We start from the raw sequence: 55445 nt of genomic DNA on the forward strand, positions 1-55445 counted from the left end.
AAAAGCAACAACAGAAACCACCAAACAAAAAAAAAAAAAAAAAAAGAAAACAAACCACAAAAAAAGAGTACACACACTTCCCTCCTGGCCATTAGGTCAGTCTGCACGAACGCTGGCCAACCTCAGCAGTTCTCCAGTGGAAGCACCTTCTGCTTACGGACTTGGAAGCAAAGACAGATTTATCCCCAGCACAGTCCAGACCCAGCGGTTCAAAGCAATTAGTCTCCGGCGTGTTGCTCAGCCCTGCTCCACCGCCCTGGGGAACCACGCTTTGCTGGTTAGTGGCTTTAACAGCCTTCCAGTACAATAGCCACGAGGATTGCTCAGAACATACTCCGCATCCTCCTACGCCAAGAGGAATAACTGTGTTCCTAAAGCACCTTCATTTCAACACATTCAAGTAAGTCTGATGCACTAACAATAGAAGTTTCTGTAAGACCCTACAAGGCAATCATGCACGGCAGTCCTACCTCCTCGGAAAACACAGGCAGGAAAAACGGTCCTGTTGAAGACAATACAGGAAGTCTCTAACAGACCTGGAAACAGACCTCAGCTTTCATAATTTGAAGTGTTTGTGATTTTTTTTTTTAACATTCAGACTTCTTTAAACTTATTAAAAAACCTGAAAGCAAACAAACAAAAACAAAACAAAACAATCCACCACACCACCCTGTGTAGCTGCAGCCCCAGCTTTGCCATCTAGGTTATCAATTTAAATTGAATTGGATCTTGGGTGACACCTTGAAAAAAGAAAATCTTTATTCAGAATTCATTAAAAGAAAACTATTCTAATTATAGAAAGATTACTTTGTAAAGCCAACAGAAATACACAGCTTCAGCGTTAAAGCCTTTCCCAGAAATAAGGGGGACCTAAATATTAAATGTAGGACTAATTTTTATTCTGCATTCTGATGCTCATCATAAAACTGTTTTACTGCCACAGATATTTCTTGACAGTGTTTTAAATTACAGATCGACTCATGCAAAACTGGGATCTGTTAATAGCGGGTGGCCTCTCCTTTGCTTTTATGGAGAGAAAATTTTATTCTCCTTTACAAATACTGGTGATTTTGATCAAAGTCATCGTGGGACACCCGCCTCAAAGGGTGAAAGGACAGAAGCATTAAATCAATTCCCTAGGCAACCTCCCAAGCTGAGCCAGTATTGTTAAAATAATGAGTTGTGCACCACTTGATCCAAAACCACCAGCTGATCCCCATTTTTATAGACAATAGGTAGCATAAAACCAGAAAGCGTCTGCAACCGGTCAGATCATTTTTCACAAATCATGCATCTTCAACTGATAAAACATAACATTTTTTCTGTAACAGCCTACTAGCATTTTTACCAGAAAAAGCATCCCTCAAAGTTTTTTTAAAAAAAGTAGTGTTCTCAAACTTATTCCAGGGAGCTAACATTTAAAGACACAGGCAGATTTTCAACAGAGTGCATGCACTCTGCTGTCTCTCACCTCCCAAAAAGCCTGTATTTTCTTTCTATATATCATGGTATCTTTAACTTAAGTGTTTCGTTGCAGGGTTGAATGCCATCTACCTTTTCAGGAATGTTACATGCAGGTATTCTTCCACATTTCAGAACAACACATATCCAAAGTTTTCTTTCACTTCCTCTAAGTTTTGTAACGTACGGGCCAAAAGTCCCAAGGACAAGTAAATCACGAGAGTCCACTGAAAATAGGCAAACATTGTGCTTTATAACTCAGGAGTTAAAGCCCACTTTAAACAAAGAGCCTATGACTAGTTCATCAGATAAGGCTTATATCTTTCTCCCTGTAATTTAATAACACTTCTTCTAGAAACACTTCTCGGTCAGCTAGAGTTGAAGTTCCCAGAATTATACAGTTGCTTAATTACAACAAAACATGCATTGAGCATGATTCCCAGCTCACTGTACTTTTTTTTTTTTAAAAAAGGCTTTATGGAGTAGATTATCAGCCCTCAAACAAGGTATTTTTAGGAAGAAGTCAATCCAGCGAGAGGCTCGACTCTTCTTGACTCCCACCTATTTCAGCATCTTACGGGGGGCGGGGAGGGCCAAACCCGCCCCCGAAGCGTCGCCCCCCGCCGCTCTCTTGGGGGCCATGTCCCCCCCTCCTCGCAGCGGGGCCGAGATTTTCCGCTTGGAGCCCCATTCCGCCCGCTTTGCCCCCAACCTAAGGCACCCCGAGGGGCTGCAGTTTGCTCCGGGTTTAGCTCAGCACCGCGCCGGGCGCTGCAACTTCTGACACGACCCCACGACAGAACCTCCCGCGCCACACGGCAAAAGCGGGTTTTACCCCCCAGAGAGGGACCCCGGAGCCCAGAGGGGACTCAGACCAGCCGGCACCATTCATTATTTCACCAACAGAACAAATAAGGCCAAGGCAACCGCTGGAGCGACTCCTTGCGACTCCGGCCGGCACCGGGCACTCCTCGGGGCACCGAGGAAAAGCCCTCGGTACCGGCAGCACCGCGGGCGCTGAATTTTACCTCAGGGACCCCGCGATGCTGCCGAGGGTGCCCCGGGCCCGGCCCGCCCCGCCACAGGGAGACCCCGCGGGGGCCGCACCACAGCCGCCCCCCGGGGTTCGGGGCGTCCCGGCCGGGGTTGGGGTTGTCCCGTCCGCACTCACCGCGGGTCGCCGGGCTCAACTCGGCTCGGTCCCGTCCCGCTCCGCTCCGCCACCGCCTCAACCTGCTCTCCCGTTCAAACGCACGGCGCTGCCGCCCGCCCCGCCCCGGCCCGGCCCTGCCCGCCCTCCGGCGCCGAGCGCAGGGCAAACCCGGAGCGGCGCCTTGCCCGGAGCGGAGCGCGCTCCCGCCCGCCCAGCGCAGCGGCGGCGGCTGAGGTCGGCGATCCAGCCCCGGTGTTGCGGCGGTCCGGCGCCCGCTCCCCTTCAACCTGCTCCATTGTGTGGCTGCTGTGAGGCGGCGGGGCGCCGCGCTGCCCCTCAGCGCCGCCCTACGGGGCCCTTTCCCTTCACCGTCCCGGTACGGGCTCCCCACGGCGGGACTCACAGCGCTCCCCGGGCCGGGCCGAGGCGAGCCGCCCTCCGGCGGGGAGTGAGGGCGCGGGGCGGCCCCTCAGGCGCGGCCCCTCAGGCTCACCTTCGCCCCGCCGGCGGCGGGTGCCATGGAGACGCGCGGGACGGCGGCAACCGCCACAACGGCCGCACCTGCCGCGGGCGGGGCGGGGCGGGGCGGGGCGGGGCGGGACGGGACGGCGGCGACCGCCCTTTTCCTCACAGCCCCGCGGCGGGAGCGTGAGGGATCTTCTCCTAGGGGAGGGAAATCGTCGGGTTTGACTGACTTTTGGGTTTGTTTACCTTTAAAAAGCGACGATGAACTTCCAGGGCTAGTTCGCCTGCATTGGCTAACGGAACCGAGCTGCAGGGAAGCCATAACTGTTACTCACAGGGCTCTCGGCTCACTGGCTTTGGCCACCCAAAGTCCTGGCGTGAGGGAACGCAGCTCTCTGCTAGATGAGGTTGAGCTTAAACCTGTCTTTTTGAAGTTATAACTTTATATCTGATAGCCTGGTGGGCGTCGGAGGAGCGTTTTGTAGTGAACCAGCAGGTGTGAGCGAGCCCTGGCGGACTGGGGGAAGAGGCGGGGGGACATGGCACTGAGGTGACCTCAGTGACGAAGGCTGCTCTGCCGCCTCTCCTCTCCCAGGGACCCTCATGAGCCTCTCAGGGAAGGACGCTAACAGCACCGTGCCCACCGCTTTCGGGTGGGCTCCCAGGAAGGCTGGTAATGTTTATGACAGCCATTTGTCTTACGTGCCGCACCGGCAATAAAAAGCCTATGCACCGCTGAAGGTATTTTTCTTAGTGGGCCATTTGGAGGCCTCTCCTTTCACTCCCCATGATCTTTTTAAGATGTATTGCTCACAGCGTATTCAGAGTTGCAGGGGCAAAGGCACAAAAGCTAAACAGTTTAAGTCTTGTTCTTATTCCCAATCACACAAGAACTGCATCCTCTGCTTGGAAGTACTCTTGTGTGAATTGCTGCTGCGGCTGAAGGAATGGGATAGTGCTCCTCAGAAGCAGCGTGGGGTTTTTTTTATATAATGGAGAAAAGTGCTTTTTTTCTCCCCCTGACCTCCCAGTCAGTCCCTCAGCTCGGTTCTGCAGAGCTATTTGTTTCTACTCCTGTTACCGGTTTCTCAATAGACCGGCCTCCCACGGAGACAAGATCTGCAACCTCTCAAGCCTCGCACAGATGGAAAGCGCAGCTTTGAACTGAGTTGTGCTTTTTGGAGGGGGGAGGGTGTGCTGTTGTTGGGTTGTGGTTTTTTTTTTTTTTTACAACAGATAAGCCCTGTAAGATAAGGAAAACAGCATTAACAAACAATTACAGGAGTCAACCCTCATGAAATCTGTTGTCACTGCAATCTCAAATCCCGCACCACTCGGTTACTCTCAGTGCACCAGTGTTGTCCCTTACAGCACTGATCTCTTACACTAAGCTGCTTCCCTTTGTGTTTGTATTCTGACCAAAAGCTATAGTACAAGCACATCACCAAGTTTTCTTGTCATGTACAACACGTGGAAAGAGATCAGAGGCCTGAAGTCAAAGATTTTTAGATCTCCCTCTCTATACTTCCTTCTGAAATTATTTGTTATACTAACTCATGGCCACAAATACAGGGAAGGAAACTTCAAAAATTTAGTTCAGACTAAGGGGAGGCTTCCTCTACATAAGTGATAAAACAGCTGTATCGACACCTTTTAAAAATCCTTCACAAGCCACAACCTAATGGAAACGATACAACAATTTGCTGTAATTTAGAAAAATCTCTAGTTTTTTTCTGAACTTCATCGAGGGTAAAAAGGGCTGAGACAAGACTTTGAGGGACAAAACTTGGTTCATATTTGCCCACACCTCACCTCTGCTACTACAAATGTAGTATGCGGTTTCCTGAGATTTTTCTCTCTGCTTTACAGTAGATTTTTGTGATGAATCCTCCTATGACTCATTTACAACACAAAAGTGCAAAGCCCAAGTAGAATTATATTTAATTATTACAGAAAAACAAATTATAACTGTACAATTATGCCCAGTTTAGAAAAGCTCTACTTACCAGATGTAGGAACAGCTATAACCACTCATGGGTAGTGGATTATTGCTGAGACTGAATTTGTAGTTTGGGGTGAAAAGTCAACTTTGAGTTTTGCTTCGGAGGATGCTAAGGCGGATCCCGAATCCCTGACCATCTGTCTGACTTTTGTGTCCAAGTACCACAGCAGTGGCTGGCCTAGCCCTTCGCTGTATGATGCATAAAACCAGATGCCTCTATTTTTCTTTTCTTTTTTTTTAAACAGAGAGAGATTTCCAGCTCCCGTTGAGGTCTGCCTCTCCCCACGTCCCCCACATTGGTTTCCAACACCGAGATCTGTGCTGCAGGTACTTCATGGCTAGCTGCGCACTGTGCTTTGCAAAACCCAGCCTCACCCCTGAGAGGAGCCAGGAACAGAAGTAATAAAGAAGCACTAACATCTATTCTTACTCGAGGAAAAGCTGCTTTTTTTTTTTTTTTTTCCCACAACTTTGCCCTGAAGTCAGCAGAGGAAATGATGACATAGCAACTAACTGTCAGACAAGTAATGCTCAGCTGTTAAGATTTTTTTGTACCCCACTCTTCTTCCTAATATTTCATTGGCAAGGAATCACACAGAACGGAAATCTGTAAAACACTTCACTTTAAATAAATATTTGGACTGTGGGAGGTTAAACAAGAGTCAAGTGCTTGGTATATAAAACATGTAACAATGAACATAGGAAATTCAATCTTTATCCTATCAGTATTTACAAAATAAATAATAATACAGTTATATACTCAACACGTGTTTCAAAAATAAAACGACAAGAATTTAAGTTCTTAGCACAATATGGTCCACCTTTTCAAATTTCATGTTAAAGTTTTATTTTCATCTAATTTTAGATATAGAACCATCAGAAAAAAAGCATAGGTTTTTCCTGTTCAAGTGAATGTCATCTTCTAAAAATTTGGATTACTGACATATTAATTTATATTCTTTGATATACCATGTGATTTTTTTTCCCCAAGAAACTCTAGTTGTTATAACCTTATGTCATATTGTTATGACCAGCTTTTTAAGATCAGCCATAACAAATTACCTTTTATATTGGTAACAGTGCAACCCATTATTCAAGATGAAAGATTTTTAAAACACAAATTATACATAAAAGTAGTATAAGAATAGAACTCAAAGAAAATGCTCGTGTGTAAACACATACCACGAGCTTTGTAAAGGTCTGAAATGGAGTTTTCTAACCAAGGTGGGCTACGTAGTAATGACACGTAACAGCAAAGATTTAAGGCTGTACATTGTGAACTAACACTCTGCACCTCCTAAAACCGGGACTGTCAACTGCTTTCCCTAGTTAGCTAAAGGTATTTAGCCAGTGGAAAAGTGGACAACTCATTTAGGATATTGTGGAAAAGCTGAGCTTCAGAACATTTGAATTTGTGGCCGCATACTACCACTAAATGTCAGTCCCATCTGGGTTATAATATGGCATTAAGTAACTATGGGTTTTCTGTTCCAGACAGGGAGCCTCAAAATTATGGCACTATTTTTCATCATAAACTTCAACTTTACATGAAGCACGTAACAGCGGTAACTGGCATTCCTCCAAGCTGGTCTCCCTTTCTACCTTTAAATAGATCTTCTTAACCAGCTCACAAATTGTTTCAATGTCTGTACAAATCTGTTGTTGCTTATACGATCCCTAATTCTTTCAGAGTAGCTTTCTTCTCTCCATATTCCCTTGTTTTTCTTCAAGGCCTTTAACTCCGCTCGAAGCAGTCTTTTGTGAAGTTTCCAGTACAGGCGGGAATCGTGGTGTAGCCCTTCAATGCGCGCTGTTCTGCCAAGCCCTTGTCTCAAGATCTCTTCATTTAAGCACACGCTGAGAAATCGACCCTATAAAAAGGCACAATAAATATGATATTCACTCTACCTTTAAAACAGTTTTGAGGGTTTGTGTGCATGAACTCCCTCTGAGATACAAGCTTTACTTCTGGCTAAATCTACCCTCTGGCAGAAAGAGCTAAAAGTTAAGAGGAATCCAGCTGACTGTTAAAACATAATACTAACGCAAGACGTTAGTGACAGAACATTTGATGGACTAAACATCAGCATCATGAGAACTGCATGATATAGCCTAGCACTACCGGACAGAGAAATACACTCCCGTCATGAATCAGTCTGCAAAAATACTGGTCTTGAAATCCGATTTGCAAATACGACATTACAAATTCATATTAAGACAGATAAATTACAAATAATAACATTCCCTAAATGTACTGAGATAACTGAATTGCGTAAGTACAGTCAAACACAAAACTGCAGATAAAAGTCAATTTTTGTCACTATATTTACCTTATTTACTAAAACAAGGCACTCAAGTGCCAAGTCCTCCCTTCCGAGAAGTTGGAACCATAGCATTTGCTTGGGTTTTAACTCTTGCTGTAACCAGGCCATGCCGCTCGGAGCCAACTCCACCCCGGCAAGCCTCACCAGCAGCACGCCTTTTGACTGCCCTGATTAGAGAGAGAGAGAACTTTGTTACCAAATGCAGCACAGGAAATGTCATGCTTTGCACAGACCCGCAGCTGTTGGTAATGAATTTGTTCCCATGGACTTAAAAAAAGAAAAATAATCCATGATTTATTCGCAAATAAGAATTTGGTCTCATCTCTCCTTCCGTAAAAAAAACTAATTCAAGATTGCACCACTTATGGTTTAAGCTAGTTTGTTTTATTTTGCATACAAATGGAAAAAAGTACTTTCATTATCAGTCATTATTATTTTATTTGAAGGGGCAGAAACACCAGGCACGAGGCATCAGCACCTGCAGGTATTCCTGTGGAACTCACAGACTTGATGGACAACGGCTGCAAAGTCACTGTCCCCAAGAAGAGCCTTTTTGCCGGGACTGAGATGAGCTATGCAACCAAATGACCTGCCTGCGCGCTAGCTTTTGCTGCCAGAAAAATATCACAATAATGCTGCCAATTAATACAAATACTGTATTGGCAAGCTCTTTTTACGTGTCTCCTCACAGTCTTTTTTTTATTCCCTGCTTTCCCACCTGTGAAGTACGGAAAAAGGCAGAGCCAGCGCTGTAACTCGGCCCTTCCTCCGCTCTCTGTGTAGCCGCAACAACAACGCTCCATCCCTACCCTTGTCCTTCACGTTTTTTACTCACATTTTCTCTGTAGCGTTGTAATGAAAGGAACACTAATGGGAATGTGTTCAACTTCCAGGCCTTTCTCCGTTATCTGATGCAATTTTCCCCGCAATTTCACATTCTTTTCTACAAACCCCACAGGTATATCCGAAGCACTTGTAAACTTTGTTGTCTGTTGATGGAAAGAAGAGCAAGACAAAGTTTTTTAAAAAAAAATGTAGAGCAGTAACAATCACATTAACTCCAACTTCTTAAAATAGTTTGGCAAATTACAGATCTAATAGACAGCATGGGCAATTGTATATATATATATATATATATATATATACACTTAATAGTAATCAGTTGCCAAAGCCATTATGTGCCAGCCTTTCCAGACACTTGGGGATGTTCCCTGTCTTACAGGACTTGCAATATTAGGGCTGGGCATGAAAGCAAGGTTTAGAGAAAGAAGACAAACTGACGTTTTTTGAGTGGTGCATATTGAGGTTCACATGATTCACCATGAAAAGAGCGTTTCAGAAGCAGCCTGAAGGGTGCTGGAACAGGGGTGAAAGGAAGCCAAGTTGTGCGAAGAACAGACACGCTGCAAACAACGGCGGAGCAGGGAGGACAGGAACAACACAGACTTGGATAAGGGAGCGAAAGAGGAGAGAAACAAAAGCAGGTGTACATCTTTGAAAAGATCACAAGAAGATTAAATTTGACACCATAGCCATCGACTAATGGGAGGATTCCAAGGGACAGTTAGGTGATCATGCAGGAAAACCAAGCGGAGCAGCAGGAAAGACTTGGCCAGCAGTGCAGGAGTGAAGCCACCACTGGTTTAGGGGTGAGGGGAGAAGGGCAGGAGCTGGGGCTGGAGGAGCACCCAGGACTTCAGGCACTAACATCTGGAGATCTCTGGGTAAGGAGCCTTTTGTAGAGCACTGCCCTACTTCCCTACAGCTATGAAAAGTACCGACCTGCTCAGCAGCCCTTGGGGGAACTAAAAATACCGAAACACCACCACTAAACTCGGAGATCTTTCTACTGTATGTTATTTATTCAGTAAACCTTCCCATTTGTGCTCCATAAGGTCTCCCGCTAGGAATACAGAAACTCAGGACCTTGCGGGCAGAAAGCCTGAAGGTTTTTACAAACAGAAGTTGTTCAAGTCTGATCACATTTGTACTGGAAGCTCCGACCACCTGGTTAACCCCTTCACAAGCCCTGGGTGTGATAAAAAAAAAAGGCAACAAACAAACAAAACAATGAAAAAAAAATCTGGCAACATTTGTAGTTCAGGCTTTCTGGTAAGATTTTAAAGTAAAAACTTCATACAAATGTTCTTTCACAGCAAACTGCATTTGGAGTTGTGCAGAGGGAAGACCAGAGTGACTATTATTTCCTAACGGGCTGGAACGCCGCGGCAGAGCAGTCGCTCCCTACCTGCGCGGGCATGGCTGGAGCCAGCGGGGTAGTGTTAGCAATGCTGCAAACTGATTGAAGAAGTGAAGATTTAGGGTCATGTTTAAAAATATTCAAATAGCACTTTTGTTCATGGAAGGACAGAGAACAGATGTGAGGAAACTGCCTCTATTTCAGCTTTATTTAGACTACAGGTACGAGGCAGTTTGGCCAAGAAGGCCAACGGTCTCCTGGGGCGCACTAAAAAGAGCGTGGCTAATGGTCAAGGGAGGTCATCCTCCCCCTCTGCTCTGCCCCGGTGAGGCCACATCTGGAGCACTGTGTCCAGTTCTGGGCTCCCCGGGTCAAGAAGAACAGGGAACTGCTGGAGAGGGTCCAGCAAAGGGCTACAAAGATGCTCCGGGAGTGGAGCATGTCTCTGCTGAGGAGAGGCGGAGAGCCCCGGGGCTGTTCAGCCCGGGGAAGGGGAGACTGAGAGGGGATCTCATCAACATTGATTGATATCTAAAGGGCGGGTGGCAAGAGGATGGGGCCAGACTCCTCTCAGTGGTGCCCGGTGACAGGACAAGGGGCAATGGGCACAACACGGGAAATTCTGTCTCAACACGAGGAAAAACTTCTTCCCTGTGCGGGTGGCAGAGCACTGGCACAGCTGCCCAGAGAGGTGTGGAGTCTCCTTCTCTGCAGAGACGCAAACCCGCCTGGCCGCGTTCCTGTCCGACCTGCTCGGGATGCCCCTGCTCTGGCGGTGGGGTGGCCCAGAGGACCTCGGCAGGTCCCTGCCAGCCCCCGCCGTCCTGCGGCTCAGTTCGGGCCGCGCACCGGCGCTGACACCGCGCGCATTCGCCGTAGGAGGGCCTGCGGGAAGCTGCGGCGGCAGAACCCAGGAAAACAATACTGTGGGTTAGGAAAAAACCAAAACCAAACCACAAAACAAAGAATGGCGGGGAAGGCGTGCGGGCTCTGCCCGCGGACACGCGTGACGCGGGCCGAGCCCCCCCCGTGCCCCCGCACTCACCATGCGGACGCTGCGCGCCAGCACCAGCGCCGCCGCCACCGCCAGGCCGCTGCTCAGGCTCTGCGGGCACAGGAGAGCGGGGCTCAGCCGGGCCGGGCCGGGCCGCGCCGCCCCCCCGGCCCCGGCCCCGGCCCCGGCCCCGCTCCCCGCCGCCCCCTCCCCCGGCCCCGTTACCCGCAGGAGGCTGAGGTGCGCGTCCGCCCACTCGGAGAGGCGGGACAGGCCCTCGGCCGCCCCGCTCCGCCGCTCCGCCATGGCCGCCCGCCGTCTCCCCGCCGGGCCCGCAGCGCCGCCCGCCGGCCTGGAGCGCCGCGGCGGGGAACGGGGAACGGGAAAGCGGGGCGGGGCCGGGCCGGGAGCGGCGGGGCGCGGGGGGTGCCCGGGCCGGGCGAGGTGACTCTGCCAGAGTCGGGCAGGGCCCGGGGGGGCGGTGTTGGGCTTGGGCTGCTCTGTGTAGAACCACAGAATGGTTTGGGTTGGAAGGGACCCTAAAGCCCCCCAGTGCCACCCACCCACACCACACCTCCCCCCAGCCCAGGTTGCTCCCAGCCCCGTCCAACCCGGCCTTGAACACCCCCAGGGATGGGGCAGCCACAGCTCCTCGGGGCACCCTGCCCCAGGGGCTCACCGCCCCCACAGCCGAGGAGTTCTTCCTCAGATCTCATCTCAATCTCCCAGTCGCTTTCTCCAGCTCCCGTTGCAATAACAGACTCTCAAGGAAGAGGTTGGGTTGCTTCTTTCTTCTTGCCTTTTTAAAAGTTTTGGTTTTTTTTTTTTTTTATGTTAAAGATGTTTAAGTCTACAATAATTCTAATATTAAAAAAAAAAAAACTCTTTCACAGTAGAATAGTCAGGAGAAAAAAAAAAAGTAGCAAGACCAAAGTTTACTGGTTCTTTTCAGCACTCTGCTCATCAACTGGTAAAGCAGTAACACTTCTGACTTGCATTACAAAATAGCAACATAGATTAAAAACCCTAATCCATCAGTTATTTCTCCAGTTTGAAAGAGGAAAGTTACTTAATTTAGGTCACATTTCATACATATTACTACTGATTTGGAGTGTATGTTTAAATTTGATTTTGCTGGGTTCATGTAAAGTACCAATAAGCGATTTTCAACCCATCTGTATTAACGAGTTTCACTGGCACCTTCAGAAATAGCAAAACAAAATTGCAAAGTAAAAGCAAACCCTAAAACATCTATGAATTTAATTTCCGTATTCTGCAGATGAGAAGCTTCTCCTCAAAGTCAGAAAAATTGAGGAAAAAAAAAAAAGAATCTCTAGGCACAGAGAAGATGCAATTAAAGCAAGTGGCCTGTTGTTCCAGTAAAGACACAGAACTGAAGTGCCGTGTACACAGTGAATCCAGTGGAGATGATCTGGCCAGGACTGAAAGATCCATCCACCTTCAACTACAAACCTCTGAAATATTCTCGTATTCTTTGTGCTTATGCAGAGATGAAATTGGAAGACTTTTAGTTTGGGGAGTAAACCCAATGTCCTTTCCTCTAGCTTGGCTGATTTTGTTGTACGTGAAACAAATAGAGAGAACATGCTGTGGGTGGACCAAAGCTCACAGTTGGGGGAGATCTACAGCTCGGGGCGATCTACAGCTCAGGGCTCAGCTTTCCACCCACCGCCAGGGCGTCCCTCCCAGGTGGAGAGGGGAAGAGACAGAGGAACAGGCTTCGGTGGCCAAGGAAGCACTTGGTCACACTGTCCTTTTCTGTACACCTTCTTACTCCTCCTTATGTCACACAGACACTTTGTACACAGCCACATCCCCTCCTGTTGCTCAAAAGTTGGTACTGATTTACTTTTTTCCTAAAACATAGAGCAACAAAAGAGCCACAACCCCTTCCAGGAGTTTGGAACACAAAGCTCAGGAAGCAATACTTCAAATATTGACGAGGCAAGAAACACAAAATGGAAAAGGAAATCATGTACCTTTCAAAGGTATTTTTAATAGTTTTCTTTTTTAATAACGATGTACCATATACATCCAACAATATCCAAGTGCCCTCTCTCTAGGCGTACAGTGTGCTTGCCGTACATCACTAAGGCACTCAGGAGGGAAGTCATTTTTAACAAATGCAACGGGAATGTTTCCACTACACAGCATCAGTGATAAGTTTCTGTAGCAGCTCTACCACAGGATTTAGCTTGTTTGATTTACGGGACAGCAAGTTGTTCACCAACTCACTGGGAATCTGGCAAGTTTGTCATCACCAAATCACTTCCAAAGGCACTGATCATCTTTCCTTACCCCAAGCTGGGAACAGTCACATTTTTTCCCGCTGATCTTGAATCTGAATGTTCAAATTTTAGTGACGTGGAGGAACTGACGCTATCAATTCATTCCCTCAAAATACCAATCGCCTTCCGAAGGCCCGCATGCCCTCTCCTTTTGAAAGCTGTCTGTGTGTGCTAGCTGCTGCTCTGTCCAGTTTACACCTTCGGGACTCAAGGCCCAGAGTATTGTGCGTTACTCTTAAGTCCTACCTTACAGCAATGTTTTTGTCAATAAAGTACCTTGAACATAAATCAAAATGCTTTGAAACAGCGGAAATAAATTAAACAAATGTAATTTGTTTATAAAAATATTTTCTTATAAATCTTTAAAGCTTATAAAAGCCAGAAAATACATTTAAAAGAATCTCTGAAACGTTTCATCCTTTGAGATGTGGTTACAGTTCAGAAAGTGAGAAGAAACAAATCCCACAGACATTTTACATTTATCTTCCCACAAGGAATTCCATAGTACAACACGCTTAACCTACAAGTCAAAATGCCTTTGACATCCTTCCCCGGGTCAACTCCCCATGTCAGACCGTTTCTGTTTGAAAATAAAGAGCTGGAACTTAGATGACAATGCTGCTGTTTTGACAGACATGGCACAATTAGCTTTTCCATAGTTGCTATATGGAAATCCAGGCGCTGGCGACACCAGAGACCATGGCTCTGAAGCTGGAGCTCGGGAATAGGTATGTAGTACACAGGTGCCGTTTTTTTAACGATTACTTTCTGAACTTACATTTGGATATTGGGAGGGCAAGTGGTATCACATACAAACATACCACTGTCTCAGCCACCCATTTTTTCAGTGATGTGGCCTTTAAAAATACCTATATTCCTGTTTATTGATTATGGGATATGTCCTTGTAGTAAAACTAAAATGACCTTGCTAGTCCATCCAATATTTAAACTGCATCAATTGGTCCTCTTGCACTTCCATGAAGACTGTCCCTCGTCCTGCAGTTTTTTAAATTTTGGCCCAAGCAGGAACCACCAGCCAAATCCCAGAATGACACAGATGACGGACTCCACGTAGTAACCATCCAAGGTGGTAACACAGGAACCGCCAGCTTTTATGCAGAGCTGAAAGACAGAAGTGGAAGTTGATGCATTAAGTGTTCTCTGGGAGATACAGAAACACAGACTTTGAGAAAGTAGGCATTAAGTATCTACTGGTTTTTTACTTGCTCTTGGTTGTGACTAAATGTATTTGTTTAATCTTCCTTGTTTCTTGTGGAGTTAGTAAGAGAGGCTATCAAGTGTACCATTGGTACGAAAAGTAACAAAACTGTTATAAAACATTTGGGAAATGGAGCATATTGGCCCAGGGGGCTAACTCCAGCAAACAGAAGCTGCCCAGCTGTCTCAGCCTGGCCTCGAGGTGCAAGCACTGCTCTTAATCCCATGAAAATTTTTCTTCCCCCCCCAGCCATCCAAATGGCTTCTTTAGAAATCACACCCTTGCATCTCACCACACTGAATCTGCAAATGGACAGAACAAAGTGCTGCGTATTTCTGGGAAAACCATGCCCAGGATGTTTTTTAATTGCAGAACTAGAAGACAAAAACTCCAGCATTTAAAGGGTACGCGCATAGCTCACGAAGGTTTCTGCTATTGCTCAGATTTCAATACTGCTATAATCCCAAGATAAATCAACCCTCTGAGTTGAGGTTCTGACAGCATTTTCATTATTGAGACATGTCAAGATCAGATTAGGAATAAGAAGGGAGTGGTGGTAGAACATTACCAACTGGAAGGATACAAAAAAGATCAGAGGAGTGAGGCGAAGGAGGAAGGACTAAAGTTCAGCAGAGGCCCAGGCACAGGGAACGCAACTAGCGGCAAGCCAATGACAGGCAGAAAAAGCACACATTCAGTGGAAACTAGTTACAGAAGAGAAACTGCAAGTGCAACTCAGGTTCAAACAAGTCACATTTGACTCCTAGAACACTTTATTTAGAGAGCCTCCACATCGCAAAGAGTCCTGGCATTCAAGAGTGAAATAAATCTCAGTCATAGGTATGGAATAAAAATCCCCCAAACCCCTAAAACATTTCCACCCTTCCAAACAGTCACGTTACAATTTCTCATTTGCTCATGAGGAGGCGAATTTGAAACCTTGCTTCCCAGGCAGTTTTGCATCCCATTGTTTGATCTGTGTACAGCAGTACAGCATGTTCTTTGTTCTCTTCCACAAGGCTCCCCAGAACTGGGAAGGCAGCCAGTGACACCGCTCAATTTCACGTGGAAAGAGAAGATCAAAGACAAGAGAGCAAAGTAACATCACGGGAGAAGGTATCAAGGTATCCAGATAGGAAGCCTCCAGAAAGACAAAAGGAACAAAAACCTACCACAAAACTTAGGGGACTTGGGGGACAGCCAGCCTGCCAAGAACAGAGTGCCTAATCACACAACTCTGAACTTCGCAAAGTTTACTCTCAAAAATGTAACTACAGCTTCCTTGCACCTCAGCGACTGTGGCACCAATCGAGTGCTTCTACCACCATCTTTTCAACCCAGCCCAGAAAGAAACGGACAACTATGCTGCAACTGCCAATCTTTGGTAAGCTGTTAGTTATTAAGAGCGTACAGATAAAAACAGACTTCATTTTATCAGACAGAAAAATTAGCACAATCAGTGGGAATTTTTAAGCATAAGATGTGCACTACGAAGGTTTTCAAAGGCGAAAAAATACTGAGAGAAGCAATTTAATCGGGAAATGATTGAACAGAGACCTTCACAGCCTCCAAAACTTACTTCTGCAGCAACTGCAGTTCCACAGGACTGTTCCTGGGCCCCTGCACACTCTTTCACTGTGAGTGGGTCCACGAGCCAGAGTGCAACGGTGGAAGGCCAATTCCCTCCCAGATTTGACACAGTATTTAGGAGTGTCATGTAGGTCCCTCCAATCAGTGGGTCACTGACTTTGGCGTTGAAAGCCATTATTGCAACATACATGCTATACAGCGTGATCTATAGAAGAGGTAAGAAAACAGTAAGGTCTCCCCAGTTACAGGCAACAACAACTAAAAACCCTAACACAAAAGCTGTTAAGAGATTACTTGAAGTTAGCAACATTGACTAAAAAATAATCCCAACACCTTAAAATTGCACAAAAGAGAAATTCTGCACTTGGTCTCTCTTCTTATACCAAGGAGTAGCCTTGCCACTTGTTTCAAGTCATGCCGATATAGACCCAGCCTCACATGCATCAGAATGACTCAGGTTATCAAACTGAAGTATGACAAGGCCAGCTAAAATAACATATAAAAATAACCCTTTTGCATTTAAAATCAACTCTCAAGGCATTGCATACATTTTTAGTTCTGATCCAAAGCCCAGTTTGTATCAGGTGTTTGTTTTCCAGGCCTTTGGATCAGATCCATTATGATGTTACTTCAAAATCACTAATGTAATTTCTCTAGGACCAGGATCACATAACTTTACGGATCCGCACAATAAGCACAATCATCAATCACGATGCCTAACACTCAGTCAGAATGCTGGGATTTCTCCAGCTCCACCATGCTCTTGAGCTTCAGATTTTTTTTGGAAGCGTGAGTCTGCGAAACAAAAGCAGAGCTGATCAACTACAAGTAACTTCATAGATGAGGTCCAATGGAGCACATGGAAGAAGGAGAAATGATATTGGCAAGAGTATCAAAACTAAATACAGCCATGCAGCACAACAGGTCAGACTTCAAGGAATTCTAGTGTAACTAAGGACAATACCAGATAACAGCATTTATAGTCCTCTCGTCAACTGATATGAAACACCCTCCTGTCCCCCTCCCCTTCCCACAGACAGTGTATATTACCTGATGTAAAGCATAACTCAACAATACTACAACATAGTAGTAGACAGGAAAACCTCCTTCATGTTTTACTGTAGGAGTCCACCATACCAAAAAAGCAAATTCCAGACCAAGCAGTAATCTGGAGGAATAAGAAAGACAAGTCGTAATTCAAGTAATTCTCCTCCCCATGTGTTTCCTTGATACAAAGCAACTATTGAATACTTATACATACAGAATACATTAAAATAGTTTATATCTAAACAGTTAAAGCTATTTCTATCTTCGATAGAATTAGATATTAAATATTTGACAAGCACCGAAATTTTATACCTAAACAATTCTGTCTTCTGCATAAACATAATTCACTACCAGACCTCCTATGCTAGCTTCTCCCCTGTCCCTTCACACTGAAATTTATTTTTTGTAGAAAGCAACACACGAGATACCTAACCAAATTCTACTGGAGCAAAACTTACTGTTTTCTTTGGCGAAAACATACATCACTGTATAAGAACATATTAAAATATCAGTTACCTGTTACAGACATGTTACATGACTTACTGAGTAACAGCATTCAGTAATTTGCGGGATTTACTGGTTTTAGAATTCCATAAGCAAACCCCTATGAAAAACACCTAGCACAGAGGCGGAACGTCTCCTTGTCTGTATCGACCTAACTCAGCTTCTTTTGCTCTCAGTTGCCTCACTGCGGTAACTGCGCCCAGCCCACGCATGCACCAACTGACCCGTCAATGCCTTCTGCCACTCCGACACTGGGCAGCACACGTAATTTCACAGATACAGTCCCAGATCTCGTCAGAATGGTTCATGAATAAGGAACTACCAACACTGAATAAGAGCAGGAGAGTACTGCTCTAATGCCATCACATGCGCATCTTAAAAACACCTCGTGTTCCACTTTCTTACATATGTTACTACATGAATCAAGGCACAAGACAGAGTTCTCCTCACTCTGAGAATTCTGACATACTGTCTTGTACCTGGAAGTTTAAGAGTTACACAAGAAATACTATACTTGATCTGAATACGCAAATTACTACGTTTCTGTCAAATAAGATTATTTGGTTTTACCTGAAAGGCATAGCTTTGTAAAACGTGTTCAGTGGCTGGGGCCCTGCTGTGTATTTGCTGATAATCAGAGGCAATATTATCTGTAAAGGAACCATTGGAACTGCTAGCAGAGCTAAGTGCTCTTTCGGGACTCCCTCTTCCACCAGTTTGAGTCCTGTTACAGCATCTGCTGCCGAAAAGCCAACCTGCAATACAAGTGAGAGAAAATAAACTGAGGAAAGCGGTGACAGTTTGGCTAGAAATTCAGTTTACTCGCTATTAAGTAAATTGAGAAATGCGATAGAATACAATTCACTTCTGTGTCTCATTTGATTTCCAGATCTGTTCTGAAACATGTTCTACGCTCACATACTCTTCTTGTCATCAGTGCCAAAACTATACCAAGAATATTAAACATAGCAATGCTATTCATGCCTGTGCCTTAATTGCTGTTGGTGGCCTCGGTAGCCAACAGGAACCCGTGGAACCCTAGGTTGTACAGAGTTTCAGACTCTGGCTATAATATTTAGGTTAAAAGAAACATTTTTCTGTGCTTTTAACTGACAACTACACAAACAACCTAACTGTTTAAAAATGTTTAAAAACTAATTACTTCGATACTAGATTGCAATCAAACTTCTCTTTAATGCTTGTGTAAACACTTACAAAAGCTCAAACAAATGTTCTCTGTTGTACAGCCTGCTTAGCACGATGACATAAACAATTCTGTTTCAAATTTCATGCGAAAATTCAGAACTCTGATGACAACCACCAGCAAAACTAAGAAATAAGTTACATGGCAGGGACTCAGCAACCCTTCAGACTCCGGTATCATCAGCATCTAACAATTCATATATGTATTTACTCACTTTTGCTGTGAGAATCAAGAGACAGAAAGTAAGAACCGCCGGCATCTTGATTATTGAGAATAGCAGCTTGTATGTATCAGTGATGCCTTTTGTTTCTTCTTTTGTTGGTGTTAGTTCCTTGTTTTCTTTTTTCAAAAGAGCAACCAGTGTAGTGGTAATTAAAAAGACAGCTCCCCAGAAAAACAGGAAATCTGGAGGAGAAAATAAAATAAAATAAAAAAATCTTTCCAGCAGCCATCACTAACAAGTCACTGAGTATCTAAAATGCAGTTATTTTCAAAAAATATAAGCCTAATAATCAAAAATTGAATAAAAACATTACTCTCTGACTCTCCTAAAAACAAGCAACCCCAACACACAGCACCTGACCCAGCTCTGCCTGGCCCTCACGCTATAACCATACGTTTGCTTGAGATCCGAGACAGAAGAGCAGCAGCAAACCGGGTCACTGCCCTGGTGGTGTATGTACTGCTGCCACAGCCGCTACAGCAGAGCAGAAACAGAAATAAAAAAATGGAAGTGTTGAAGGATTACACATACAGTCACCAAAAGCTGATAAAGGACGGAAAAGCACATTAAATAGTTACAAGATGGGGAAAAGCTTCAGAGGAAGCAGTCATTCACACCTCTCCAGTTGATTTACTGGGTAGTTGTAACTATCCTGTGCCTCAATTCTATACTCCCTACATAATATCTATCTGAAGGAAACAAAGATGTATACTTATGGGTGTAGAGAAGGCCCAATGAAAGTCCTTACACAGCCATCAAGTAAAGAGTCAATAAAATATGTCTGGTTTAAGTAGCCATTATACTTGCTAACCCTTAAGAGCTCTATTTTAAGCAGATACAATATTTGCTAAATTGAGGATTTGAAGACAGCAATAGTAAAAACACACCAATATTTTATGGCAAGTACTTTTTGACTGAGTGAATGGATTAATCTAAGTTAGTCCTATCCTCTACCTTTATGAAAGAGGCAAGAAAGAACTCAGTAACATGCAGAGGGTAAGACAGAAGTAGCCTTTTATCTTTCTGGTCATGCGCAACTCCAGGAGCCTCACGGTGACTTGAAAGTAAGCAGCAAGGGCTGGTGAAAGGGCAAAGACAGTGCAAAGGTTTAGTCAATTATTAGCTGCTTCTTAGGCGCAGGAAGAGAACAAGCACAACAAGTATGGATGAAAACACAAAAAGACTACTGTAGCTATATCCTAGCACCCTCCGTGTAAAAGAAAAAAAGGCATTTCAAACCATTTTCTGCTGCTTCCACACCGGCTACTTTTCCCTTTTCTAAAGTAAAGAAGATCTCATAACTGATGCTGTCAGACTGCTCTCTGTTAAAAAAGGTACCCCGAATATTACATTTTTAAGTAAAAGATGAATTTTCAGAGTCATGCTAATCACAGCTCCTGTCTACAGAAGATGTACAGTGGTGGTACTCTAATAATAGCACTAAGCATTATCACCGCAGCGAGAGACCTAGAGCGCGAGGACAGGAATAGAAATAGCTGTGAGCATCATTGCATGAATACTCCTGATCAGGTCAGCCCCATCAGCCGCAATACAGCAACGGCTGGATTAGCAAAAAAAAAAAAAAAAGCAGCCACTACCAGGCTACAGGCAAAAGAACTTCAAATTATAGTTTACACAAGAAATTTCTAGCGTAAAGTTTCTGGTGCCACCAGTACTGCCTGGCCCCATTCCTATTTTGTCTCTGCCTCTATACTATTATGAGCAAAAACTATTGTGTTGGGGCAAAGCAAACTTTTGAGTGAGATCAGGGCCAGTTCAGGCTGGAAAATAACCATCAACGAGGTGTGTGTGGGCAGACTGGTGTATCATCACAACAGCTTTAAGTAATTCTACAGCTACATGTCTCTTCCCAGGAAAGCTTGGGCTGCCTTGAAAGGGCACCTTCCTCCTGCACTCGTGCTTTACCTCTCTTCCTTCACGCTGGGACAGGCGTTCACGTGACTACACAGCAAACAATTAACACTGCTGCTTCTCCACAACTTGAAGTTGACTTGCGATCATGAAGTGTTGACTTGTTCTTTCCCTAGCATCGGCACTCAGCCTATGCCAGAAGCGTTTAGGGATCTGAACTATTCACATTTCCAAACTGTTTTCTACTGCTTTAACTGGCCAAATGAGCCCATCACGAGCCCTGTTACAACCAGTGCTAGGACCAGAGAGCTGCTCTCCTCGTTTCAGTGAGCTGGTTTACAGTGCTGCTCTACGGCTGCTTCAGGAGAAATGTGGACACAGCAAATTGTGGCATAGTCACATGAACAAGGGAACAGAAATTTCTTGCAGCCAGTTTTACAACCCCAAAAAACATATCCTGTAACTATAGCGTTAGAGCTATTTGCTTTTCTTACTCCACCCAGGTTAGTACTCCAGGACAAGTTAAACAGGTTGCGTTGGTGTTTTTTGGTTTGGGAATGATTCTCCCCCTCCCTCAAGACCACTCTTGCAATAGTAACAAATCCATTTATACATGCAGCACTGAGGAAAAAAACCCAGGACAACAAAACACCTGGACAGTGGAGTTAAGTCTAGACAAACCAAGCTCTCTGAACTACACTAGTGATTTGCTGGTTGTATCAGCAGTAAAAGACGTCAGTCCGCTGCTGGAGGAAGAGGGAAGAGACACGCCAGCACTTATGAACTACAGACTAAGGGGAAACAAAGGAAAGCAATAAACCAGCAGGGTTACTTTGAGGACTACTCTATGCTTGTTGGCATATAGACCAGATATAGGGTCATCAACAAGAACGAAACAGGAAGACTAGTTAGCAATTGCGACAGCTGCACAGACAAAATAATTACAGCAGTCTTGGAAACTGATATCCTGATTTATCAATGAGATAGGGACAGGATAGAAAGTGAAAACTAGCCTGCAAACAACAGTTCCACTCAGCTTTGGCATACCTTTTCTCTTACATGATACAGGCAGAGTAATCAATGCAAGAGATGGAAAAGAAGCTAAAACCATGAGTATTTACTCTTTATTGCTAGCCACAGTCACTTTGAGACGGCAGCCAGAAGTGGTGCCAGTTTTTCTTGTCCTCCATAAGCTGAGGTGGCTAAACTCAACCTTGCAAACAAAACATGTATTTTAAGCATCTTCTAGGCAATACACCTGACATCAACCACCACACATAACCTTTCTCAAGAAAACAAAACCAAACAAACAAACAAAAAAAAAAAAACTAACCCAACCCAAAACCCACCAAACAGAAAACATCCCTACACTAACAAACTAGTTATAGCTGGATTACCAGACTTCATTTAATTAATTAAAGAGAAAACAAAATCCCCCTTAACTTACTAAAATAAGGCCTTCCTTCAGAAATTTGCTACGTGGTCAATCCTGAACACTTGTTATTTCTATTTCCGTGAACAGAAATTTTGCAACAGTCAATTTTTTTTTAATTTCCCCTTTCCTTCCTCCCAGGAGGAGATGTTCTTAAAAGGCCTCCTTAATAAGAGGAGGTTTGTTTGTTTGTTTTTAAACAATAATCTATTCCATGGTCATTAAACCAGGGGAAAAGAAAAAAAAAAAAACGTCTCCAGAGTGCTTAGATCAGCCAAGATAATGACAAAGCAGGCTTCCCACACTCAGAGAAGGCTGAAAGTTCAGTGTGTGCAGCAGTGGACCCCACCAGCCTCTCGGCACCCGGTGCTTTCTTATGGGCAGGGGACAAACCAAACTTGCTCGGTTTCACAGCGCCAAACCACTGCTCGCTCTGAACGGAGCTTTGGTCCAAGCTCAGGGAAGAATCACCCCCATCCCAGCACCGGCACGCGCAGGCCGGCGGTGCCCAGGCAGTACCTGAGAGGGTAACAATCCCCTGGGGCTGGGGCTGGAACCGCAGGTACTTGTTGCAGAAGGAGGCCGACTCAAGGGCCAGGAAGAGGACGTTGCCCAGGAAGTAGCCGGCCGTCTGGCCCACAGAGTTGCAGGTGGAGGCATAGCCCACGTTCTCCCTGGACAACATGGTCAGGGCCCAGCCATCCACCGCGATGTCCTGCGTCGCCGCCAGGAACTCGAAGAAGAAGAAAGTCCCAGTGAGGGCCACCACGTTGGGGCCCCGGCCCTCCCCGTCGCCCAGCAGCAGGTCCACCTGGGTGGACATGTAGATCATGAAGAGCCCCAGGATGTACTGCGTGGGCACCAGCCAGGACTTGCGGCGGCCGAAGCTCCGCAGGTAGACGGCGTCCACCAAGGGGGCCCAGAGCAGCTTGAGGCTGAAGGGCCAGAAGACGAAGCTGAAGAAGGCCTGGTCAGTGTAGCTGGCGCTCTTACTCTGCAGGATGAGGGGGACGCTGCCCGCCAGGCCCAGCGGGATGCCCTGCAGCACGTACAGCACCAGCAGCAGCAGGATGCTGCCCAGCTCCGCCCGGCACCCCCGCGCCCCCCGGGAGCTCGTCTCCGGCGGCAACAGCAACTCCTCGGCCTCAGCCTCGGCGCCCAGCAGCCCGTCCCCACACAGCGCCAGGCCGGGCGGCGCCTCGCTCCTCACGTCCAGGCAGTGCTGGTGGCTGCCGGCCCGGCGCTGCCGGCCGCCCTCCTTCGCCGCGATAGCGGGCGACATGTCTCCGGGAGCGGAGGGAGGACGGGCGGCGCGGGAACCGTCCTGCGGAGCCGCGGCGGGAGCGGACGGCGCCGCTGAGGAGAGGCCGCGCACCGGCCCGGCCCGGCCGCCGCCAACCGCTGCCGCCCCGCCCCGTCCCGCCCCTTCCGGGCACGCGGGCGCCGGCGGCAGGCGTGGCTGCACCTCATTGGTGCGCCGCTCAGCGACGTCAGGCGGCCGCCCCGGCTCCTCCTCCCCGCGGCGGCGGCGGCGCAGCCGGGCGGCATTAGCTCATCGCGGCGGCGGCGGCAGCGGCTTCTCGCCGCCCTTTCTTCCCCCTCCCCGCCTCGGGGCCGCCCGCCCGCCCGCCGCTTCCCGCTGCTCGCAGGTGGCTCCGCGCCCCAGTCAGTCCTCATGGCCCTCTGCAACGGAGACGCCAAGGTCAGTGCCGCCGCGCTCCTTCCCGCCGCGGCCCGGGACGCTGCCTGCCGTCCGCCCGGGCTGGACGGGCGCTTTGTGCCGCCGGGGCCTGGCCTGGCCTGATCTGGCTGCCGCCGCCTCGGCCGGCGGGCGCGTGGTGCGGCCTTCCCCTGCGGCCGCCTCCCGCAGCAGGCCGGGGCGGCGGAGAGCGGGGCCGTGCGGCTGTGGGGGGCCGGTGCCTCCCAGGCTGGCGCGGGCAGCCGCCCGCCTCCCCCGCCCCCCGCGCCGTCCTGCTCCGCTCAGTCACTCCAGGGGCTGCTCGGAGAAAAATCAATTAATTTGTCAATCGGGGGTTCGGTGGGATTTCTCCAAGCGGTGCTCGCGGCGTGGCCCAGCCCGCCGGGCCGGGGCTGCTCGGCGCCCTGCGCGGCCCTCCGCTGCCTCCGGCGCGAAACCCAAACGGGGGTTCGGCCGGAGCCTTCCCTAGCAGCTACCCACCTTCTTTTGTTTTGGCGTTACATCCTGGAATGAACGGCGACTCGTTCAGCCAACTGGGGAGAGAAGTCGGTTTGCTTAACCGCCGCGGGTTTGCCTGCGCAGGGCCGCTGCCCCCGTCCCGGTGAGCCCCGGGGCCGCGCTGCCCCCTCAGCATCGCCCCAGCTCCGCTTTGCGGCGGCAGTGGCAACAGCGCTCTGCGGCGGCGTCGCTCTCGCACGTCGGGGTGACAAAATGACTCGTGAGCATTAATGAAACTGAAATTTTTTCTTGATAGGGCAACTTCTGAACCAAAAGCCTGCAAGCTGCCTCAAGCCGCTTCTGTAGTAGGATAAAGGCCTTGTTCTGGACATTTATCTAGTTTGCAAGAAAACGTGACTCTTGAGGGGTGTTTTTTAACCTCTTAGTTGGTCCCTACTTAAGTTTTCTGACAGGCTTTTTGCCGACTCTCGACGCCGTCTCCTTTCCTGGCCAGGGTGGCTCTTGAGGGCTCCTCTTCTCTGGGGTGCTGGCACCCACAGCTCCCCCTGCGCTGCGGAGCTCTCCTCCGCCAGCCCTGCGCTCGCAGGAAGCCGGTAACGAGAGGTAACGAGAGCAGTTTCCGCAGGGGGCCAGTCCCAGCAGCCGTTGGAAATCTGCGTGTGACTTATGTAAATTAAAGTTTGTCTGATATAAGGGGTTGGGGGCTCTTGTATCGGTCTCAGGGATTGCCTGAGTTTGGAGGAGTTACTTTCCTGTTATACTTTGAAAAAATATGAGTTAGTGTTCTTATGCCTGCTTAATTTTAATACCACAAGGAAACAATTAAACTCTTGTAAAACCTGTGCTGGCTTGAAAGTGCCAGATCAAGGCTCCTGGTTTAGGCTTGTCTGAAGTTATTAGTGTGGGTGAAAGCTCAGGGCTGAGGGCTCGGACAGTGGGGCCGCTGCTGCTGCAGACCGGGCTCTGCCAGGTGCCTCTCGGTACTCCAGAACATGACTGTTCTGTATGTTAATGTGGTTTATAAATTGCATTAATGAAACTCCTGTGAGCATGTGGGAGTGTGGAATGCTGAAAAATTCCCTGATTCTGCAGAAACAGGCTATTACAAACCTGCAAAACTTAGTTTGAAGCCCTAGGTAGATACACTGAGGAATACGATATGCGGTGTCCTTAGTTGTAATGCAAGTCTGAGGGCAGGTCTCCCACCACAGCTCGTTACAGAACTGATAATTTCTGGTTTTGACACAAAAAACCTGGGAGCAATGGAAGCTTTTTTTCTTACAGTGTTACTAAGTGCTAGAGCTGAAACGATGGATTGAGGCTGAACCTTGTGGTGCAGTCAGAGGTGGCGATATGGTTTGGGTGACAGTTGGCACCTCGGTTCCAGGTCTTCAGTCTGTGAAACAAGGAAATGGCAGTCTGGAGATAGAGCGTTTTGGTGGTGTAATCAGGTTATTTTTTCATTGGTCGCAGAGGAGAGTAGGACTCCTTCAGATATGATGTGGTTTTCAGGGTGACTTGTGATTTAAATTAGCTGAACATAGACTTTTTTCCTCCATTTTTTTTTTCTCTTGGTGTACACAAGTTCCATTCTGGTTTTGGTCCCGCTCTCAGGATATCAGGCTGGTGCCTCTGCTCTGCCCCAACGCCTGAACCGCCGTGGGCAGCTGTCAAACTAGCTTTGACAGGAGTTCTCAAAAATAGCGACTAGTTCAGATTTTTATGAAAATAAACCAGGAGAAGACAAGGAACTCTAGTTGTACCCCTACTGAGGGGAAGAAGAGCTTTTATTAGAAACTGGAGAGTCCTCAGTAGGAAGAGGTGCTGGCTCCATACAGCCTGTCCCTGCAGGAGCTGGGCTGTCTGATATCCCCTTCATCTTTCTCCTGGCACATGTACAGCATACAAACACATGAGCTAAACTGCCATGCTGTTGGCTGCACATTAACAGCATCTGTTCCTTTTTTGATTTTATTAAACTGAGTTTCCCTCGTTAAATTTGTGTTCAAAATCTCTAGCCTTGGAACTCTGCCTTTAAATAAATAAAGCCAGATCCTGTACTGCCTTACCACCTTTCTCCTTCCTCTTTTTCAATGTGGTTTACAGTAGTGTTTCTATTGGGCTCTTTTCAGAGCTGAACCTCCTCACAGTTCTCCTTTAGCTCAAAAGTGAAGTGCAGAAACTCCTCTGGCGCAGTCCGTGTGGTGATAGTTGCCTGCGTTGGCTCCCGGGATGGGACTCGCTTGGACATACGCTGGCAATGCGCTGCAGGGTTGCCTACGGACAGCAGGCAGTACCCTGTGTAGTACTGGGAGAAAATTATTTCAGCCTGTAGTTTACTCTAAGCCCACATCTAAGGGAGCATTGAGTTATTAGGCCACCAATTGAATTTTTTTTTTTTTTTTTTTTTTCCTTTCTCTGGTGAGGTACATGTTGCCTTGCTCATCTTACATGTTCTCCCTAAGGAGATCTGTGTTGCTCAATGGATGCAGTGCTCGTACTGGATTTTAGCCCAAGTGCCCTTAGCATCATCTGAGGAAAAACCTTGTGATCTATGATTAGACACTGGCTTTTGAGATTTTGGGAGGGACTCCCAGTGAAACTCGGGCAATGAGCTATTACTTGAAGCCCTAAACAGCCATCTTTCAGGGCCACATAAATCCTTAAGAAGTAATTCTAATGTTGATGCAGTTATCTGTGAAAGTGTTCCTCCGCTCGTTGTGCAAAGCGATGCTGTGCTTGGCGAGAGTGAAGAAGCGGGGCAGCTCAGTGACGGGGCTGGCCAGGTCGGGAGCTGAGTGCTCGCGCCTGGGTGACCGCAGCGCAGAGGCTGGTCCGGTTCGTGCTTGAGTCGGATGGGTACGTATCACTGTCCTGCTTTTGCAGGAGAACTAAGGAAGGTGCAGGTTCATTTGAGAAACAGACCTACTTATGCTGCCTCATGCAACGTGTCTCAAACTACTCCTAATGTAGCTTTGGGCTCGCTCTGCTTTCACGCGCCTGCCTCCCTCACAGCTAACTACACCTGACTGGTCAAAGCAGCTCGGTGCCTTCAGGGCAGGGCGCTGAAAACCAGATTTATGTACCAGCTCGGCCATTGGTCCAGCTGCGCTGCTGCCAACAATAACGTGGGTTTAGCCTTTTTTGTTGTAAAATGTCAACGCTGCCTTCACGGAGTTGTACAAATACTTTCTTTGTGCTGGTTCTGCAGGTTCTTAGGGGTGGTTGGCAGGTTGGGATGGTGCGGTGGGTGTGAGTAGCAGTGCTGGCTGGCGGGACCCATCCGTGCCGGGATGTGCACCCCTGGCTTGCTGGGGGCTCTGGAGGGGACCGCTTACATCCCACCCTGCTCTCTTGCATGTGGAAGCGGACAATCTCAGACGCTAAGCCGAGAGGGCTGCAGAGCTCTGTCCCTTCGTGGTACAAGCTCCAGCACGTGCTCTGAAATAAACACTTTTAATAAGAAAGAGCACCGCAAGGAATAGTGTTTGCCGCAACATGGGATCAGGGAAGAATAAGGATGTTGGTTTTTCATGCAGAAACTGCTGATTTAGCAATTGCTAGATGAAAACGCCCGGAGTTACTCTAAAAGTGATTCCCTCCCTTCCACTGGAAAGGAAGACAGCTGTGGTGACCTCTCTCTGTCTGACCAGGGGGTTTGAAGGGGCGTTTGCTGCTGAAGTCTGCTCTCCTCCAACACGTGCCCTTTTTGTTGTGTAACCCAAGACTAAAAAAGTCATTAAGAGCTCCCTATCAGGCACACTCAGCTACCAGCTGAAGGAAGGGAAATTAAGTAACTGACTCAAACCTGGATTTAGGCTTTTGAGGGATTTAGCACTATTTTTTCTGCTTATGTCTTTCAATTTACAGAATCACGGAATCACAGAATTTTCAGAGTTGGAAGGGACCTCTAGAGATCATCCAGCCCCACTCCCCTGCCAAAGCAGGATTGCCCAGAGCACATCACTCAGGACTGCATCCAGGCGGGTCTTGAACATCTCCAGAGAAGGGGACTCCCCCCCCTCCCTGGGCAGCCTGTGCCAGTGCTCTGTCACCCTCACCGTAAAGAAGTGTTTCCGTGTATTTGAACGGAACTTCCCTTGTTCCAACTTGTGCCCATTGCCCCTCGTCCTGTCACTTGGAACCAATGAAAAGAGCCTGGCTCCATCCTCCTTCAACCCACCCTTTAGGTACTTGTACACCATAATAAGGTCTCCCCTCAGCCTTCTCTTCTCCAGGCTAAAGAGTCCCAGCGCTCTCAGCCTTTCCTCATAAGGGAGATGCTCCAAGCCCTTCATCATCTTAGTTGCCCTTCGCTGGACTCGCTCCAGCAGTTCCCTGTCCCTCTTGAACTGGGGAGCCCAAAACTGGACACAGTATTCCAGTTGTGGCCTCACCAGTGCCGAGTAGAGGGGGAGAATGACCTGCCTCGACCTACTGGCCACATTCTTCCCTATGCAGCCCAGGATTCCATTGGCCTTTTTGGCAACAAGGGCACATTGCTGGGCCATGGATAACTTACTGTCTACCACAACCCCCAGATCCTTCTCCTCCAAGCTACTTCCCAGCAGGTCCGCCCCTAACCTATACTGGTGCCCAGCATTCTTCCTCCCCAGGTGCAGGGCAGGTCTCTGGATGGCAGCATGGCCCTCTGGGGTGTCAGCCACCCCTCCCAGTTTGGTATCATCAGCAAACTTGCTGAGGATACACTCTGTCCCCTCATCCAGGTCATTAATGAATATATTAAACAAAATTGGACCGAGTATTGGCCCCTGGGGGACACCACCAGTTACAGGCCTCCAACCAGACTCTGTGCCGCTGATCACAACCCTCTGAGTTCTGTCCTGCAGCCAACTCTCAATCCACCTCACTGTCACCTCATCTAGCCCATACTTCCTCAGCTTCCTAATGAGGATGTCATGGGAGACAGTGTCAAAAGCCTTGCTAAAGTCAAGGTAGATGACATCTACGACTCTCCCCTCATCCAGCCAACCAGTTATAACATCATAGAAAGCTATCAGATTGGTCAAGCACGATTTACCCTTGTGTTATGGTTTGAGAGACCCATAACAATTTGTTGTCATTTAGACAATCATTCTATCACCCGATGACCCCTCCCCACCTGGGAAAGGGAAATCGGGAAAAACAAGAAAACCCGAGAGCTGAAGTATAAACAGATTTAATAAAATAAGATTAGATAATTAACATTAACAGCACTAAAGAACTGATACTGATCCCGACACTAATACGGAATATGCAAAGATTATACTCAGCCAATTCTATCAGCAGGAAGCTGTGCACTCCCAGCAGTGGACAGCAAATGTCGGCCACTGTGAGCGCTACGGCTTCAGGAGGAAGGGAGGGCCTCAGGGCTCCGGCACCAGGGCACGAAGTTCTCAGGATGGCAGCCATCAGGGAGAGAGAGACCTTCGCAGCAAACTTTCTAATTTATAATGAGTGTGACGTTGATGGTATGAAATAATCCTGTTGGCAGCTTGGGTCAAGTGCCCGGGTCTCGCTCCTCCTCATCCCTGCACCTGGCTAGCTCGAAAACACTGAGACCTTGAGACCCACACACCATAGCTGGCTGTAAAGTAAATATTTTCACCAATTCAGACACTGGAGTCTTCTGAAAGTGCAGTTTTCCCAAGTGTTAGAAGATAAATTAGTCCTGTGTCTCTCAAACCAGGACACCTTGGTAAATCCATGTTGACCACTTCCAATAACTTCCTGTTCCTCAACGTGTTTGGAGATGACATCCAGAATGAGTTGTTCCATTACCTCCCAGGTATTTAGGTAAAACCTTTTCCAGCTAGCATAAACTTTGGAAGTTTCCAGCGTGCTTGCCTTCCATGGCTAATTTGAAGACCGTTATCTGAGGCGTCTCATGGTAGCTGAGGAAGAAAGCTCAAAGGCAGCTTTTGTCGTGTATTTGTTGGGGAGAGTGTGTCCCAGCAGGATAATGCTCTCCTCCAGAATGACCTGTGGTTGATGCAGGGGTGGTTATCTGACCCACGTGGAAATACCGTGGTGTGCTGCAGGCTGTCCCAGCTTCCTTCGGAGCCTGGGCAGCAGCAGGGGAACCTCCTGTGAGCCCTGGGCCGAAGGCTGCGTTGTTCTGTGTGTTTGTACTGGGCAACTCTAAAGTGCCATCATTAAAACTTGAAATGGTCGTAAGCTTCAAGATGTCTTTTGAGGCAGTGTTTGCCAAGGTAAAACCCTTCTGTGTTTTTCCTTCATCAAATTACATTGGCAAGGAAACAGTGTAAGCTTTAAGTTAAGGAAAAAACACCCCTAAAGTAAGTAATTTCTTAAAGCGGCAGAATTTTTTCTGCATTAATTTCTTGGTGTCTTACAGTGTAGTTGAGTTCACATTCTTCCTTGAAGATCCTCTGATAAGGACACTTCCATGGAATAGCTGCCTCTTTTCACAACTCCCTTTTAAAAAAAACAAAAAACCAAAAACCAAACTTGTTCTTGTGTTGTCTAGCCCTCTTTCAGATTTAGCTGCAGTTGGCCAGTCAATTCAAATGTGACGAGGCCAAAGAGAACCATTGCTTTGTTCCAATGTGCAATCTACTTGAATGCTGCAGTCAAAAGTTGGGTTGGTTGTTTTTTTTTTTGTTTCTGCTAAAATGATTTTGAAAAAAAACAAAACCAACCAACATTTGTTCTCAATTTCTCCTTTTTATTGTCTCCAGGAGGTAATGTCAAGTGAAAGTTCAGTGTATGAGGCAGTGTGATGGGGAAAAACGTTTTTCTTCTGACTTTGCACCGTCCTGTTTTGCTTGAGAAAAAGGCACATGGTCTTAATTATCATAGGGTGTGCTGGGTTTTGTATGGAACTGTAGAATGGAAAAAGCTGGCGAGGCTGTAGTGATGAACGGGGCATATGACTTCTTATTTATGGAAAGCTCTGCCTTCATTAGCTTATTCACGTTTTATTTTTCCCTGATTTGTGCCATGTTTGGTTTTGGGGATGGGGATGTCATGTTTGTATGGCTGTTTGGGAGGGATGTGCCGTGTTAATGCATAGCGCCTTTATCTTGCCGGTGTATCTACCGGTCCCTATAAACTTGAGGATTTTTTTCATTTAGAAGTTTCTCTGCTAGTCTTTATCATTTTAATCATAAATTAACATACAGGAAACCTTAGCAAGCTTTGCAGATGTTAATTGTTTAAGAGCTCTGGCTTAAAGCCTGCGGTCTGCAGTGTGTCACTGTAAAGCGCTGACATGAGTGATGTTCGCAGCCGGAGAACGCCGGAGGAGACCTCAAGGATGGGCAGCACCACTACGAGGGAGCCGTCGTCATACTCGATGCCGGAGCGCAGTACGGGAAAGTCATAGATCGTCGGGTGCGCGAGCTGTTCGTCCAGTCCGAGATCTTCCCTTTGGAAACGCCGGCCTTTGCGATCAGAGAACAAGGGTTTCGGTAGGTGGTTTCCCGCGATGCCTCTGCCTGTATGTTCTGCCTGTTCTCTCCTTTCTGCCTAACAGTGTCTGGGGGTGTTGGCAGCGGTGGTAATGGTCTGGGTTTTTACATGCAATAGCTCATTGTAATGATGTGAAGGATCGCATTTTTAGCTTATCCACAGAAACAGCTGAGTTTTGCTGGGAAAACTTGTGCAGCAGTGTAAATTTTGTATATTTGCTTCTTAATGCCTTAATGTCATTTTAATCATTTCGGTTTGTAGGTACAATTTAAGAGGTTGCATTTTAAATAGGGTGTCTGCAAAAATTAGATGATCTTGCAGTTTTACATGTTAAACTAGGGTAGCTATTGATCAAGAAAACAAGTTTTGTGAGTTTCTAAAAATTATTTTCTTAGTTTAATTAAAAAAAAAAAACAACTTGAATACTGAAGATATTGTGGCAAATCATACCAAACTCTTTCTGGGAAGCAACTAAAAAACACCAACTGAAACTACCACTCATTGCAGCAAGAAAAGGTCTCACGATTATTTAGTACTTTGTACATTTCTTTTTCTTGTTTTATTAGGCTTAACAGGGTAGGCCTCTCTCTTGGGGGGGGGAAATAAGTACCCTGAAACCTACAAATCACCAAAGGCTTTACTTGTCTGTCTGGTACAAATCGAGAAATACAGTGCATGTGTGCTTCTCCGTTGTGCTCGGCAACAGATAAGACAGTGCTTTGCTGCAGAATTGCGTTTTTCTAATCTAATGATAATTAGTGAACCAGTAAACAGTACATTTTAGTAAGTCAAATAGGAGCTTATCGATCTCTTCTGAAAACACAGACCAGAAACCCCAGGAACTGCTGGATCTACCAGGTAGCTGTTGCATGAAGAGTTTCCCTTTCAGAAATGTTCTGAAAAATGCCATCTCTTGTCAGATCTTGTTTATAATTCTTCAACAGTCCAATCTTTAAAAGATGTACGTACCTAATTACTGGTTTTAAAAGAATTGCTGCATCTCCTGTGTGTTGGATTTGAGGTGTGGGTCATAGTCCCAATGAAGTTTTGTCTCAGACCTGCGCTGTGTTGATGCACGTTTGTAGTGAGAAGGATGTCTTCCCCTTTCTTTTCACAGTTGAAAGTTCTTCAGAATCTCTTGATTTAGGCCTGTTGGACTTGTCATTCCAAATAATTCCTCTCTAAAACGGGGCAAAACCTCATCATTCAAAAGGTCACTTCTCAAGGTTAAGATGGTGGTTTCAGGTTATTGGTTACCCAGGTTGGTCAATGAGCTCCGTGTCCACAGGCTCAGGCAGTCATTTGTGTCCAGGAAAGCTCAACAAATACTGCCACCAGCAGTAGGGTGCCTTTATTTGGTGACCACTGTAAAAATGACTTCATGGTTTAACTGCGAGATTCTGAGATACATTCCACATGTCGTGGGAATAGTCAGGTTTCCACGTTGCAGCTCGTGCACCGAATGGGCCAGGGAGCTGCGCTTTGCTCTGTGCCGAGCTTGGAGATGGGCGGCAAGATCGAACGTTTTGCTAAATTGTATTTACACGTTGTGTTTAAAAAGCCAGCTCCTCCATTTTTGTAGTTTCAGAACAATCTCTAGTGACAAGTTTCATCTAAATGTGACATAAACGCTGGCAGTTTCCACAGGGTCCTGGTCCTGGGCTGAGGAGGTGCCACGGTCGGGGGCTCCGCTGGCGTTGGTCTGAATTCTGGCACTGTCTGAGCTCTGGCGCGAGTCCTGACGCCAGGGTATCAATGCAGGCTTTTTACTTTTGCTATTTTTACGTGGTTCCTCGTGGGCCTCTAATCCATTGCAAACAGGCTTTCCAAAGCTGGGTCAGGTTGTTTTGGAAGTGGTTTAAGGTAAACCAGAAAAAGGTATATTCATACCAGCATGAGAAAGTATGTAAGAAATTACATGGTGTTGCACTAAAACTTCCAAAATCTACATCCCATGCCAGTTCTAACTCCTCCTGGACAGTTGAGAAGATGCAGGTTCCTCTGTCGCCTTCAGTTCATAATTATTTTTTCTCTAATACTTGGGCAGATTGGATAACCTTTCTGTATTCTGTGGGATTTTAATTGGTATGGAAATAAAGCAGATTTTAAGACTCTACTTCTTGAATAGGACAGTGTGTATATTTCGACTTCTCATAAAAATGCTCAGTTGGTAGGTGTGGCTATATTTCCTTGCATTAATAATACTAAAGTGTTCTGTACATGTGGCACTTAACTGCACGTACAGAAGCATTTGCTTATTAGAAGCAGTAATACCACCAGGCATTAAGAGCTTTCAGGCTCTTTCTAGCAGTGGCTGAGTTTAGGAAAATCATCGTGTCTCCAACTTGAACAGAAGTGCCTGTACATGTCCAGCGGGTACCGGTTATTGAGGTGGTTGATTGTAAAACTCCACCCGTGTCAGCTGTATATTTATTCCAAAGCTCACTCGTCGATCCAGACATACAGAGAAAGAAATGCTGCCTCTTCCAGTTTGCGAGCCGCTGTGCTTTGGCTCTGAGAGGTGTCCCCATCCAGCCCTCCGCCTCGTCCCCTGCCTTGGGACGGGGAGCCCGGGCGGGGGGAGGCGGAGGTGGGCTGCTGGGGAGGTCCAGCCCCGTGCCGGTGGGAGCAGGTACCCTGCATGACTGCGGTTGAGAGGTGGCGTGCGGTAGGTGGGCTTGTAACTACGTGATTATTTCTGCCGCTGGTACAGATGTCGTAAGCTCACTGCCTGTTTCTGCTGCTTAAAAGTAGGAAAATGTTATTTTGTTAGGACTTGCACGACAAACACTCTAAAGTAATGGTAGGAGAAAGCTTGATTAGATGCATTTAATCCTGTGCACGCAACTTCTCTCTCGTCTCATTTTGCATTCCTTGCTCTGAATGATGGATTTGATGTTCTCTGTGAAATAAACAGTACGTGAGTCCAAGGTCTGGTACGCCCGCGTTCGATCCTGGGCCAAGGCCGAAAAGCATTGCTCAACTGGCCGGTGCTTCTGCAGTTCACGATCTTGCAAATCATCGTGGTTTGCAAAAGCGCTCTCTTCCCCTTTGAAGAGATTTATTTTTCTGCTGTAGCGTGAATATTAACTTTAGACCGGAAATGTTTCCATGTGTTGGACTTCTAATTCATAACCTGTGGCTAATGCTCATCACTTTGTAATCAGGGTGGGTTAAGGGACATTTCCTCAGCAGCTCTAGAAATTTGGGAGCCTGTTTTTTGAATGCAGTTCCCCTCCGGATGGCACAGACATCATGGCGTATAGATATCTTAATGCCAATACTCTGCATTTGATCCCAGCCATCTTGCTTCTCTTGTAGTTGACGCTTGGCTATGAGGAATTTAAAATACAGTCGCTTTTTAGGATGGTTTGTTTGACTTTGTTTAAACTGATGAAATACTTCTCTGGTAAGCTGCTGGTTTTGACAGCTGTAGCATAGCAAAGTTAAGCTATGTGTTAGGATATCAGTATTAAAATTTATATTAGAATACATAGAGTATTATGAGACAATGTCGACATTTAAAGCAAATAAAGAGATTTTAAAGTAAACAACATATTTGAGTTGATGTTTCCTTTGTCTTTTGTCTGCAGAGCTATCATCATATCTGGAGGACCAAACTCTGTGTATGCAGAAGATGCCCCATGGTTCGACCCAGCCATATTCACAATAGGAAAACCAGTTCTTGGAATCTGCTATGGCATGCAGGTGCTGTTGAGAGATATGTTTGTCTACAGCCATCTTCCAGGCCTCACTTCTGATACTAACTGAAGATGAACTGCTAAAGGACCTGCTTTTCAAACAGAAGCAGTATGACACGCGTGCAAAAGATCCTTTTAAAGTGCTAATTCGTAAACAGAGCGCATTATGTATTCTTCTCTTGGCTCTGCCATATCAATAGCATAAGTGGTTTTCCCTTGCTTAAGTGCTGTGAATTGAGTTCCATGTTGCCTTTTTTTGTCACCACAAATATAACCTGGCAGTCGTTAACTCATTCTGTCCGGTTGGTATTGGAAAATGTGCCTCTCATGTAAACAGGTGAAATAGCTTTTCTTTGGGTTTCAAGTGTGGAATGCTTCTGGCATAGTTCTTAAGAGTGCTTAAACTCCCCCTTGCAAAACGCTCGGTTACCGTTGGCCTGAGAGGTGGTCCTGCAGTGATGCGGTATATCCAAGCTGAGTGAAGAAACAAACTTCCAAGCAGACAAGGGATGGGTTAGATGCATGACTTCTGCTTGCACATTGGGTTTTTTTTTCTGGGGTTAGTGATTTGCTCGGCCTTCAGAGGTGCTGAATAAGGGCTGGAAAAACTCCTTTAGAAAGGCTGGTAATTACGGAAGCAGTGGTGGCACTCCCTGTTCTAAAGGGAAAAGTGTGTTCTATTGAAATGTGCCTTAAAATGCCAAGCAAATTGAAAACCGCGTTACCTAGCCTCAAGCAGGGGAGTTCCTTAAGGTCGACTTTACAGACGTAAATCAAGTGTGTGTATTAACGCACTACTCCTTCATTATACAAGATTGAAATCAGTCAAGTGCACGAAGTATAATATCAAACTAGGTCTAAAATGAAGTCTTAAATCTCTGAAAATTAAAGTAGTTAGAAGGTAAAACTCTAAAAATACTTTTAAAGTTACCAGTTACGTTTACAAGGAAAAAAAGTCTTTGAGACCTCTGAAATCTGAAATGCAGATATCCAACTCCAAATGACAAGGTGAGGTTCTAGAAAGAAAAAACCTGGTTGAGAATTGTACTACACTGACATAGCAAGGATTATTAAGAGTCACAAAAATGACACTAAGAGAATAAACTCAAGTTTTTGCACTGGTTCTCAGGAGCCAGATTTTGAGAAGTTTAAGCCTATCTAAGGGCCCTTAACTGAAAGATAGATAAAAGGGGCTTTTGTTCAGCAGCTTACCTGGTTTTATGATAACTGGCCTCAGATGCTCAGCTGGTTTGTAGAGCAGCCATTTATAAGTGTGAGTAGATGTACGCTATTGAATATGCATTATTTTGCAAATCTCTACCTATTGTCTGCTGCTGGGTTTCTGCTGCTCATTGTGTGCGACAGTGGTCCCCAGCTACGCCGAAAGAGGGAACGAGCCCAATACAGAACAAAGATTAATTTTGTAGAGAATTCTTATTGTTGTGGAAAACGATATATTAAATGAGTATAATAGTGAAAAACTAGGTTGGTATGAATTAGAGGGGCTAGAGCTGTTGTCAGTTATAGGCAGACTGAGGTATAAAGCGGTACTAGATTGTGCGGTGCTTTTTCATGTAATGTTTTTGCTTTGACAGATGATGAATAAGGTATTTGGAGGTACAGTGCACAAGAAGAGTGTTAGAGAAGATGGAGTGTTCAGCATTACTCTGGATAACACATGTTCACTGTTCAGGTACAGAGACGTTTCAAGCTATCAAAACAATATTGGAAGTACCACTCTGGAAATTGGTGGCTGGGTGAGAAGATGATTATTTTAGAGAAAATAGCAAAATTGCACCCATGCTCATCAGAAAACTTCTAATAAAAATTTTATAGTTGCGTTCATGAGTAAGCAAGTTACTAATTTGAACAAATACTTAGGCATAACTTCTCAATTGACTCTAGAAATGCAGATAAATTTGCTTGGAATATTGTGTAAACCCCTTATTTCAACGTAGAACGTCTTAACTGGGACACAGTGAAGTAACACAGCATGAGAGTCTTTGCATGTCCTTCTGCTGTGCAGTGCATTATTTGGGTTGGTTGGCATCCATCCAATTTTTGAAAGGTAATAGAAATTCTGAAATAATCTGTTTTCTACTTTCCTTTGAAATTGCTTTGTGATGTTTTACAAACCCAGAATTAGATTTCTTGGTAGTTTGTCAGCACCTCTCAAGTTCCTTGTAATAATTCTAACAGTGTACTCAGTCCCAGCATACCGATTTTATTAACTTTCCCCTTTAGGGCTGCTGCAGAACTTTAGACCCTGCCTAAAGTCTGAGGTGCCCAAAGTGTCCTGAAAACACTTAGTTTTGAGCAAGAAAACCTCACTTCATTGAAATAAAAAGCAGGACTCCAAGTCCGTTGACTCTAGATGGCTCTGCATGTCAAAGAGGGAGTACTTCAATATTGGTGTTTACAAAACCCAACCCAACCCTTCTGAATTAAGATAAATTACCCTTGCACGAAGGATGTATCGTACATGAACTTAGGCTGCTTCCAACGGAGCCGTCTCAGAGTTGGAGATGACCCTTTCTGGGAAGGAGATCCTGCTTATGTTTAAATGGGCCTGGTCAGTCAAGATGTTCCTTTATGGGGATCCCTAAGGACTTCTCTTGGAAACACAGGTAGTTAGGTCTTTGTTCTTTTGTTTTTGATTGATTCTAGTTTTTAATCTTTGTGTAGGGGCCTTCAGAAGGAAGAGCTTGTGCTCCTCACTCACGGAGACAGCGTGGATAAAGTAGCTGATGGATTCAAAGTGGTTGCACAGTCTGGGAACATTATAGCAGGTATTTAATTTTGCACTGAAATTGTCTTTTGATAGTGTTCATTAAAGGAAAGAATATGGCAGACAGTAGTTAGAACCAAAGGGGAACAGAATATCTGTTGGGTTGTGGTTAGGGGCGCAGAGTCTAGTTGGAGGTCAGTGACGAGAGGTGTTCCCCAGGGGTCAGTACTGGGTCCAGTCCTGTTCAATATATTCATCAACGACTTGGATGAGGGGATAGAGTGCACCCTCAGCAAGTTTGCTGATGAGACAAAGCTGGGAGGGGTGGCTGACACACCAGAAGGCTGTGCCGCCATACAGAGAGACCTGGACAGGCTGGAGAGTTGGGCGGAGAGGAATCTTATGAAATTCAATAAGGGCAAGTGTAGGGTGCTGCACCTGGGGAGGAATAACCCCATGCACCAGTACAGGTTGGGGGCTGACCTGCTGGAGAGCAGCTCTGTAGAAAGAGACCTGGGAGTCCTGGTGGACAACAGGATGCTCATGAGCCAGCAATGTGCCCTGGTGGCCAAGAAGGCCAATGGCATCCTGGGGTGCATCAAGAAGACTGTGGCCAGCAGGTCAAGGGAGGTCATCCTCCCCCTCTACTCTGCCTTGGTGAGGCCACATCTGGAGTACTGTGTCCAGTTCTGGGCTCCCCAGCTCAAGAAGGAGAGGGAACTGCTGGAGAGGGTGCAGCATAGGGCTACCAAGATGATTAGGGGACTGGAACACCTCTCTTATGAAGAAAGGCTGAGGGAATTGGGTCTCTTCAGTCTGGAAAAAAGACAGTTGAGGGGGGACCTGATCCATGCTTATAAATACTTAAAGGGTGGGTGCCAGGAGGATGGGGCCAGACTCTTTTCGGTGGTGCCCAGTGACAGGACAAGAGGTAATGGGCACAAACTTGAGTATAGGAAGTTCCACCTAAACATGAGGAGGAACTTCTTTACCTTGAGGGTGGCAGAGCACTGGCACAGGCTGCCCAGGGAGGTGGTGGAGTCTCCATCTCTGGAGACATTCAAAACCCACCTGGACGCGTTCCTGTGCAACCTGCTCTAAGGTGTCCCCGCTCCGGCAGGGGGGTGGGACTAGATGATCTCCAGAGGTCCCTTCCAACCCTATGATTCTTTGATTCTATGATCTCTGTTAATTAATTGCCAAGCAAGTGAATTGTTTTTAGTGATTTCTTGTATGCATTTGCTTGCTCATTGTGCTGTCCTGATAACAAAGACGTAGATGTGAAAATGAATGGTCCTGTTTTTAATTGGTAGTTTAAGGAAAATTTAACTTTATTTTTACAGTATGTTATTTTAAAGTATGCATGTGTTGTTTGTCTTTGAAATATATTATTGTGTGTCCTTAAGGCATGGGAGAGGAAGGCATGTACTGTAGTGCGCAGTGTGAGTGGTGTTTGGGTTTTGCACTGTAATAGTACAAGTCAAACACTGTTTAATTATTAAAGCTTGATTAACTTGTTACTGTATTTAATATTATTGCACGAATGTTCAACTGAGCAAAAATAATGTTGGTACTGAAAGCAGCGTTTCAAATGTTGCACACAGATTGTCGCAGAAAACTGTAGGACGGTGGGATTTGGTTTTTGAAAGCTACCGAAGTGATTGAGTGCCAAACAGCCTCTTTGAGTCTCTCTCCTAGGAGATGGGAGACCTGGAAAGGTTTTAAGTTTGCTGAGCTGCTAAGTAAGATCTCAAAGTATTCACCTGGTGTAGTTTAAAACTTTCACTAAAAAAAAAAAAAAGCTTAAGGTACTGTTCTTAGAATCATAGAATGGTTGGAAAGGACCTTGAAGATGTCCGAGTTCCAAACCCCCTGCCATAGGCAGGGGCACCTCCTGCTAGACCAGGTTGCCCAAGGCCACGTCCAGCCTGGCCTTGAACACCTCCAGGGATGGGGCCTCAACAACCTCTCTGGGCAACCTGTGCCAGTGCCTCACCACCCTCACAGGGAAAAACTTCTTCCTATGTTCAATCTGAACCTGCCCTCTCCCAGTTTAAAGCCATTCTCCCTCATCCTATCGCTCCATGCCCCAGTAAAAAGCCCTTCCCCAGCTCTCCTGTAGGCCCCTTTAGGGACTGGAAGGCCGCAATAAGATCTCCCCGGAGCCTTCTCTTCTCCAGGCTGAACAGCCCCAACTCTCTCAGCCTCTCCTCATAGGAGAGATGCTCCAGCCCTCGCATCATCCCTGTGGCTCTCCTCTGGACACGCTTCAGCAGGTCCATGTCCTTCTTCTGTTGGGGACTCCAGAGCTGGAGGCAGTACTCCAGGTGGGGTCTCACGAGAGTGGAGCAGAGGGGCAGAATCCCCTCCTTTGACCTGCTGGCCACACTTCTGATGCAGCACAGGATACAATTGGCCTTCTGGGCTGCGATCGCACACTGCTGGCTCATGGTGAGCTTCTCGTCAACCAGCACCCCCAGGGCCTTCTCCTCAGGGCTGCTCTCCAGCCGTTCCCTGCCGAGCCTGTATTTGTGCTTGGGATTGCGTCGACCCAAATGTAGGACCTCACACTTGGCCTTGTTGAACTGCATGAGGTTGGCTTGGGCCCACCTCTGCAGCCTGTCCAGGTCCCTCTGGATGGCATCCCTCCCCTCTTAAATCAGACAGGTAACTAATTTGAGGAGAACTGGCCTTTTAAGACATATAAAGGTGTTTTGTTATGGAAAGATTCTTTCCAAACTACTGTTAAAATTAAATGGAGTGGTCATATTCTGGCTTGCCTTCGAAGGGATCTAGAACTCATGCCTACTCAGAGAAATTGTTTTGCTGCATCCAGTGTGCAGGCTCCACCGGAGCTCCGATACCTTTAACCCCGCTTTGCGTAGGCATTAGAAAGAGCTGTACCTTCCCTATCCGCAGTGCTTTCCCGTGCCATTTCCCGGGGGCTCTTACAAAAGCCCGTGGCTCCTTGTGCCTAAGCAGGCAGAGGAGTGCTGGCAGGGTGGTAGCCAGGCTTCCAGGAGTGAAAGAAACAGTGGACCAGCGTACCCGGGAGTCTAACGCGGCTCAGTGGGATTAGGCAGTTTCTCTACTGTGTTTTTTAATCCGACTCTGATTAACACTTACTTGGCACGAGGTGTGGTATTCTGATCTACTCAAACCAACCCTCCAGAGACTTAAAAAAGAGCAGGGTGGTGCTGGCAGGTGTGCTCCTGTGGGGACACCTGCACAGCTTCACCGGCACCACCCTTTTAATGGGGCTGCGGCTGTGTCGATGTGGCTTGGTTGCAGGGTTGTATGAGGTATCGTGTGGTGAGTAAAAAATAACGTAATTAATTTCCTGTTTTCACAATGGTTTTCCAAGGAGGTCTGAGTGTTTTCTTTGGTTTCTGAGGGATTGTATGTTCGAGATACGTAACGGTACCCTTGTTCCTAATCTTAACCAGAATCCTTAGTTTAGATGGGTGATTTGTGCCAAACTGTGGCAGAATAAATCTCTCAACAAGTGTATGCTTGGCTTTCTTGGGTATGCTTTTCACTTCCAATTTTTTTTTTTGTCATGCTCATTTCTTTGCACTGATGAAGGCATAGCAAATGAATCTAAAAAACTGTATGGAGCTCAGTTCCACCCTGAAGTTAGCCTCACAGTGAATGGAAAAATGATCCTGAAAAATTTTCTTTATGATATTGCGGGATGCAGTGGTACCTTTACAGTGGAAAACAGAGAACTTCAGTGCATTCAAGATATCAAAGAGAAAGTGGGCTCATCAAAAGTCTTGGTAAGTAGATTGAATTGAAGCTGAAAGATTATTTGCAAAAGCCTGATAGAAATGCTGACGCAGTTACTCAGGTTAATTTGAAAAATGCAGAATTGCCATGATTTGTGTAATACACTAAACACGATTTAGAAAGTTTGCACAATTGGGTCGATATGTTGTTTGACTTCTTGTTTTCTTCCAAATCATTGACTATAAGTCAATAGTCTGTTCTTTATCCTCATAGCTGTATTTGAATTATTTGTTAACACTTTCCCTGTAGACAGATGACCAAATTTAGGGTTTTTTTTTCTTTATCCTTAGGTTTTACTCAGTGGCGGTGTGGACTCAACAGTGTGTACTGCGCTCCTGAACCGAGCTTTAAACCGAGATCAGGTCATAGCTGTACACATAGATAACGGATTTATGCGCAAAAGAGAGAGTCAGTCTGTGGAGGAGGCACTCAAAAAACTTGGGATTCAAGTTAAAGGTACCATAATTTTGTTAAATATGTCAGATACCACTAATGATATGGCCGGTCTCCTAAAACATACATTTAGTGTTTTGTTTCATTGCTTTGAATTGACCTTTGCGGTTCTCAGACTTTACGTACCAAAGCACGCAATCAAAAGTTGCTAATTTGGAACAACCTAGGCCTGTTCACAGAATTTCAAACCTAAACTATGAAGCCTTACTGATTTGACTGAAGCGTACAACAAACTGCCCCATCTCTTCACTGTTGAGATACGATATCTGCTACTGGGGCACAGCACAGCAGTGGATGTGTGCTTCGCTCATGGGCCCTCTGTCACTCTTCTGCTGATGGATAAGTAATCCTGTTCAGCTGCTGCAAAACTCATTTCATTGCCGTTTTCTTCAGTAGCTTAACAGTCTTCCACAGGGGTTTTATTTCTTGTCCTGGATCTTTCTCTTTTTAAACTGTGAGCTCGTTTGGGTGATTGAATGCTATTATAGCCAAAATTACTTTTTCAAGGCTTTTTTTTCACTCTCCTGACTTCTAAATAGGTGCATTTTAGTTGGGTTTGCAGTAGCTTCTTGAGAGGCAATAGATTAGAGAGCGGAAGGTACCTTGTCGTGGCTGATGAGAAGATTTAGAGTTTTTTGCTGCCTGAAGTATGAGGAAGTCAGAGAAGACAAATCACATGTTTGAGTTGTGCAAACAACGAGAGCTTCTTTATACTGCCCGGCTGATTGATTTCATGAGTAGTAGCTGCCTCTTCCCGGGGCTGAGTCTAAGTACTGCTGTCAGGGGATTCTCTCCTGTTTTGGTCAGGAAGCGTGGCACTAGGTGAGCAACGCTTTCCGCCTGCCTGAGAGTGTGAAACAGCGCAGGGAGCTGGCACGATAACGTCTTGCAGGTTGGGCTGCGATGTCCTGATGCAGCGAAGTCTAAGCTGTGTTCTACACGCTTTTTTTTTTATTATTTTTTTTTTTAAGTGGAAAATCTATGTCTTATTCTTACACTCTGTAAACCAGGCTGCCAGAGTAACAAATCGAGGGAATCCCTTTGCAAATGCTCCTTCTGTAGGTCATGGAGTTCAGTGCTGGTAAAAGATGCCAAAGAGCCTCCTGGCTGATCGCTGCATTTAGAGCCTCTCTAAATTAAGAGGCGTATAATGTACCGTGAGTAAATAGCACATCGTTTAATTTTGGTCGCAGAAAGGCCTTGGGGAAATACCATCCTGTAAACTATTTAAAATCAAGTAAATTATAATCTAAGAGGGGAATCAAAAACTGAACTCTCACGCTGTTGCCTAGCCTCCTAATATGAAAAATATTGCCCTTTACAGTAGGTTAAAAATAAATAAAATGCTTTTGTTACAATTAATTCTTGAGGTACTGAGCAGGCCTATGTAATGCAGTTAATGGTTAAAGGACTGGAATGATTTTTTTTTTTTTTTTCAAAGCAATACAGTGAAACTTATTTTTTTGCAACCTTGTGTAAAAAAATCTTTACTGGCTTTGCCAACAAGTTCCTGTAATTTCATACAGTGGTGAATGCAGCTCATTCATTCTATAATGGTACAACAACTCTGCCCATCTCGGATGAAGATAGAACTCCACGTAAAAGAATTAGCAAGACCTTAAATATGACTACAAGTCCTGAAGAAAAGAGAAAAATTATTGGTGACACCTTTGTTAAGGTAATATTTATAATTATTTGTTGATGCCTGTTTTAAATGGTATGATTTCTAGATACATCTTCTAAGTCAGACTATTTCATTCTAAAGCACTGTGCACTCAATGGCCTCAGTGGTCTTAAGTTGTTGTGGGTGACCTAAGAAGCCTTTGGTACGTTAACCTAAGCCTAAAATTTACATCAATCGTTCAGGGGTCACGACATGGTTCACAAGCATTGCACTAGATCCACCTCTGTGTTTAGATACACTGTATTGGTTGGCCATTCATTTCTGTTACGTAAACTTCCGTGTAATGTTTTTTTCACCAGATTGATGGGTAACGTGAATTGGGGCATGCTTCCGTTGCTTTGCTGGAGATGAGCTGTTTTCCATCTGTCAGCTGTCAGTGTTGATGACCTTTGATAACCGAAAAGTAAATCGGAACATTTTTTTTTTTTTTTTTCTCTCTATCTTGCAGATTGCCAATGAAGTTATTGGAGAAATGAACCTGAAACCTGAAGAGGTTTTTCTTGCTCAGGGTACCCTCAGACCTGATCTCATTGAAAGTGCTTCCCTTGTTGCAAGTGGCAAAGCTGAAGTCATCAAAACTCATCATAATGACACAGAGCTGATTCGAAAGTTAAGAGAAGAGGTAAACGAAAATGAGGATACTGGTGTATCCTCCTGTTCTCACAGGTGTTAAGCTGAGTATCAAAAATGAACAATTTCTATGTTTTGCTGGTATAACTGTCCCATGTTGATGGGACCCTATTCTCATGAGGCCCTTTAGATTCTGTTATAATATGTTGCAGTTTATTACACTTCTTTCTAGTTCCTACATTCCCAAAGTAGTCAAAATTGTTTGAGTATTGTCCAGCATTGGATACTGCAGAAGATGTCGACAGATTGAACGTGGATTCATTCAGTGCAAACAATGGTGTTCTCAATAGCAAGCCGAAAGCTGTTTCTTCACTCTATTACTCTTTAACCCTCAACAAACCTGCATCCTAGTAAGGCGCAGAGCAGTACCAAATGGTTTTAGCAGGAGAATAGTTTAAGACTTCTCAGACAACTTTGTTCTGGTTCAGCTGGAGTTCATGATGTAATGGGTCACTTATTCCTTCTGCCGTATCTTGTTCTGAACACTAGTCAATGGGTAACCTTCAGGTAGCGATAGTCCAGACCTGGGACGTTACGGATTCAGGCAACAGTGGTGACAGTGCTTTAGTGAAAAGATGATCAGCCCCTGTTGAAAGAGAGTCAAAATTCTCCTTCTCTTGAACCTCTAGTAACATTTGGCACTGCAAGCATAGTAGTCTCCTCTCTCTTGAGAGAGCGTGAGAATAATACATTTGAATGGCGAGAAATCTAGGGATAGTTCCTTTGGATACCTACAGGGTTGAGTTCTTTCTGCTCTTATGCAGCTGCTGCATCCCGTTACGAGTAACCTGATGGACTGTCTGCCAGCAGGATGCTGGTGGCACACAATCTGTTTGTCAGTTGTCAATTTAAGAATCTTTCTGAAATGATCCAACATGGACATCTATGGATGACAACCAGGAGGCTGAAGATGATATGAATAGAGGAAGTTGAACTGTCTGTAGATGAGCAGCCCAAGTTCTGTACCTTTGATTGCATTCCCAATCAGTCTGTTTAGTCCAGAGTCCAGAAAAGCTTTTTGAATACCTTTCTCATGCAGAGCTCTTAACTATTAGCATATGAAGCAAATGTAGGAGACTGCCCTGTTTTGCCTTTTCTGCCATTAGAATGGTAAATTCTTCCAAAACAAGAAAGAATCGACACACGAGACATCACATAATAACCCTGTTGGAAGGTGCTCAGTTATTAGTAAGTGCCTAACCATAGGCATAATTGCCTAACCACCCACACTTCTAATACTGTACAAAGTATTTTCAAGGCTTTTAGATAGGTTTGAAATTGCAGGGAAGAGCAGAAAGGTCTGAATTGGTGAAGACAGAGCAGGCTTGACCTACAGCTACCCTGACTGAGCCATTGATACTTCTGGCACCAACTTAAACTTCCCTATCGTAGCCTCTGTCCTGCAACTCTTTTAAAAAGCCCACATTGACATGTAGGTTTTTTGTTTGTTTGTTTTTAAAGGGTAAAGTAATAGAACCACTGAAAGACTTCCACAAAGATGAAGTGCGAGTGCTAGGGAGAGAACTTGGTCTTCCTGAAGAGCTGGTTTCGAGGCATCCCTTCCCAGGTATGAGTTGGTCTGTGCTACCTAGTGAAGGGCTATGGATCACAGCAGTGTTGTTTAAAATATACTTAACCTGCAGAATAAATTTATGTTGAAGTTAAAACTTGCCTCTAAACAGGAAAAAAACCGATGTATTTACTAGTTTTTACTTAAGCAGGTTCTTTTTTCAGGAAAAGAACATTTGAGAGCAGCTGTATCATGTATAGCGATTAAAGGAAAATTTTTATTATTGAATTTGCTTTTAGCTGTATTTGTTTCTCTTTAGTTGTATAAGCCAAAGCAAAAATTGCCAGTGAAGTCCAGCTGAATGCTGCCTGAGGTGTCAAATGCATCTTACTTGAAGTAATGGCCTATTCCTACCTGCCTTTCTGAGGGGCATTTGCTGTTTTGAAAATGATTGCGTGGAAAATAGCAGCAGCTGTCCACCAGAAAACGTCAAAGCATATAACACAGTGATGCCCACATCCTTTTAAAAGGGTTATGTTTTTCTGTCCATGAGTTCTAACATTGCCCTGCAGGGTGTGTAGTAGTCACTGGCAGAGCGCGCAGGCCATTGCGCTAATGCACCAGCGTCACGTGAAATGCAAGAAGCTGTCTTGAGACACTTCCAGCAAATGACAGGTACTTTTCTCTTAAGTAGCTAAAAGGTCAAATAGCCGTCAGGCGTCTTTAAAAACATCGGAGACTCAACTGTGTGTTATAACCAGCTCATTCACCCCAGTTGCCTGGCAAAGGGAAGGAGGAGGTCCCCGTTCGCTGTGGCTTGCCAGCTACCACGCTTCAGCACCACTAACTGCTGCTTTACGCAACCATCCAATTTAAGGTGTAGGTAAATAAAGCTTAAATGTACCAAACGGAAATACTGTTCTGGAATGAACTGCTTATGTAGTATTATTATTTTTTTTAATCTTGTTGGGTGTTAAGACAATTAAAGCATAGGTACAGTGGCAAAGCATACTGTACTCGATGATTGGCTGCTCTTCCAGGTGCTGTCACATTTTTAGATGAAAGTCAGCTTGCCTGTTGTTCGGTATAATGTCTTTTTCAACTTTGCATGGCAGGTCCTGGTCTAGCAATCAGAGTGATATGTGCTGAAGAGCCATACGTGTGCAAAGACTTCCCTGAAACAAACAACATCTTGAAAATAGTGGCAGATTTTTCTGCAAGTGTTAAGAAGGTAACAAATTTGCTGAATTCTAATATGCGTGAAAGTATTATGATCGTTCTGTAGTGGCCGGCAATGAGGTTTAAGCTGCTAAAAGTTTAAAGCTACCTACTTGTGCTCTTTAAGGAGTAACGCATTCCAGTACAACTCACTTCAAGCCATTCAGTATAGTACAGTAGAATTTTTTGCACCATGACTGGTGCAAGTGTTAAACAATTTCTGGAAAATGGAAGTTTGTATACCTTTCAAATAGTAAATAACTTTTGTTTTAGTTAAACTTTGTGCAGATGAGGATTTCTGCAGATTTTTCCCTCCCTGAAATAGTTGTAATTTTCTAGATTTGCATGGCCTAGCAATCACTGACTGTCTAAATTAAAGCGCAGGAGTGAGGAACTAGTGCTCGCCAGATGTCCTGAAGAGAAACCTGAAGTTTTTAATTGGTGATGTTTAAGTTCTCGATCTCTTTAGCTGTTACGACCTTCATGATTGTTGTGAGCTCACTTGAGCTAAACTGCGGGGGGCTGGAACGTCGTTAGCAGAGGCCTGCTCCAAGTCAAAGTCTGAAGTTCAAAATGACTTCCAAATCACTCGAGTGGAGTATTTCCTCGAAAACTTTTTGAATCGCAGTCCAATCAAATAAAACTGCTTCTGCTAAGATTTAGTTGTTAAATGAAAGGGATTTTGTAAATAGTTCCAAGGGATAAATGCAGACTAAGTTTAAGCTACTTACAATGCAAATAAAACTACTATTTATAGGTTCTATTTGCATGCTTGGAGGCTTTATTTAGTTAAAAATTACTTTTCTGCATCCTTGCACAGCCACATACTTTGCTGCAAAGGGTCAAAGCGTGTACGACTGAGGAGGACCAGGAGAAGCTGATGCAGATTACAAGCCTACATTCACTGAATGCCTTCTTGTTACCAATCAAGACTGTGGGAGTGCAGGTAAGTGGGTTCATTCCAGAGATGCTCTGAAAGCCGCTGCCTAGCGGTGTGGCAGGCTGCAGCGAAGCGTAATGATTGCTGCTTGAAGACTGAGTGAAAATAAAGGGCTTGACTCAAGGACATAAGCTTGGAGTGACTGTGATACCTGTGTTATTGTCATTTGTCAGTGCTGGTGTGGTGCAAAGGTGTGGAGACACCTGAACAGAGACTTGAGGAAATGCCAGATGTTGTATTTGGGGATGTCATGGGGGTTGGATAATGCTGGTCACTCGTAGGCAGTTTCTCCGTGCCTTCATAACCCTGTAGACCTCTGCTGTAACCTGTTGTCCCCGTTAAGGCTGAGGATTCCCAGACTAAGTTGGTCAAACCCCCAGCTTCCTACACGGGAACGGGCTTGTTGCCCTTCCTGTACTTTTTTGAATTGAACCAGAGCAGTGCAGTCCATGCAGGGCACGGCAACACTTGAATCTGTGCGGTGGCATAGTGTTTTCTTTCCTTCCACTCCTTTGCTAATGCCACTGGAATTTTGTGGGCTGTCCTTTGGATTTGGTTTGTGTTTCTGTCACCAAACGCTGAGCTGGCAGTCTCGTGGGATTGTGTGCAGTAACATGGCGTGGCAGACTTCTCTACTGAGTAGTCATGGTTGTAAAGTACCTTTCTTTGCTCTATCAGTATTGAATTGCACCTTTTAAGCAGCTGATAATAATCTTCTGTGTCTCTTCTGTAACTCTGTGCAGTCAGCTTTTCTTACTGTTCTAAATAGCAATACCGTCATCAGATTTCTCCACTGAGGCTTTCTTCAGATGGTGCCATCAAAATAACAATAGATAATCAATTCCTGTGCTCAGGTCACCTTATATGAATCTTTACGTGCTGAAAACTTCCCTTTTATACACCCTTGTTAGCTCATAATTCTGTGTTTGATCATTCCCTTGGTATCTCTCAGCGTACTGATTTCGCCAGCTTAGTGTCTGCTGAATGTTGACGCAAAGTGCGGTGCTGGAACCTACGGGATGAATGGGAAAGTTTTCTGAACTATTTTGGCAGCAAACTTCACATTCCTTTTTTTTTTTTTTTCTTTTAATTTATAGGGTGACTGTCGTTCATATAGCTATGTTTGTGGGATCTCTAGTAAAGATGCTCCACACTGGGAGTCTCTTATGTTTCTTGCCAGGCTCATACCACGCATGTGCCACAACATAAACAGGTAAGTAGTTTGAATTATCTTTATTTCTAATGATCTACTTCATGTTTGGAAGTTTAGCGTGCACAAGCATTCTCCTGTTTAATCTATGGTAGAATTTTTTTATATGTTGGACAGGAGTATTATACAGAGGTTACAAGTACACAATAAATCAAAACCTGGGTTTATTTCTGGGATGACTAGCTTGAAAAAGAAATTGATAGCCTATCTTCTCTTTTTTTTTTTTTTTTTTTAAGCACTTGATTAGACAACATTCAATGTAACTTATGCAAAACCTTTTTTGAAAGATTCCAGGCCTCTTGGTGAGTTGTGATGTCATGCAGTGTTTTTTTGCTTTGTGTCCAAAAGGGAATTTACGTGGGACTGTCAGTTCTAATGGCCCATAGGAAAGCTCCAAAGCTGGCCAGTTTAATCTTAATTGAGCTTTTTGGGGAATATGCATTTTTCTAGCTACTTGAGCCCATAACTTCAGCAGCTGAAGTTGCTTAGATGTTAACTCGGTTCTGGAGAATACATATCCTCCTTGCCTGGCTGTAGTCTTTCTGATGAAACTGCTTATAATTGCTTATAGCAAAACTTAATTTTGTCACATAAGTGACACCTACTGAAAGAGGTATTATTCTTTAAGGAGAGATCTTGAATTGCAAGATAATACTTTAAATCAGAGGGAACAAAAGAAGGTATAAAATCAGGATTGCGTGTGCAGTTTCAAAGTATGTGCTGGATTTACAGCATTGCTGTCTTCTTTAAGCTCTTTTGGATTTAATACTGCCCTCCTGAATATACCACATCTCTGGGAGTTCTGCTGTACCAGGGTATGTTTTCAGAGTCTTTCATTGCTGTTTATAGAGACGCTGAAGCTGGCAGTTTGAGGAGTGCACTGAAATAGTTGGTTTTCTGCCCAGCTGCGCTTGCAGACTTCATATTACAAACAAAAATACAGAGTGTAAGGCTTGCATATTTTTCTGCTTTGGATTTTAGACAAGTATTCTTGGTTTGTATCTACAAACTCAAATAACTCGTGTGTATACGTCATAGTAAATCCTTGTATGAGGCCCGTCAGACAATATTATACTTTGCTTTTTGTTCTGCAACACATAAAACACAATGAATGAGAATAAAAAGATAAATCTGATATGGCTGGTTTGAATTCAGAAGCTATTTTATTACAGATGTAGTTATGTAGATTTATAAATTGCAATGTTAGTGCTCTGTGCTGAAAACACAGCTAGTCATTAATAATAAGGTTTACTATTTAATGGCATTCTTGGGTGGTTTCCTATTAGGAGAGAAGATAGAAATTGTAAGCACTTACTAAGTAGCTTTCTTAAAATAACCGTAACTTTTACTGACATCGAAGTAAAATTGAAAAAAAAACCCAACCCTTTGTGATACCACTGAGTTAGTATTTCTGTTTTTCTGAAGGATTATTCTCCTGAATAAGTAATATTGTGGCTGTTGCTAGTCTCCAGCAAACCAAAATAAATTAGTATGTTTGACTTCCAAAGCTAGCATGCGTGTCACATTTATGGAATATATGCATGAAGTTATATTAAGCTCTAGTTAGTAGCTAAGGAGCGAAATCAAATATTATGCTTTTTTTTCCTTAGTTCTGTTTTCTCACTGCAGCGCTAAAGATGCGGTCTTTAGGCAGTCTGGTTTATTCCACGTATGCAAAAGGTGTTTTTCTACCATGCTCTTTGTTTTCCAGAGTTGTGTACGTGTTTGGTCCACCGGTCAAAGAACCTCCTACAGATGTCACCCCCACTTTCCTGACAACGGGAGTCCTCAGCACTTTACGTCAAGCTGATTTTGAGGCTCACAATATTCTCAGGGAGTCTGGTAGGTACTTCACCTTATGCCATGGACTAGACTCGTGTTTCAAGATCCCTGCAAACCAAACTGAGTGTAGTTACAGCGGTACTGTCAAAATCTACAAGCTGCTTGAATATCTCCAAAGTGAGAAACGCATGGGATAGCAGGCGAGAGCCTTTTCTGAAAGTTGTAGAAGCTGATAGCAAAAGGACGGGAATTGTGAGCCTCTCTGCTAGCAGAATTAATTTTAGAGGGGACTTTGGGGGATTGAGGCTCGCCTCTGACATGTCATGAAGCTCACCGGTGTGGTGCTTCGCTGCAGGGCAAACTTCTGCAAGAAGTACTGTTAGCCAGCTGAAGGCCACCCGAGTAACTGCTCTTTGCTGGTGGTCTCAGCCATCAGTGTTTACCTGATAGAGACTTGACATAGTTTCTAAATCATGGCGTTTTGTGGAGAGAAGGGAGCCCAAATACCAAGTTTCTAATGGTGATGATGCTCACTACCTGTGGCGGTTTCATATTTCTTGACTTCAAGTCAAAGCTGTGTTTGTAAGCCCAACCCCTTCAGTGGTTCAAACCCGTAACGGCGGCGTTGGGTACCCTGCGGCAGGCTGCGCAGGCAGAGTCTGGGAAAATAGTCGCTCTGAGGTTCAGGGCTTTTTAATTACGTTTGAAGATGCGATATGTGTGGGAAGCAGTTCATCGGACTCGCTCATATTTTGTATAAATCGAGTTACAAAGGATATCTTTAAAAATACATATTCTGTTTGCAGGGCTGTCTTACCATAATTTGTACAAAAATAACCCCAAAGGGTGAGGATAACACTGTCGATTGTGTTTGTAAAACTGTAGATGTGTCTCGCTAACTTTTGGTGACACTTGGCTTTGTGTGAATGAATCGCTCCCAAAAATAAGACTGGAGTTATCATTTAGTGAAAAAGACTCCCTGTACCGACAGCTCGGGCCGGCGCTGGCAGAGGGTGCGAGCCTGCGTCAGCGTTAGACTGGCTCTGCAGCCTGCCGCACACCTGAGACTCCAACTTCCACATCATTTAAACACTGGAATTAGGAGGTTTGTGTATTGGCTTTCAGAAGGACATATATTAAAAAAAAAATAATAATAAAAAGAGAGGTACGATTGCCTGGAGTTACCCGTCAACCACCGGCAACAGGATACTTAAAAGCTTTATCGTAAATATGTCAGAGACAGAGAGATCCTCGTGAGTGGCTCTTTGTTGGGCTTAGTATGGAGGTGGGTAACACCCCACGGTTATGTTATGTGCGAAGGAAAGTAGATCTTCAGTTGCATCCTCAGCGAATTACAGGGGTAGCGGTGGTTATCTGGTTTTGTTCTGCCTGAGATTATCTCAAGGGGCAATTTGGGTAGTTTTAGTGTATGCACCGCTAATTACTTAATTGTATAACGAGTGTGATCACCTGGGGTGTGATAGCAGTAACAAAGAGATCCCAGAAGATGGAAATGTAGCTCTTGGTATGTAGTTTGAAATACACATGGGAGGTTCTGTAAAACTTCTATCACATTTGTGTCTTTAAATCCAATTAATGTACTTTGTACTACTGTTTTCTGAAGGTTATGCCGGAAAAATTAGCCAGATGCCAATTATACTGACACCGTTGCATTTTGATCGGGACCCCCTACAGAAACAACCCTCCTGTCAAAGATCTGTGGTTATTCGAACTTTTATTACGAGTGATTTTATGACTGGTATTGCAGCAACTCCTGGTAATGAGGTTCCAGAAGAGGTAATACGGGTTTTCAAGTTTCTTTTCAGCATGAGCTAGAATTGTAGATGGCGCATTTTACTTTCTTTCCTCTCTTGATTGTTTGCCTTGCTGTGGATTTTATTGCCATTTTTTGGTCTCTTTCGTAGTATGCATTAGGAAGAATATGGTGCTGTTTTGGGAGAAAACTGTAATCAAAGGAGAAGCTGGCAGATGCGTATAGCAAACTTAAAGGCTTTCCAACAGAGTTGAGCCAAAATACCATCAATTAAAAAAGAAAGAATACCCTAGCTGTTCCGGGGATTCTGAAATTAATTTTTTGCATTAGCAATTGGAATGTCCTGAGTTACAGAATTGCCCTTGATCCCCACCTCTGATTTTGCCGGAACCTGCTGGCTTGGTGCGCTGTTCTCTGTTTAGGTCACTAAAAGGATTTCGGAGTCAAGCTGAGGCATATTTTTCTGGGAAACTTTATCTGTGTTCAGTTTCAAGTACTTGGTCTCTCTGGGAATGCAGTGTAGATGAAGAACAGAATTAACTTTTTTTTTTTAACAATCTTTAAAAGCATATAGGCATTGGCTAGTAATTGTATGTAATGTCTTCTACTTTAAGGAAGCCTGTCCAATGAAAAAAAAAAAAATGATTCAAGGTTAAGTTACCATGTAAACTGTTCCATTGTATAAAATGAGGATTCATTTGACCTTGAAGTTTGTGTTTAAAAAAAAAAAAAAAAAAAAAAAAAAAAAAAAACAACCAAAAAACAACCAAACACAACCAACCAAACACCACAAAACCCACAACCAAACAAAAAACCCCTGCATTCCTCAAAATGTAAAATGGTCACTTTAAGGCGAGGTAATAATGCGGTAACAAAATGGTAAAGGCTGTGAAAAATACCTGTATGTGTGGGGAAAATAATTGTGTTGGATTAAAAGTTTTCTGTGTTTTTCATGGAGAGCAATGCATCGTTTAATTTGTGCTCGCACTGTAGAACAGCACGTCCTGTAAGTGGTGGGGTGTGATCTGTGGGGTTTTTAAGGAAGCTGAACTTCTAAGGATCAGCAGATTCTTCTCTAGAGTACTTTCGCTAACACGAGTTGATGGCGAGCTCTGGAGAGTGCCACTCAGTGGAAACTCTTTCCTTCGGATGCCTCTTTCTGGTTTTGTTTTTTTTTTTTTTCTTTTGCCTTCAGAGCTGCCTTTTTTGTTTTGAAAGGGGTTTCGCTCAGGCTGTAGCTTTAGTTTTTGTGGTTCGGCTGGAGATGATGGTCTGAGAAAAGTGTGAAAGTGATTAACAGTAACACGTAACAGCGTGTGTTCCTGCTGAACACTCAAGAAATAGTTGTGAAGCTGAAGAGGTGCTGCCTTGAGGGAAGCGTATTGCGATGGCCACTCTGGTTTATGATCAGCACCAGACCCCAACAAGTTCCAAATGGAGCTGCAGATCCCATGAAGCCGAGAGGTTTTGTTTAAATTGATTTTATTTAATTGGTGGTAGTATGCTAATAGCTATAGGTTCTTTCTGTCTTGTGTGTAACAGAACTGGTGCGGACAAAGTTTTTCTTTTCTAAGCTTTTCTCGGGTAGTTTTCATCAGGTCTGTTTTACATGCTTGCTTCTGATTTTCTTTTTCTTTTTTTTTTTTTTTTTTGCTCCACAATAGGTTGTGTTAAAAATGGTGGCAGAGATTAAGAAGATTCCTGGTATTTCTCGGGTGATGTATGACTTGACATCAAAGCCACCAGGAACTACGGAGTGGGAGTAATTAACTTTTTTCTATTGAAGTACTGTGTGCAGTCTAAAAATCATATCAGAAACCATTCCCAGTGTTGACATGCAGTACTGTGAAAGAGTGACTGGAGCTGCTACATCGCATCAGATTCCTCTCCTGGAGCAGAAACCTGCAGTTAAGAGCTGTGCTGGGGATAATAACTAAGTGGGGCTGAGGATTTGTACGGGTAAATAATCATGGCAGCGTCGCCGGTGCGCAGACAGATTCCTCTTGCTTTTGCCTTTGTCTTACCGATTCTTCCTGTTTTCATGTGTTTTATTGTTAGCTGTCATTTCAAAGTCTCTTTGGTTTTGTACGCTGTGTAAAAAGAGACAGTTTATTTACTTCAACCAAAAGCATTGTTACAGCCTAAAAACGTAAAAGGAATTCTTTGTGACCAACTGCTTTTGAACGGATTTATTATAAATAAATATTTTGCCAAATGGAGTAGTGGGTACTGTTGAGTTGTGGAATTGCCGTGTATCTGTTGTATACTGTTTAGCCTGTTCTGTATTGTTTGACCTATGCGCCCATGGCAATAACGTTGAGCTCCAGAAGAGCAATGCTAAAATAGTATGACGTTACCTCTGTCTGTCTTTCCGCGCTCGCATCCCTCCTGCTCCCTCCGGAAGGTGTGCGTGGGGGTGAGAGCCGTGCGTACAC

At 45.0% G+C, this 55445-nt stretch overlaps 3 protein-coding genes across 4 annotated transcripts; 1 reads left to right on the forward strand and 2 right to left on the reverse strand.

The window, feature by feature from the left end:
* Window positions 1–5067: 5067 nt before the first annotated feature.
* LOC309675061 (protein C3orf33) lies at window positions 5068–10922 on the reverse strand. 2 transcript variants are annotated; one of them, XM_082487267.1, is made up of 5 exons: window positions 10825–10922; window positions 10651–10710; window positions 8241–8394; window positions 7412–7572; window positions 5068–6952 (listed from the first exon to the last, which is right to left on the reverse strand). In XM_082487267.1, exons 1-5 carry the CDS (start codon window positions 10903–10905, stop codon window positions 6686–6688), a joined length of 723 nt encoding a protein of 240 aa, XP_082343393.1. In that variant the 5' UTR covers window positions 10906–10922; the 3' UTR covers window positions 5068–6685. The 2 variants fall into 2 exon arrangements, with proteins under 2 accessions (XP_082343393.1, XP_082343394.1); XM_082487268.1 differs by lacking the exon at window positions 10651–10710 and having other exon boundaries at window positions 10825–10907.
* A 1667-nt stretch (window positions 10923–12589) lies between these two features.
* On the reverse strand, window positions 12590–23373 carry SLC33A1 (solute carrier family 33 member 1). Its single transcript, XM_082486989.1, has 4 exons — window positions 22519–23373; window positions 17839–18023; window positions 15707–15922; window positions 12590–14030 (listed from the first exon to the last, which is right to left on the reverse strand). The coding sequence occupies exons 1-4, from the start codon at window positions 23279–23281 to the stop codon at window positions 13863–13865; spliced, it is 1332 nt and encodes a 443-aa protein (XP_082343115.1). The 5' UTR covers window positions 23282–23373; the 3' UTR covers window positions 12590–13862.
* A 6951-nt stretch (window positions 23374–30324) lies between these two features.
* GMPS (guanine monophosphate synthase) lies at window positions 30325–55229 on the forward strand (the record flags this gene model as incomplete). The annotated part of the gene is made up of 16 exons (XM_082487200.1): window positions 30325–30369; window positions 31409–31590; window positions 35185–35299; window positions 36888–36985; window positions 37978–38081; window positions 41606–41799; window positions 42100–42265; window positions 43789–43940; window positions 44395–44568; window positions 46038–46143; window positions 47202–47317; window positions 48125–48250; window positions 49342–49457; window positions 51166–51296; window positions 52861–53033; window positions 54675–55229. 16 exons carry the CDS (start codon window positions 30325–30327, stop codon window positions 54774–54776), a joined length of 2100 nt encoding a protein of 699 aa, XP_082343326.1. The 3' UTR covers window positions 54777–55229.
* Window positions 55230–55445: the final 216 nt, after the last annotated feature.

The sequence above is a fragment of the Vanellus vanellus genome (genome assembly GCF_965231255.1).
Source record: "Vanellus vanellus genome assembly, chromosome: 8".
Classification (NCBI taxonomy): Eukaryota; Metazoa; Chordata; class Aves; order Charadriiformes; family Charadriidae; genus Vanellus; species Vanellus vanellus.

Coding starts and splice junctions, on each gene's coding strand:
- LOC309675061 (XM_082487267.1), bottom strand. CDS start 10,905: ATGGCGGAGCGGCGGAGCGGGGCGGCCGAGGGCCTGTCCCGCCTCTCC. Junction 10,711..10,824: donor CGCACCTCAGCCTCCTGCGG/GTAACGGGGCCG, acceptor CTGTGCCCGCAG/AGCCTGAGCAGCGGCCTGGC. Junction 6,953..7,411: donor GCCTTGTTTTAGTAAATAAG/GTAAATATAGTG, acceptor GCCTTTTTATAG/GGTCGATTTCTCAGCGTGTG.
- SLC33A1 (XM_082486989.1), bottom strand. CDS start 23,281: ATGTCGCCCGCTATCGCGGCGAAGGAGGGCGGCCGGCAGCGCCGGGCC. Junction 18,024..22,518: donor GGGGATTGTTACCCTCTCAG/GTACTGCCTGGG, acceptor CTTGTATTGCAG/GTTGGCTTTTCGGCAGCAGA. Junction 14,031..15,706: donor GAACTGCAGTTGCTGCAGAA/GTAAGTTTTGGA, acceptor TCTGTCTTTCAG/CTCTGCATAAAAGCTGGCGG.